This window comes from Oncorhynchus tshawytscha, linkage group LG01 (genome assembly GCF_018296145.1).
Source record: "Oncorhynchus tshawytscha isolate Ot180627B linkage group LG01, Otsh_v2.0, whole genome shotgun sequence".
Lineage (NCBI taxonomy): Eukaryota > Metazoa > Chordata > Actinopteri > Salmoniformes > Salmonidae > Oncorhynchus > Oncorhynchus tshawytscha.
In genome coordinates, this window is record NC_056429.1 from 27,050,555 (window position 1) to 27,122,643 (window position 72,089).

A 72,089-nucleotide genomic window follows, 5' to 3' on the forward strand; every position below is an offset into this window, starting at 1 on the left:
TAAATGTGTTTATGTTAATGGTCAATTACTGCGAGACCAGCAATTATTTGCTTGACAATCACCGGCTGACAAAACTTAATGACTGACACAGCCCTACCTGCAGGAGCGAGTCATTACTTTGATGTTTGCAGAGAACGAAAGGGTGTTGTCCTGGGTCACGCCAAGGTTCTTTGCACTCTGGGATGGGGATACTGTGGAGTTGTCAACAGCGAGTTGTAGTCTACATATAGTGGGCATTTATAATGGTGAGCAGAAAACACCCACACACTCAGCTAAAATGCAGCTAAGATGGCACCTCTGAGGGTTTCACATCTGGACTCACAATATGGTGTGTGCGAGTAAGTGTGCATTTGTGTGTGTGTGTGTGTGTGTGTGTGGTGTGTGTTTTTGCTTAGACTGCACCGAGCATCCTGGCAGTGCACTCACTGTAAAGTTTCCTCCCTGTTCCCCCCCTCTCTTTCTCTCTTTCCCCCTCCCTCCACCCCCTCTCTCTCTCTGTCTCAGTGAGTAAAAACAACTAGAGCCCAAACACACACCCCTGGCCCCCTTCCCCCCTTCTCCCTCTAGCTCTCTCTCTCCATCTCTATCTATCTATCCCTTTCTTTTTCTCTCTCTCTCTCGCTCTCTCTCTCACTCTCTGATCAGACTACTGGAGCTGCAAACATGCTAATTCTAACCTCATTATAGTAATTCATACAAATGACTGTATATAATGCACCACTCCAGACTACCACCATTATTGTTGCTCCCTTAAAAGGATCCAACCCTTTTTTTCAATTTTCGCCTAAAATGGCATACCCAAATCTAACTGCCTGTAGCTCAGGACCTGAAGCAAGGATATGCATATTCTTGATACCATTTGAAAGGAAACACTTTGAAGTTGGTGGAAATGTGAAATTAATGTAGGAGAATATAACACAATAGATCTAGTAAAAGATCATACAAAGAAAAAAACATGTTTTTTTTGTACCATCATCTTTGAAATGCAGGAGAAAGGCCATAATGTATTATTCCAGCCCAGGTGCAATTTAGATTTTGGCCACTAGATGGCATCAGTGCATGTGCAAAGTTTTAGACTGATCCAATAAACCACTGCATATCTGTTCAAAAAATCAAATGGGCCTAATTGGTTTATTAATACATTTTCAAGTTCATAATTGTGCACTATCTGTTACACCCTGATCAGTTTCACCTGTCCTCGTTATTGTCTCCACCCCCTCCAGGTGTCGCTTATTTTCCCCAGTGTATATACCCCTGTGTTTCCTGTCTCTCTGGGCCAGTGTATTTACCCCTGTGTTTCCTGTCTCGCTGTGCCAGTTCGTCTTGTATGTTGGTCAAGTCAACCAGCGTGTTTTTCCCGTACTCCTTTTGCTATTCTCTTTTTGCTAGTACTCCCGGTTTTGATACCTGCCTGAGTCTGGACTTCTTTCCCGCCTGCCTGATCATCCTGCCTGGCCTGACCTTGATTCTGTCTGCCCTTCAGTACCTTTTGGACTCTGAACTGGTTTTGACCATTTTTGCCTGTCCACGACCATTCTCTTGCCTTCCCCTATTGGGTTAATACATATTGTAAGACTCCAACCATCTGCCTCCTGTGTCTACATCTGGGTCTCGCCTTGTGTCATGATACTATCCTCAAACAATGGCATGGTATTCTTTCACTGTAATAGCTACTGTAAATTGGACAGTGCAGTTAGATTAACAAGAATTTAAGCTTTCTGCCCATATCAGATATGTCTATGTCCTGGGATTTTTTGTTTTGTTACTTACAACTTCATGCTAATCACATTGGCCTACCATCCCGCAGGGATCTACAGATCCCGTAGAGGTTAATCATCACTGTCCTACTTCTCCCTCTTCCTTTATTGCTCTCTTTCTTTCTTTCTTCCTGCCTGAATCACACATATAGGAGGAGAACTGTAGGAGAACCCTTTGAATAACTCCTTTTAGTTCCAAGTAGAACCATTTTGGTTACTGGTAGAACTCATTTGGGTTCCATGTAGAATGCTTTTAGAATCCTTTTTTCTGTGAGTGCACACACACTGACACACACACACGCACAAACACACACACACATGCACTGAGTATACCAAACATTAGGAACACTTTTCTACTATTGAATTGGGCACCAACCCCCCCACTTTTGCCTTCTGAACAGCCTCAATTTGTTGGGGCATGGTGTCATGGCGTTGCCCTCTTTGGGTACAGCGAGCACTATCCCCCTCTCTCTGTCTCCTACACTCAGGCTGCTGCGACCTTAGGTCGTAAATTCCTGGAGGAGATTATCTCATCATGGCCACAGTATAGAGAGAGAGTGAGTTTTCATAGAGAGAACAAAATAATTTCTTCCACCTCACATAACTTGAGGTTCGAACAACATTTATGTTCTTTAGAAGGTATAAAAGATCGGTGAAGAATCCAGCTACGAACTGGTCCGTTTGGTACAATTTTGTGAATCTCATGGGAGACAATACGGCCACATTACTATAACACTTTTTATATAATAACCTCAGACATGAGGTTTACATCTAATTGTTGTATAAGATGAATGAGTGAGGATGATACTGTTTGTGAAATTGTGCAATGAGATTTTGGACTGTTTAATGAAGGAAACTCCAATTCCCTTTGGAGTTTAACTAAATCAGAGGACCGCCCATAAGCACAGTTAGGATCTGGCGTCATGAGACAGCCTTTTTCTGCTCTTACGAATAAAACCCCCACCTTGAGAATTTCTCAACAGACCATGTTTCTCTCAATTACGAGAGGACAAAGGTTGCAGACCAGCTTACCTCGATAACTAGAGGGCCAAGGTTTGAGACCAGACTGCTGAGTCTTTTAACCATCCCACGTGGTTAAACTCTTAGAAAATCGATACCGACAGAATAAGAACAAGTCTTGGATATTAATTACTAGTCTGCAGCTAGGAATTCGGTATCATTGAACGTGAAGACTGACAACCGCCGAAACATCTATTCTATAACGACATGAATAAATGTTACTCTGAACTATCCATTCTAACCACGACAGACAGAGAGAGAGGGCGGACAGACTCTTCAACAGAAACAAACATTTCAACAGAGATCCCGACGACACACTGAGCGTAAATATATATATATTAATTGCAATTGTTCCCGAATAGGTGAGCGTTCATGTGCAAAGGATTAGCATTTCAATTGTTATAATTATCAACTTTGTAGTGTTATCGATCTACCCCCATTTCCCTTTGGTCTAACAAGCCGCCATGCCGGTTTAGCCCACTAGAGCGCATTCCCCCATCATTTATTGAACCATATTTACTTTGTTTGTTTGTGCACTTCTGTGACTGTTTAGTTAGTTAATAAATAAATGATTGTGACAATTGATGTATGGATGACTCATAGTAAATGCTGGGTTTGTGCAGATCAACAATTTACGACATTCGGAATGAGACTAACGTGAGGTAAAATAAATAATTCATTAACTAAGAAGACTAATTGATCAGATATTAAAATATCTTGTATAAGGAAAATTATAACTTTGTTGTTTGAATATTTTCCTTGGTGCCCCGACTTCCTAGTTAATTACATTTGCCTGATTAGTTAATCACGAAATGCTAATTACAGAGAATCTTTGATAAAAACTAAAAGTCTTCAGTTAATGATAGTAAAGACACGACAATGGACTCTGCAGTCAATCAAATGTATTTATAAAACCATTTTTACATCAGCCGATGTCACAAAGTGCTATGCAGAAACCCAGCCAAAAACCCCAAACAGCAAGCAATGCAGATGGAGAAGCATGGTGGCTAAGCAATACTCCCTAGGCTCAGAGGGGTGGCCAGTCCTTATAACAGTACATGGCCAAGATGTTCAAACGTTCATAGATGACCAGCAGGGTAAAATAATAATAATCATAGTGGTTGTAGAGGGTGCAACAGGTCAGCACCTCAGTAAATGTCTGAGTAAATGTCAGTTGGCTTTTGTAGCCGATCATTAGAGTTAGAGACAGCAGATGCGGTAGAGAGAGAGAGAGAGAGAGTCAAAAACAGCAGGTCTGGGACAAGGTTGCACGTCCGGGGAACAGGTCAGGGTTCCATAGCCACAGGCAGAACAGTTGAAACTGGAGCAGTAACACAACCAGGTGGACTGGGGACAGCAAGGAGTCATCAGGCCAGGTATGAGGCATGGTCCTAGGGCTCAAGTCCTCCAAGAGAAGAGAGAAAGAGACAGAGAAAATAATTACATTTGCACAGGACACCGGATACGACAGGAGAAATACTCCAGATATAACAGACTGACCCTAGCCCCCCGACACAAACTATTGCAGCATAAATACTGGAGGCTGAGACAGGAGGGGTTCGGAGACACTGTGGCCCTGTCCGATGATACCCCAGGGCAGGGCCAAACAGGCAGGATATAACCCCACCCACTTTAACCCCACCCACCCCACGGCATGAACCTGAGGAGGGCACCAAACCTGGACAGGAAGATCATGTCAGTGACTCAACCCACTCATGTGACACACCCCTCCTAGGGACGGGATGGAAGAGCACTGGTAAGCCAGTGACTCAGCCCCAGTAATAGGGTTAGAGGCAGAGAATCCCGGGTGGAGAGAGGGGAACCGGTCAGGCAGAGACAGCAAGGGCGGTTCGTCGCTCCAGTGCCTTTCCATTCACCTTCACACCCCTGGGCTAGACTACACTCAATCATAGGACCTACTGAAGAGATGAGTCTTCAATAAAGACTTAAAGGTCTAGACCGAGTCTGCGTCACTCACATGGATAGGCAGACCATTCCATAAAAACGGAGCTCTATTGGAGAAAGCCCTGCCCCCAGCTGTTTGCTTAGAAATTCCAGAGACAATAAGGAGGCCTGTGTTTGTGACTGTAGCATACGTGTAGGTATGTACGGCAGGACCAAATGGGAGAGCAAGGTAAGAACAAGCCCATGTAATGCTTTGTAGGTCAGCAGTAAAACCTTTAAATCAGTCCTAGCCTTAACAGGAAGCCAGTGTAGAGAGGCTAGCACTGGAGTAATATGATCACATTTTTGGGTTCTAATCAAGATTCTAGCAGCCGTGTTTAGCACTATCTGAAGTTTATTTAGTGCTTAATCCGGGTAACCCGGAAAGTAGAGCATTGCAGTAGTCTAATCTAGAAGTGACAAAAGCATGGATGAACTTTTCTGCATCATTGTTGGACAGAAAGTATCTGATTTTTGCAATGTTACAAAAATTGAAAAATGCTAAATTGAAACGACTGTATAACCAAGATTAATTGTCAGATCCAACAGAAGATCTCTTTTTTTCTTGGGACCTAGAATAAGCATCTCTGTTTCGTCCGAGCCTAAAAGTAAAATATTTGCCGCAATCCACTTCCTTATGTCTGAAACACAAGCTTTCAGGGAGGGCAAGTTTGGGGCTTCACCATGTTTCATTGAAATGTACAGCTGTGTATCATCAGCATAGCAGTAAAAGTTAACATTATGTTTCCAAATGACATCACCAAGAGGTAGAGTATATAATGAAAACAATAGTGGTCCTAAATCAGAACCTTGAGGAACACCGGAACAAACAGTTGATTTATCAGAGGACAAACCATCCACAGAGACAAACTCATATCTTTCTCAAAGATAAGATCTAAACCAGGCCAGAACTTGTCAGTGTAAACCAATTTGGGCAGTCTCAGTGCTATGATGGGGTCGAGGTGTCGAAAGCGTTCCACAGGGATGCTGGCCCATGTTGACTCCAATGCTTCCCACAGTTGTGTCATGTTGGCTGGATGTCCTTTGGATGGTGGACCATTCTTGATATACACAGGATACCGAGCAGCAGTGCAGTTCTTGACACAAACCGGTGTGCCTGGCACCTACTACCATACCCCGTTCAAAAGCACTTACATTTTTTTGTCTTGCCTATTCACTCTCTGAAGGCACACATACACAATCCATGTCCCTAAAATTCCTTCTTTAACCTGTCTCCTCCCCTTCACCTACACTGATTAGAGTGGATTTAACAAGTGACATGAATAAGGGATTACTGCATTCACCTGGTCAGTCTATGTCATGGAAAGAGCATGTCTTAATGTTCTGTACATTCAGTGTACACACACACACACACACACACACACACACACACGTAGCGGACATGAGTCGGGCTCATGGTCTCTCTTCCTTGTGAGACCGGGGTTCATATCTGGCCTGTGACACACAGACATGCACACAGCACTCATAAGAGCTAGCAGAGTGATGGTGTGTGGCTCAGAGCTGAACAGAGCAGGGTCAGGTAGGGTGCTGGAGGCAGCAGCTAAAAAAACGCCATTTTACCGATCAATACAAGAGAAGAACAAGATAAAGGAGAGGAGGAGATACAAGTCTGTGTTTCCCTTCCTCCTCTGTATGAGCCTCCCTCATTCCTCCTCCCGAGATGCTTCGCTATCGATTTGACATGAGAGCAGGCAGGGTGAATGAGCTGATGTGTGTATGTGTGTGTCCAAGTGTTTGTGTGTAATACAAATTAAATACTGTGAAGCTCGTACCATTCCAATCATTTTCTTGAAATAACAGTTTACTGACGCAGCTACCACCCTAACGGGTTCTCCTTTCCTCCCTGAGGGCCCAACAGGACAGTTGACATCCCAAATCACTGGTGTGACTGACCCAAATCACCCACAAACTCCCTGCCCTGCCCTGCCCTGCCCTGCCCTGCCCTGCCCTGCCCTGCCCTGCCCTGCCCTGCCCTGCCCTGCCCTGCCCTGCCCTGCCCTGCCTGGGTTAGAATAGAAGCAAACCCTCAGCATACTACCCAGATTACAGGGAACCCCCTCAGCAATCACAGCAGTTGTCAAGAGGCCCGGACCCTTATAGCGTAGGAGGTATGCCACTGGGCAAAGACGTCAGTTCAACATTGGTTCAATGTAATTTCATTGAAATGACGTGGAAACAACATTGGTTGATTCAACCAGTGTGTGCCCAGTGGGATGGCCATACTTGTCCTGCAAGGTTGCTGGTTCAAATCCCATTCTTGCCGATTCCCCTACAGTGGTCGCATAGATGTAGTGTATTGTAATTGATGGCATGCATCTGACAGTTATGACAGCAGTTGGTTGCAGCTTCGGACACATGCCTTATTGACCTCCAAGTAGGTTAACCCTTTCTTCCAATACAATACACACCCAGACCCAAATAATCTTAACTCAAATTTGGCATAAATGTAAACTTGGTAGGCATAGGCTAGGCTAATGCAATGCCTACACTCTTATTCCCATAGGGTGAGTATTTTGGGTTCCATGTGGAACCCTCTACATGGAACTCAAAAGGGTTCTACTTGAAACCAAAAGGGTTCTTCCTGGAACCAAAAGAGTTCTTTCTGGAACCAAAAAGTGTTCTTCAAAGTGTTCTCCTATGGATCCAGCCGAAGAAGAGTGTACTGCTGCGCTAGGCTAACAGTGCATGCAAATCAGCAAAAGTACTTAGCATAACTCTTCTCACTCTGTTTCTCTCCCTCTGGCCCAGTAGTAGATAACTGACCAGGTTTCCATGGTGATCTAGAGACTGACACCAGGTAGCCCAAAGGTCGGTTTCATCTTACCATTCAAATGCATGGTATGCAGCCAGCAATGCACGGGTTTGTACCTAAAACATTCTCCATTCAGGCTGCAAAGGCGTCGATTTTCTCCTTAAATCAATGTAATGATGAGAAGGCAGAAAATAACAGGGAAAATATGCATACTTTCTTTATGAAACACCGATTTCCACCACCATACTAGTGGAATATGGTGGAGAGCTCTTAACCATTCAACTGTGCATAATATAATACCTTACTTTTTGGATTGGAAGACTGACAGCCATGTAACTGCACACATTTACACTAAGCTTTGAATAAGGATCCGAGCAGCGGTGCGCATGTTCTATTTGGGCCAATTCCTTATATACTAGTGCAAAGTTGATTTAGCGAAGCCTACACCATCATTTACATCATTTCTAAAAGGTAGGCCATTATTTGTTTTGCTTGTGCTTGATGGTGTAGGACTATTGTAGGTGTTAGTGCAGTGATTCAGTATGATGTGTGAGTTAGCCTATTTCTGTAGGTTCTCTCCAGCTGTATCCAGCTCTCTGGTAGAACGCAGATTGAGGTGTGGGAGTCCAGCATAATATGCTACATCACATACTACAGCAGACCGTAAACCGCTTGTGTATGTGTGTGTGTTTGGTTTTACTGTCCTTGTGGGTAGCCTAGCGGTTAAGAGCGTTGGTGAAAAATCTGTCTATGTGCACATGAGCAACACACTTAACCCTAACTGCTCCTGTACGTCGCTCTGGATAAGAGCCTCTGCTAAATGATAACAAAAATGTAAAGTCCTAACAAGGATAGTAAAACAAAGAAAATTTGTTTCCACAAGGAAAAAGGCTATCTTAGGGAAAATAGGATTTTGAATGAGAATAAATTGTTTGGTCCCCACAAGGATAGTAAAACAAACTTGTGTGTGTGTGAGAGACAGCCATCAGTAAGCAAGTTGAAAGAAGGAGAACTGTCACGTTCTGACCTTAGTTCTTTTGTTATGTTTTTGTTTTAGTATGGTCAGGGTGTGAGTTGGGTGGGTTGTCTATGTTAGTTTTTCTATGATTTGCTATTTCTGTGTTTGGCCTGGTATGGTTCTCAATCAGAGGCAGCTGTCAATCGTTGTCCCTGATTGAGAACCATATTTAGGGAGCCTGTTTTCTATTGTGTTTCGTGGGTGATTGTTTTCTGTTTTCTGTTGTGTGTCTGCACCAGCCAGAACTGGTTTCTGTCATTTCTCTTTGTTATTTTTGTGTTCATTTAATAAATATGGACACATACCACGCTGTACCTTGGTCCTCACCTTCTTCCACCGACGACGGCCATTACAAGAACATCTCCATGATCTCTCTGCTGTAATTATCACAATTTAAAATGCTAATTTCCACTCTCCCGCAGGTACGCAAACAGTGTGTGAGACTAAATTGCTCGTCATAGAGGGCCGCTCACGGCAAATGACTGCCTCTGCTCTTTCATTACACCTATTGATGGTGAATTATGATCACTGTTGATACAATAAGCAATTTATGCCAGAAACTCAACTGTTTCTAAGCAGATTCTCCTCCCTTGCTATGTTCAGGGTTCATTCGAGCCCACTGGAGTTAATCGAAGCAGAGAGATGGTTATTGTTGTGTCTTAGAAAAGTATTTTTCCTAATGTAATCGCCCTGTATCTAAGGGTACTACTGCCTCTGCCAAGAGGTTCAGGCTTTTATGACACAGACAGTAGTGCGCTCACACCACAACCATAGGGTTGCTGGTTCAAGATCTGAGTGTGTCAGGTGGGTGTTCTGAGAGAGAGAATGTGTAGCTGCTTATAACCCGTGGGTCTGGCTAACTGCTATTGTATAGTGTGTGAGATACCCAGGGTGCACTTGGGGAGCGGTAATGCGTGTACACACACACACACACACACACATCCTGCTGGTGTGAGTCGGACACCATGGAGAGTTATGATGGTATAATGATTACATTGAGTCAACAGTCAACATGATCTAACAGCCCAGCATAGCAACACCACAACACGAGAGGTGTTCAATACAGAGGGCCGGGGGGAGAGAGAGAGAGACAACAAATACACACATGACTTATTCACCTCTCACTAGAATACGCTACGTGTTTGGAACTATGGCAGTGATGTTGATACAGTATGTCTGTGTGTTCACTAGTGTGTAACATGCGAACATACATTTCCCTTCATGGGAGAGAATAGTTTAAGTTTAAAGGATATTTTGAATTGATTTGTGTATAACTCATAAATTAGAGGAGGAAAATTCTAGAGTCAACAAAGAGTGAAAGAGCTGAAAGATGTTAAAGAAAGAGATAAATAACATTAATGACGAGACCTTTCAACCCTGCCCACCCCTCTGTGCCTTACAGGACTACACTACTCACAACCACAAGGCCCGGCAGAGAGCCAGAGAAACACAGGTGAGCTTCTCTTCACATCAGAGATCAACCACTGTAGGTGAGCTTCTCTTCACATCAGAGATCAACCACAGGTTTAAACCACTAGGTGATCTTCCTCTGTCTCAGGCAGACTGGGAGAAAGAAAATAAATCTGCATCAACCCAAAACCACACAGTCTTTACTGTATTAGTGAAGTTGGGTTTTTGTATTATGAACACAGCATTACAGCTCTATCCCAGTTTATTACAGAGCCACAACATCTCCACAACTTGTAAGGTGGAGCTGGGACTTTGACTCAGGGTTGTGAAAGGGTTAATGTAACATGTTCATGACAGAATTCAAATCATCTGTGGAGAGCATGGATTATATAACAGGACCTTCATAGGGCTAATTTAATCCTAACACCTAACTACTATCTCGTTGCACAGAAAAACATTGAATGAAAATATAAACGTAACATGTAAATTGTTGGTCCCATGTTTCGTGAGCCAAAATAAAAGATCCCAGAAATGTTTCATACACACAAAAAGCTTATTTCTCTCAAATTTGGGGCACAAATTTGTTTGCATCCTTGTTAGTGAGCATTTTATCCTTTGTCAAGATCATCCACCTGACTGGTGTGGCATATCAAGAAGCTGATTAAACTTCCTGATCATTACACAGGTGCACCTTTTTCTGGGGACAATAAATGCCACTCTGAAATGTGCAATTTTGTCACACAACACAATGCCACAGATGTGTGTGCAATTGGAATGCGTAGGAGTATTTCTGCCTGTAATAATGCCCTTTTGTGGGAAAAACACATTCTCATTGGGTGGGCCTGGCTCCCCAGTGGGTCGGCCTGGCTGCCAAGTGGGTAAAACTATGCTCTTCCAGGCCTACCTGTAGGGCCTAATTAATGTGTTTGAATTGACTGATTTCCTTAAATGAACTGTAACTCAGCAAAATCTTTGAAATTGTTGCATGTTGCATTTATATGTTTGTTTAGTATAGTTGCATAGAAGAGAAAACAGGCTGTCAGGCAGGCCTGGAATGTCGTGATATTAGGGGCAAGGCCATTTGGTGTTCAAGAGGTGCCCAATCTCCCAGGGCACCAATGCCAGCTGCTCGGGCACCAAAGCCATTAACCAAAATAGCCAATTAAATTGATTTGAAAACCGAAATACACTAGCTATTCTGTTAAGAAAAACATAAGTGTATGTAAATGTAGGCCTATATAAATAATTAGCCTACATGTCGATGTGTAGGTGATAGCCTATGCTGACATGAGGGAGGCACGTGCACATTTTTATGGCCACACAAGGAGGCATGATCTTCAATGCCAAAGGGAAATTTGAGGCCTGCAGTCAGGTTAAACTTGCCAGTAGTACTTCTTGCCACTAGTATTTTTTTATTTTCACATACACTGGATAGTTTTTTTCACAAGGTCAGCCATATTAGTATGGTGCCCCTGGAGCAAATTAGGCTTATGTGCCTTGCTCAAGGGTACATCGACAGATTTTTTCACCTTGTTGGCTAGGTTATTCGAACCAGTGACCTTTTGGTTACTGGCCCATCGCGCTAACTGCTATGCTACCTGCCGCCTAGTACTTCTGCTTTCAGCTTTAATTTTCTCTGCTAATTGAACTTTTTTTATGGTGGTTAAAAAACAAATGAGGATGAATATAGAATGTTAGTTTTGATCAATCAAACACCTGATTGCAGATCACCTCTGGGAATGGCCAACCCTTCTTTGGTAGAGCTATACTCTCCTGCAGGATTTTGTTCCAACTCTACTCTAACACACCTTAATTATTCTAATCAGCTGCTCAAAAGAACGTTGATTGGCCGAATCCAATCAAATCAAAATTCTTGGCTGAATCAGGTGTGTTAGAGCAGGGTTAAAGCAAAAGCATGCACAGAGCACACCCAGTAGGGCAGTATTTCTCTCGGAGGAGGGTTGGCCATCCCAGCAGTACTGAAAGAATTTAGCAAAAGCAACATCTTTTTCCAACTCAATACATACAATGAGAGAGTCTGTAGAGTTTAAACTTTAAAGAGAAGATCACATGCCTTTCATGGTTGAACGGGAGACATCCCAAAAATCGGTCTTCTCATGAAAATGTCTGTAGGATTCAAACTGTTTGAGCTACAAACTAATATGACCCCTCTATGGAAATATTCTCACAAACACGATGGACTTCTCCGTTTTGCTCTATGTCCCCCACAAGTGTCACAGGACTAGTCTGAAGGTAACCCGCTACCGGGCTCGAAAATGCATGAAAGGGAATGGGGCATTTCATTGTCAAAGGCATACGGATAATTCCATGGTATAATATTTTTTTTTTTCTGAGCTTTCTTATGTCTCTCAGATATAGGATGGACACTTCAAAACACACACTTCCCTTTTGATTTATTTTTGGACCAAATTCCAAAATGTTTCATCAAATTATTTTTGTATATATTTTTGTTATACCTACAAGGCCCTAAAATTCTAAATAAAATAGCTAAATTATCCTTGGTATGACCATCATAAAACAATTCCATATGTTAGCTAAGTAGAAACACAGCTCTGGGCCCTTAGACCCTCGCCTTACTGACTCTGATAATGAGATAATCGGACCAAGCTCCACACACACACACACACACTGTTCAGTCCTTTGCGCCCTTCCTCAGTTTCTTGAATGGCCCCTGCAGCGAGCTGATTGGAGGAAGAGGATTCTAAGCGAGCGGACTGGTTAATTATTCTCGAATGGCCCCTGCAGCAAGCTGACTGGAGGAAGAGGATTCTAAGTTGGCGGACTGGTTAATTATGCTAATCCAGGGGGCAGATAACGAGACGCTTAATACCTCACTCTGAGACACACACAGAGCTCTCTGCCAGTGTGGGTACGACTGTTATCCTCTGGAGAGAGATAGTCTCTGTGAGAAAATATAAGACTTTGTCAGAGAGAAAGAGAGATAGGGATGAGTGTGTGTGTTTGCGTGTGTGTGTTTCAGAAAGAATCACAATTATAACTATTTCTCAGCTCATATCCCATATCTATGCTACAGCTCCATACCATAACCCCCCTCCTCTGACATGTGTGTGTCTCTGTCTTCTCTGTGTTGTGACTAGGCACGTATCCATTCTGGCTCTTTTAACAGACTGATTCTAAACTAATTTTCTTTTACGATGTGCATCCCTCTGCCAACTTTTACTGGATTTATAGTCCTCTTCCTGGCTCCCTTTCTTCTCCCTCAATCATTTTCTTTGTTGTTCAATGCAGCATTTTACTGAATCCACAGAGCTGATAACACCACCGTTTGTGTTCATGTGTGTGTGAGCATTAGTGTGTGCAATTGTGTGTGCAAGCAAGCATGTGTTGTCTGACTGACTCTCTCTCTCTTTCTCGCTCTCAATCTTTCGCCCGCTCTCTTTCTGTCTCTCCCCCCTTTCTCTCTCTTCCCCCCCACTCTCTCTCAGGTCAGTGAAGGCTGTTTGCGGGGGAATGTCTGTTCCACTGCAGGCTCGCATCCGTGACTTCCTCTGCAGCTCAGTCTTTAGACACACAGAGACATGGGGCAGAGAGCTCAGCAGAGCCGCTCTGCCTGCCAGACCTCAAACTGCAGCCTGCAGCTGCACTGACCAGCACTGGGCTGGGGGAGGGATGGAGGGAGAGGAGAGCCGAATGGGAGAGTGAAGATGTGAGGAGAGGAGAGCAGAATGGGAGAGTGAAGATGTGAGGAGAGCAGAATGGGAGAGTGAAGATGTGAGGAGGAGAGAGCAGTGCACAAGAAAGAGAGGGAGGAAGCGAATGGGAGGACAGATGGAGAGAATTATTATCCTCCCCCCTCCTCCTCTTCCTCCTGCCCCCTCTGACTCCCTCGCTCCCGATGGACAGCACAGGATGCTCCACCTCCTTCCGGATTTCAACCAATCACTGGCTGAGGCTCGTAAAGCTCGCTACATCCATCACCGAGGTCTTTCCCCCTGCGAGAGGGAGCTGTCAATCACTGACATATTTACCAGAGGCAATATGGGTTCCAACCACAGATTCTGAAAGCAACCCTGTTAGACTTAAAAACATTCCTGTGAGTGTGACCTACTGACTAGGTTTGCTTTAACCTAAGACCTTTGCACACCACAGGAATGTGTCGAGTGGGGTTCCCAAAGTTTTTCTGCACATGACCCCAAATTTACACTAGAAAATGCATGGGACCCCACTTTGGAAAATAATAGGCCTAACAGTTAACACTATGTGTTTACATTCACTAAATGTTAGGTCCCAAAGGCTGTCCCAACATGATAATGACATGAAAGCACATTTGTATAAAAGGCCCTTAGTTGACACTGTACACATTTTGAAGAGAAAGAGTTGTTAATTTCTTTGATAAGCTTACAGATTTTCTCAGGGGACCCCATTTCAATTTCAGGGGACCCCACCCCAAGTTTGGAAAACACTGTGTTAGCCAATTAAGTAAAAACCTTAATATTTGCTCGGGGAGCTTCAGTTCTCAGGCAGTTCTCACTTCCGTTACATTTATGGACACCTCTATAAACATTAGATCAGTGGAGGCTGCTGATGGGAGAACCCATAATAATGGCCGGAACAGAGCAAATGGAATGGCATCAAACACCTGGAAACTGTTTGTTTGATACGTTCGATACCATTCCACCTATTCCGCTCCAGTCATTATCACGAGCCCGTTCTCCCCAATTAAGGTGCCACTAACCACCTGTGCATTAGATCCATTCCAACCTACTATGTCCGGACAACGTGAAGCCATACTCAACAAGGCCTTGGTCTGTCATACACCTGTTTCGTGCCAAACTGACAGTGCATCTTGTTCAATGAGCCATATTTCTATCCATGAATGTACCATTTGAGCAGGGACAGTTTACCACATTTGGGGCCTCGTGCACTGACCTACGTCAGCTAACTTACTGCATTTCAACACATTTGGCTATGGAGCAGAGAGAAAATGTGCAGTTTTATAATGCTATTCTACACATTTCATCATGAGGCCAAGGGGAAAATGTTGTAGTTCAAAGCAAATTTCCAGTAATTCTACACTTTTTGCCATCTCATGCTTTTGTTCACATTTGGCCATAGGGCTGAGAGAACATTTTCCAGTTTTAAAGCTAATTTCCTGCAAATGCAGGGGTGGGGGTTGGTGCTCCCTGGAAGTCAGGGGAGGCACTTACCCTGTGTGCCAGTTCGATAATCCAGCCCTGCATTTCAAATCAAATCAAATTTTATTTGTGACATGCGCCGAATACAACAGATGTAGACTTTAATGTGGAATGCTGACTTACAAGCCCTTAACCAACAGTGCAGTTGAAGAAGAAGAAAATATTTACCAAGTAGACTAAAATAAAAAGTAATAAAAAAGTAACACAATAAGAATAACAATAAGGAGGCTATATACAGGAGGCACCGGTACCGAGTCAGTTTACTGGGGTACAGGCTAGTTGAGGTAATCTGTACATGTAGGTGGGGGTGAAGTGACTATGCATAGGTAACAAACAAATAGCGAGTAGCAGCAGTGTACAAAAGGGAGGGGGGGTCAATGTATATTGTCTGGCGGAGATTTTATGGATTTTTCAGCAGTCTTGTGGCTTGGGGGTAGAAGCTGTTAAGGCGCCTTTTGGTCCTAGACTTGGTGCTCCTGTACTGCTTGCCGTGCGGTAGCAGAGAAAACAGTCTATATACTTGGGTGACTGGAGTCTCTGACAATTTTATGGGCTTTCCTCACACACTGCCTATTATATAGGTCCTGGATGGCAGGAAGCTTGGCCCCAGTGATGTATTGGGGTTACTATCCTCTGTAGATCCTTACGGTCAGAGGCCGAGCAATTGCCATACCATGTGGTGATGCAACCGGTCAGGATGCTCTCTGGTGCAGCTGTAGAATCTTTTGAGAATCTGGGGACCCATGCTTAATCTTTTCAGTCTCCTGAGGGGGAGAAAGGTTTTGTCATGCCCTCTTCACAACTGTCTTGGTATGTTTGGACCATGATAATTTGTTGGTGATGTGGACACCAAGGAACTTGAAACTCTCAACCCGCTCCTCTACAGCCCAGTCAATGTTAATGGGGGCCTGGTTGGCCCGCCTTTTCCTGTAGTCCACGATCAGCTCCTTTGTCTTGCTCACATTGAGGTAGAGGTTGATGTCCTGGCATCACACTGCCAGTTCTCTGACCTCCCATTTGAGACCTGCTCAATGTAAAGGTCCATAATATATTTTGTGCTAAATCATTTATCTGATTGAAATTCTCAATGCATGTAAAGTATAATGTATAAAATCATTGGCTCATGAATCATGATTAATTGTAATAAAACAGAGGCCAAGAGATAAAGGTTGCATCAGTGCCTCAGGCAAGAGTGTGTGAGGAGAACGTCCCCTGGCGACTACTTTAGATATTGCTTAACATTTGCATTCCAATTATTGACCATAAATACGTATGAGAATATGTACGCCTATTTAGTATCGCAATGTTAGGATGTTTTTTAAAATGTACTTATTTAACTAGTGAAGGGACAGGGGGATACCTAGTCAGTTGTACAACTGAATATCTTCAACTGAAATGTGTCTTCTGTATTTAACCCAACCCCTCTGAATCAGAGAGGTGTGGGGGCTGCCTTAACCGATATCCACATCTTCGGCGCACCGGGAACAGTGGGTTAACTGCCTTGCTCAGGGGCAGAACGACATATTTTTTTAAACTTTCGGTTACTGGCCCAATGCTCTAACCACTAGAACAAATTCTTATTTACAATGATGGCCTACCGATAATTTAAAAAAAAACATGTTCTGTGGTATTATTAATAAACTATGAAATCTATTGGCTCAAGCCATGGGCAGCTAAGGATGTATGCTTAGTCAGTATGTAACCAAGCCGATGATCCCACTATGAAAAGAGAGAACACTAAAACAGGTTCAAGTACGTTTACGGATGCTTAAATGAACTCGGAAATGAAAATGCATCCGTTCCGTTCCCAAAAACGTCAAGCACAGTAAACCTGGAATAGAACAAAGTTGGCCTTAGACATACTGATATAAACTAGGTTTTGCGTCCCCCCTTGGCTTAACTAAGGATTTGGGATGTAGCTGATCCTAGATCGGTTCTTACATCCCTCGGGCAACTTATACCTGGAGCTGAAACTAAAAAGCAAGTCAATTGGTTGTAGCCTACTTCCGTGTTTTCTTTTAAACGAAGTAGCTCCATACACACAAGAAAAAGAAGAAACACAACCATGACTTTCCTTCGAAGGTTTGCGATTAGGCACTGCTCTCTATCCCGCGGCTTGGGTGCTCTATCCCCGGCGTCTCTTGGAGCTCCAGGCTCGGTAACGTTACACCGTCTGGGAGTGGAAAAGCTGCCCAGCCGAGGACGCCCTTTCACGGGGCACAATGACACACACACAAGCTGGCTACACACCGAGACGCCAGAGTCCGTAGAAGTGGATCTAAAGCGACTAGATGGAGAGGACACTGGTAGGGAAGGACGCTCTTTGAATCTTTATGCTTTCCGCAACCAGGAAACCGAGTTGAACGGTAGTAAGGTTTACCATTTTTGAGTGAGTGCAAGTTCCACAATATTCACCATGGACGACAACCTGGTGTCCGAGCATTTCGTATTAGCGTTCCATTTATTATGATATGTATGTATTAATTTGTGGATAATCCATCACCCATTTTGTATGATATGTTACGAATTTGTTAAATGTACAATATGTAACTAATTTGCAAACCATTCTATATGTCTATGAATTTTCTAAATGTATGATATGTTACACATTCTAGCTAGGTGGCTGACTAATGTTAGCTGGGTTAAGGGAAGGGTTACCTAACATGCTAAGTAGTTGAAAAGTTGCTAATCAGCTAAATGCTAAAGTTGTCTGTGAAGAGATTCGAACTCCAACCTTTGGGTTGCTTAACGTTTGTGTTATACGCCCACCCACCAACTACTCTAATATGGGTTATGTAACCATACCAAATGTAGCATCTCTTACTTTTATGAAAATCTTGGGTTTAAATGTACTATGTTAAGTCTAGTGTATGAGACCAGGCTGTGATTGACAATCCTGAGAATCATAAACTCAGCAAAAAAATAAATGTCCTCTCACTGTCAACTGCGTTTATATTTCAAACTTAACATATGTAAATATTTGTATGAACTTAACAAGATTCAACAACTGAGACAGAAACTGAACAAGTTCCACAGACATGTGATTAACAGAAATTTAATAATGTGTCCCTGAACGAAGGGGAAGTCAAAATCAAAAGTAACAAGTCAGTTTCTGGTGTGGCCATCAGCTGCATTAAGTACTGCAGTGCATCTCCTCCTCATGGACTGCACCTGATATGCCAGTTCTTGTTGTGAGATATTACCCCACTCTTCCACCAAGGCACCTGAAAGTTCCGGGACATTTCTGGGGGGAATGGCCCTACTCCTCACCCTCCGATCCATCAGGTCCCAGACGTGCTCAATGGGATTGAGATCCGGGCTCTTCGCTGACCATGGCAGAACACTGACATTCCTGTCTTGCAGGAAATCACGAAAAGAACAGGCAATATGGCTGGTGGCATTGTCATGCAGGAGGGTCATGTCAGGATGAGCCTGCAGGAAGGGTACCACATGAGGGAGGAGGACGTCTTCCCTGTAACGCACAGCGCTGAGATTGCCTGCAATGACAACAAGCTCAGTCCGATGATGCTGTGACACACCGCCCCAGACCATGATGGACCCTCCACCTCCAAAATCGATCCCGCTCCAGAGTACAGGCCTCGGTGTAATGCTCATTCCTTCGACGATAAACGCAAATCCGAACATCACCCCTGGTGAGACAAAATGGTGATTCGTCAGAAGAGTCCTGTTTGTGCCCATAGGTGACGTTGTTGCCGGTGATGTCTGGTGAGGACCTGCCTTACAACAGGCCTACTAGCACTCAGTCTAGCCTCTCTCAGCCTATTGTGGACAGTCTGAGCACTGATGTAGGGATTGTGCGTTCCTGGTGTAACCCGGGAAGTTGTTGATGCCATCCCGTACCTGTCCCGCAGGTGTGATGTTTGGATCCGTCCTGTCTCCCTGTAGAGATGTCTTAGGAGTCTCACAGGTCGGAAATGGCAATTTATTGCCCTGGCCACATCTGCAGTCCTCATGCCTCCTTGCAGCATGCCTAAGGCACATTCATGCAGATGAACAGGAACCCTGGGCATCTTACCTTCGGTGTTTTTCAGAGTCAGTGGAAAGGCCTCTTTAGTGTCCTAAGTTTTCATAACTGTGACCTTAATTGCCTGCCGTCTGTAAGCTGTTAGTGTCTTAACGACCATTCCACAGGTGCATGTTCATTAACTGTTTATGGTTCATTGAACAAGCATGGGAAACAGTGTTTAAACTCTTTACAATTAAAATCTGTGAAGTTATTTAGATTTGTACGAATTATCTTTGAAAGACAGGGTCCTGAAAAAGAGACCTTTCTTTTTTTTGCTGAGTTTAGGTAGCTTAGGTGAATAAGCTTACCCTGAAATGACATAAACATTATCTGAAGTTACAGGGGAAGTAAGCGCACCACCTGCTGTGCCATAAAGGTCCAGCCCTTGATTTGATTTGGATTTAACCTCTTGGTAGAGGCAGAAGAAGCAGTAGGCACTTTGATACAGGGAGTGTTGTGTTGCAGGAGCTTCTGTACAGAGTGAAAACCATGTCCTACTATTCAGTGATTAACACTGAGGTAAACACTGACATATTTACACACACACAGGGGAGATGCTGCTTATAAAAAGCCTTCAGCCTAGCCACAGGTCAGACAGCCTCAGGCATTCACCTCCTGTCTCTTTCCCTCCTTTCCTCCCTCCATCACCTCCTTTCCTTCCCACTCCTTCTGTCCCTCCTATCCTCTTCTTCCTCCCTCATCCTCTCCTCTTCTCCAGACATACACACACACACACCTATCACTCCATGGCTCAAATCTAATGTGACAACATCATCAACATCTGCACCTGGGCCTGTGCAGCTGCTTATATTTCAAATGCATAAACAATAACACACACACACGTGACTCTCTCTTTCTCTCTCTCTCTCTGTAGGTATAGCTGAGGTGTTGATGTGCCGTCAGAAGGCAAAGAACGCTCTGGGCCGTGTGTTTGTCTCTCAGGTGGGTTTGATCTCTATTTGACCTTACACACGCATCGAATTGCTAACTATTGATCAGAGGTGTGGACTGAAGTCACATGACTCGAGTCTGACTTGATAGAAAATAAATTTACTTTAGATGCTGAGGAGTATTTCTGTCTGTAATAAAGCCCTTCTGTGGGGAAAAACAAATTATGATTGGCTGGGTCTGGCTCTCCAGTGGGTGGGTCTATGCCCTCCCATGTCCACCCATGGCTGCACCCCTGCCCAGCCATGTAAATCCATAGATCAGGGCCTAATGAATTTCTTTCAATTGACAAATTTCCTTATATGAACTGTAACTCTGTAAAATCTTTGAAATTGTTGCATGTTGCGTTTAAAAAAAATGTTTTCAGTATATACAGTTGAAGTCGGAAGTTTACATACACCTTAGCCAACTACATTTATACTCAGTTTTTCACATATCCTAACATTTAATCCCAGTAAAAAATTCCCTGTCTTAGGTCAGTTAGGATCACCACTTTATTTTAAGAATGTGAAATGTCAGAATAATAGTAGAGAGAATGATTTATTTCTTCTTTTATTTCTTTCATCACATTCCCAGTGGGTCAGAAGTTTACATACACTCAATTAGTATTTGGTAACATTGCCTTTTAAATTGTTTAACTTGGGTCAAACGTTTCGGGTAGCCTTCCACAAGCGTCCCACAATAAGTTGGGTGAATTTTGTCCCATTCCTCCTGACAGAGCTGGTGTAACTGAGTCAGGTTTGTAGGCCTCCTTGCTCGCACACACTTATTCAGTTCTGCCCACAAGTTTTCTATAGGTTTGAGGTCATGGCTTTGTGATGGCCACACAAATACCTTGACTTTGTTGTCCTTAAGCCAGTTTGCCACAACTTTGGAAGTATGCTTGGGGTCACTGTCCATTTGGAAGATCCATTTGCGACCAAGGTTTAACTTCCTGACTGATGAGATGTAGCTTCAATATGTCCACATAATTTTCCTCCCTCATGATGCCATCTATTTTGTGAAGTGCACCAGTCTCTCCTGCAGCAAAGCACCCCCACAACATGATGCTCCCACCCCAGTGCTTCAAGGTTGTGATGATGTTCTTCGACTTGCAAGTCTCCCCCTTTTTCCTCCAAACATAATGATGGTCATTATGGCCAAACAGTTATATTTTTGTTTCATTTGACCAGATAACATTTCTCCAAAAAATTGGGATGTTTGTCCCCGTGTGCAGTTGAAAACCGTATTCTGTTTTTTTTTTATGGTGGTTTTGGAGCCGTGGCTTCTTCCTTGCTGAGTGGCCTTTCAGGTTATGTCGATATAGGACTAGTTTTACTGTGGATATATGTCACAAGAGGCTGGTGAGGTGAGAATGGCTCATAATGAAGGCTGGAACTGCGCAAATGGAAACCACGGGTTTGATGTATTTGATACATTCCACTCATTACACTCCAGTCAATACCACAAGCCTATTCTCCCCAATTAATGTGCCACCAACCTCCTGTGAAATTTGCTCCAAAAACTGTTCGGTGATCAAGTGTTTTAGAGAAAATAATGAAAAGGTCTGTTTGTTAGCCTCATTAAATATACAAAGATTTGTAGTTGAACAAGTCATTGCCTGTACAGATTTATTTTTGATTGACTTGACTTGGAAAAAAACCTGTGACTCGACTTGCTCTTAGAATGCACGACTTGGACTTCAGACTCGACCTGTTCTACTTGGGATCTGACTTAAGACTTGGACCTTTCGACCTTCTTGTGAGTGACTCGAATAATAGTGACTTGGTCCCAGCTCTGCTATTGATCTAACAGAGTATGATGACTGCTAAGACTATTCTCTCTCTCCCACTTCCTCTCTCTATCCATCTCTCTCTAGATGAGGGAGCTGGTGTCCTCTCTACACCATGACACAGCTGTGAGAGTGGTGGTCTTCAGGAGTCTGGTACAAGGGGTCTTCTGTGCAGGTTTGTCCTTTTGTGTGTGTGCGTGTGTGTGCGTGTGTGTGTGTGTGTTTTTATGTCTTCTCTGTGTCTTCTGTAGGAGCTGATCTGAAGGAGAGAGCTGAGATGAACCACTCTGACTCCGATCTGTTTGTTCACGGCCTGCGCTCACTCATGACTGAGATCGGTGAGGGGTGTGTGATCGATTTTTAGGATGTCTCACGGTCTGACAAATACTGCTCTCACTCAGTCACCTTTCACAGCAAATGCGTTAGTGTTACATTCATTACCAGTCAAAAGTTTGGACACACCTACTCATTCCAGGGTTTTAATTTCTTTGTATTATTTTCTACATTGAAGAATAATAGTGAAGACATCAAAACAATGAAATAACACATTTGAAATCATGTAGTAACCAAAGTGTTAAACAAATCAAAATATATTTAATATTCTTTAAAGTAGCTACCCTCTGCCTTGATAACAGCGTTTCACACTCTTGGCATTCTCTCAACTAGTTTCATGAGGTAGTCACCTGGAATGCATTTCAATTAACAGGTGTGCCTTGTTCAAAGTTAATTTGTGGAATTTCTTTCGTTAGTGTGTTTGAGCCAATCAGTTGTGTTGTGAAATGGCAGGGTTGGTGTACAGAAGATAACCCTATTCGGTAAAAGACCACGTCTATATTATGGCAAGAACAGCTCAAATAAGCAGAGAAAAGACAACTCATTACTTTCAGACATGAAGGTCAGTCAATCTGGAGAATTTCAAGAACTTTGAAAGTTTCTTCAAGTGCAGTAGCAAAAACCCTCAATCACTATGATGAAACTGGCTCTCATGAAGACCACCACAGGAAAGGAAGACCCAGAGTTACCTCTGCTGCAGAGGATAAGTTCATTAGATTTACCAGTCTCAAATTGCAGCCAAAATAAATGCTTCACAGAGTTCAAAGTAACAGACACATCTCAACATCAACTATTCAGATTAGACCGTGTGAATCAGGACTTCATGGTCGAATTGCTGCAAAGAAACTAGAGGTCGACCGATTAATCGGAATGGCCGATTTAATTAGGGCTGAGTTCAAGTTTTCATAACAATCGGTAATCTGTATTTCTTGACACCGATTATGGCCGATTACATTGTACTCCACGAGGAGACTGTGTGTCAGGCTGACTACCTGTTATGCGAGTGCAGCAAGGAGCCAAGGTAAGGTGCTAGCTAGCATTAAAATGATCTTATTAAAAACAGTCAATCTTAACATAATCACGAGTTTACTACACGTGGTTGATGATAGTACTAGTTTATCTAGCTTGTCCTGCATCGCATATAATCGATGCGGTGCCTGTTAATTTATCATCGAATAACAGCCCACTTCACCAAAGGGGGGGTGATTTAAGAAGCGCATTTGCAAAAAAAGCACTGTCGTTGCACCAATGTGTACCTAACCATAAACATCAATGCCTTTCTTAAAATCAATACATAAGTATATGTTTTTAAACCTGCATATTTAGTTAATATTGCCTGCTAACATGAATTTATTTTAACTAGGGAAATGGTGTCACTTCTCTTGCGTTCTGTGCAAGCAGAGTCAGGGTATATACAGCAGTTTGGGCCGCCTGGCTCATTGCAAACTGTGTGAAGACCATTTCTTCCTAACAAAGACTGTAATTAATTTGCCAGAATTGTACATAATTATGACATAACATTGAAGGTTGTGCAATATAACAGCAATTTTTAGACTTAGGGATGCCACCTGTTAGATAAAATATGGAACGGTTCCGTATTTCACTGAAAGAATAAACATTTTGTTTTCGAAATTAGTTTCCGGATTTGCCCATATTAATGACCTAAGGCTCGTATTTCTGTGTGTTATTATGTTATAATTAAGTCTATGATTTGATATTTGATAGAGCAGTCTGACTGAGCGGTGGTAGGCAGCAGCAGGCTCATAAGCATTCATTCAAACAGCACTTTCCTGCACTTCGCTGTGCTTCAAGCATTGCACTGTTGATGACTTCAAGCCTATCAACTCCCGAGATTAGGCTGGCAGTACTATAGTGCCTATAAGAACATCCAATAGTCAAAGGTATATGAAATACAAATGGTATAGAGAGAAATAGTCCTATAATTCCTATAATAACTACAACCTAAATCTTCTTACCTGGGAATATTGAAGACTCATGTTAAAAGGAACCACCAGCTTTCATATGTTCTCATGTTCTGAGCAAGGAAATAAATCGTTAGCTTTCTTGTTGTTGTTGTTTTTTGTTGTTGAATTTTACCCCCTTTTTCTCCCCAATTTCGTAGTATCCAATTATTAGTAGTTACTATCTTGTCTCATTGCTACAACTCCCATACGGGCTCCGGAGAGACGAAGGTTGAAAGTCATGCGTCCTCCGAAACACAACCCAACCAAGCCGCACTGCTTCTTAACAAAGCGCGCATTCCAACCCGGAAGCCAGCCGCACCAATGTGTCGAAGGAAACACTGTGCACCTGGCGACCTTGGTTAGCGCGCACTGCGCCCGGCCTGTCATAGGAGTCGCTGGTGTGCGATGAGACAAGGATCTCCCTACCGGCCAAACCATCCCTAACCTGGACGACGCTAGGCCAATTTTGTGTCGCCCCACGGACCTGAGACAGAGCCTGGGCGCAAACCCAGAGTCTCTGGTGGCACAAACGTTAGCTTTTTTACATGGCAAATATTGCACTTTTTCTTTCTTCTCCAACACTTTGTTTTTGCATTATTTATGTTATTTATGTTTCATTATTTGAGACTAAATAGATTTTATTGATGTATTATATTAAGTTAAAATGAAAGTGTTCATTCAGTATTGTTGTAGTTGTCATTATTACACTATATTAAAATAGGCCGATTTTAATCGGTATGGGCTTTTTTTGGTCCTCCAATAATCGGTATCAGCATTGAAAAATCATAATCCGTCAACCTCTAAAAGAAACCACTACTAAAGGACACCAATAGTAAGAAGAGACTTGCTTGGGCCAAGAAACTCGAGCAATGGCCATTAAACCAGTGGAACTCTGACCTTTTGGTCTTGAGGTTTTTGGTTCCAACCGCTGTGTCTTTGTGAGATGCAGAGTAGGTTAACGGATTATCTCTGCATGTGTCGTTCCCACCGTGAGGCATGGAGGAGGAGGTGAGAGGGTGCTTTGCAGGTGACACTGTCTGTGATTTATTTAGAATTCAAGGTACACTTAACCAGCATGGCTACCACAGCGTTCTGCTGTGATACACAATCCCATCTGGATTGCGCTTAGTGGGACTATCATTTGTTTTTTAACGGGACAATGACCCAACACACCCAGACTGTGTAAGGGCTATTTTACCAAGAAGGAGAGTTATGGAGTGCTGCCAGATGACCTGGCCTCCACAATCACCAGACCTGAAGGAAAGTTGCCAACAATTGCTCAGCATGTGTGGGAACTCCTTCAAGACTGTTGGAAAATCATTCCAGGTGAAGCTGGTTGAGAGAATGCCAAGAGTGTGCAAAGCTGTCAAGGCAAAGAAAGGGTGGCTACTTTGAAGAATCTCAAATATAAAGTATATTTTGATTTGTTTAACACTTTTTTTGGTTACTACATGATTCCACATATTTCATAGTTTTGATGTCTTCACTATTATTCTACAATGTAGAAAATAGTACAAATAAATTAACTTTTGACTGGTACTGTATGTGTACAGACTAGGGGCTACCCCTTGTCTTATTCATACTTCAGCCTGTTCTCATGCTAGTACATCTCTCTCAACAACCCGAAATTCTCTCTCTCTCTCAAATCACTTTATACAGTGCTTTCGGAAAGTATTCAGACACCTTGACTTTTTGCACATTTTGTTACGTTACAGCCTTATTCTAAAATAGATTAAATGGGAAAAAAAATCCTCATGAATCTAAACGCAATGCCCCATAATGACAGTGAACTGTTTTTAAAAATGTTTGCAAATGTATTCAAAATAAAAAAACGATACCTTATTTACATAAGTATTCAGACCCTTTGCTATGAGACTTGAAATTGAGCTCGGGTGCATCCTGTTTCCATTGATCGTCCTTGAGATGTTTCTACATCTTGATTGGAGTCCACCTGTGGTAAATTCAATTGATTGGACATGATATGGAAAAGCACACACCTGTCTATATAAGGTCCCATAGTTGACAGTGCATGTCAGAGCAAAAACCAAGAAATGAGGTTGAAGGAATTGTCCGTAGCTCTCCGAGACAGGATTGTGTTGAGGCACAGATATAGGGATGATTACCATAAAATGTCTGCAGCATTGAAGGTCCCCAAGAACACAGTGGCCTCCATCATTCTTAAATGTAAGAAGCTTGGAACCACCTAGACGCTTCAAGAACCTGATGGTCACTCCAACAGAGTTCCTCTGTGGAGATAGGAGAACCTTCCAGAAGGACAACCATCTCTGCAGCACTCCTCCAATTAAGCCTTTATTGAAGAGTTGCCAGACGGAAGCCACTCCTCATTAAATGGCACATGACAGCCTGCTTGGAGTTTGCCAAAAGGCACCTAAAGGACTCTCAGACCATGAGAAACAAGATCATCTGGTCTGATGAAACCAAGATTGAACTCTTTGGCCTGAATGCCAAGCGTCACGTCTTGAGGAGACCTGGCACCATCCCTACGGTGAAGCATGCTGGTGGCAGCATCATGCTGTGGGGATGTTTTTCAGCGGCAGGGACTGGGAGACTCAGGATCGAGCATAGTACAGACAGATCTTTGATGAAAACCTGCTTCAGAGTGCTCAGATCCTCAGACGGGGGCAAAGGTTCACCTTCCAACAGGACAACGCAGGAGTGGCTATGGGACAAGTCTCTGAATGTCCTTGAGTGGCCCAGCCAGAGCCCGGACTTGAACCTGATCGAACATCTCTGGAGAGACCTGAAAATAGCTGTGCAGCGACGCTCCCCATCCAACCTGACAGCTTGAGAGGATCAGCAGAGAAGAATAGAAGAAACTCCCTAACTATAGGACTCCCTAACTGTGTCAGGAAGACTCGATGCGGTAATCCTTGCCAAAGGTGCTTCAACAAAGTGCTGAGCAAGTGTCTGAATACTTATGATAATGTGATATTTCAGTTTTTTTATTTTCAATAAATTAGCAAAAAATTCTAAACTATTTTTTTGTTATTATGAGGTATTGTGTTAAGATTGATAATAAGGGAAAAACCAATTGAATACATTTTAGAATAAGGCTGTAATGTAACAAAATGTGGAAAATGTCTAAAGGTCTGAATACTTTCCGAATGCGCTGTCAGCCTTCAGTACGAGTTTCATCAAAATTAGAAAGTTATCACAGGGCCTCTCGAGTGGCGCAGCGGTCTGAGGCACTACATCAGTGTTAGTGGCGTCACTACAGAACCGGGTTCGATCCCGGGCTATATCACAACCGACATTGATCGGGAGTCCAATTGGGCGGCGCACAATTGGCCTAGCGTCGTCCGGGTTAGGGGAGGGTTTGGCCGGGGGGGCTTTACTTGTCTCATCGCGCTTTAACGACTCCTTGTGGCGGGCCGGGTGCCTGCAGGCTGACCTCGGTCATCAGTTGAATGGTGTTTCCTCCGACACATTGGTGCGGCTAGCTTTCGGTTTAAGCGGGCAGGTGTTAAGAAGCTCGGGTTTGGCGGGTCATGTGTCGGCGGACGAATGACTCGATCTTCACCACCCAAGCCTGTTGGAGAGTTGCAGTAATGAGACAAGCTCAAAATGGGGGAGAAAAAGGGCGTACAAAATATAGTGTGTGTTTGTTCATTGTACTGTGTGCATGCGTGCATTCATAGTCTGTAACTACATCGTCTGAACTCTCCACATGTCGTCTCAGCCTTGTTGCCCATGCCGACGGTTGCTGCGGTGGATGGCTTCGCCCTTGGAGGGGGTCTGGAGCTGGCGCTCGCCTGTGACCTTCGAACAGCTGGTCAGTGACCTCTAACCTCTTACCTCACCAATCGCCATTAGCCTCTCACTTCTCACCTCTAACCGGGAGCCATCCCTTTTTGTGAAGAATAAAGACAGTCTAGATTAATGTGTACATTGCATTCGGAAAGTATTCATTTTTCCACATTTTGTTACGTCACAGCCTTATTCAAAAATGTATTAAATATTTTTTTCCCTTATCAATTTACACACAATACCCCATAATGACAAAGTGAAAACAAGTTATCAATTTTAGCAAATGTATTAAGGAATAAAAAAACATATGTAAATAACGTGAGTATTCAGACCCTTTGCTATGAGACTCGAAATTGAGCTCAGGTGCATCCTGTTTCCATTGATCATCCTTGAGATGTTTCTACAACTTGATTGGAGTCCTCCTGTGGTAAATTCAATTCATTGGACATTTGGAAAGGCACACACCTGTCTATATAAGGTCCCACAGTTGACAGTGTATGTCAGAGTAAAAACCAAGCCATAAGGTTGAAAGGAATTGTCCGTAGAGCTCCAAGACATGATTGTGTCGAGGCACAGGTCTGGGGAAGGGTACTAAGATATTTCTGCAGCATTGAAGGTCCCCAAGAACACAGTGGCCTCAATCATTCTTAAATGGAAGAAGTTTGGAACCACCAAGACTTCTTAGAGCTGGCAGCCCAGCCAAACTTGAGCAATCGGGGGAGAAGGGCCTTGGTCAGAGAGGTGACCAAGAATCCAATGGTCACTCTGAAAGAGCTCCAGAGTTCCTCTGTGGAGATGGGAGAACCTTCCAGAAGGACAACCATCTCTGCAGCACTCCACCAATCAGGCCTTTATGGTAGAGTGGCCAGACGGAAGCCACTCCTCAGTAAAAGGCATATGACAGCCCGCTTGGAGTTTGCCAAAAGGAACCTAAAGACTCATAGACCATGAAAAACAAGATTATCTCTGGTCTGATGAAACAAAGTTTGAACTCTTTGAACGAACTGCCAAGTGTCACGTCTGGAAGAAACCTGGCACCATCTCTAAGGTGAAGCATGGTGGTGGCAGCAGCATGCTGTGGGGATATTTTTCAGCAGCAGGGACTGGGAGACTAGTCAGGATCGAGGGAAAGATGAACGGAGCAAAGTACAGAGAGATCCTTGATAAACCTGATCCAGAGCACTCAGGACCTCAGACTGGGACGAAGTCTCTCCTTTTGTTATACTTCCGCAGATCTGTGCCTCAACACAATCCTGTCTCGGAAGTTCCATGGACAATTCCTTTCAACCTCATGGCTTGGTTTTTGCTCAGACATGCACTGTCAACTGTGGGACCTTATACATACAGGTGTATGCCTTTCCAAATCATGTCCAATCAATTGAATTTACCACAGGTGGACTCCTATCAAGGTGTAGGAACATCTCAAGGATGATCAATGGAAACCGGATGCACCTGCGCTCAATTTCGAGTCTGACTGCAAATGGTCTGAATTTTTATCTTAATAAAGTATTTCTGTTTTTTATTTTCATATATTTGGAAAGAATTCTGAACCTGTTTTCGCTTTGTAGTTATGGGGTATTGTGTGTAGATTGAGGGAAATGATTTATTTAATCCATTTTAGAATAAGAAAACAAAATTTGGAAAAAGTCAATCTGAACAATTTCCGTGTGTGTGTGTGTGTGTGTGTGTGTGTGTGTGTGTGTGTGTGTGTATGATATATATCATATATATATATATATATAACAGTGCCTTGCGAAAGTATTCGAACTTTGCGAAGAATTCTGAACCTGTTTTCGCTTTGTAGCGATAGTTTTATATCTTTGTTTGAAGCCTGAAATGTGGCAAAAGGTCGCAAAGTTCAAGGGGGCCGAATATTTTCGCAAGGCACTGTATATATATATATATATATATTACACTGAGTGTACAAAATGTTGACCAATTCTTCCCACAGTTGTGTCAAGTTGGCTGGATTTCCTTTGGGGGTGGACCCATTCTTGATACAAACGGGAAACTGTTCAACTTCAAAAACCCAGAACTTAAATCTTTTGTCTTGCCCATTCACCCTCTGAATGGCGCGTATACACAATCCATGTCTCAATTGTCTCAAGACTTAATAATACTTATTTAACTGGTCTCCTCTCTTTTATCTACACTGATTGAAGTGGATTTAACATGTGACGTCAATAAGGGATCCTAGCTTTTACCTGGATTCACCTGGTCAGTCTGTCATGGAAAGAGCAGGTGTTCATAATGTGTTGTACCCTCAGTGTATGTATTGTTTTTTTATTCTGAAAAATGACTGAGGTCCAGACCTTAGAATGTTATTTCATTACTTTCAAATCACCTATAATTTCCGTTCTCGGAGAGTAAATAAAACCTCCCAGGAAATTGTTCAAGGAACCAGAGTAAAACGTTCTCAGAACCTCCTTGGAACCTAAAAAAAAAAACATTCCCAGAACAGGCAACATTTTTACTTCTATTCTCAGAATGTTTAAAAAACATTCAGAAACCTAAAAACACGTTCCAAGGAACCAAATGTGCTATTTGGTTTGTTATTTGAGTGAAATGCTCATTGTATTTATTTTAAAATGTAACCGTTATTTTGACACGGAGTTAACGCCGAGACCGAACTCTTTTCCAAATGAGCCCTGTATATCACAACAATAAGCATCAAAATACACATTATTCTACACAACAATACATACAGTATGATGGCCATTGTTCATTGTAAACATTTTCTTTTTGGACAGCCCTATAGAGTAGCTTAAATCTTAAGTTATTGAAACACCTTTCACATGATAATGATTAGCAAAATATCTGGATATATTCATAGTTCAAATTACTTTGTGACAAGAAATGTGTGTATGCGTATGTCAATTCTGAGAAATGTAAGTTTTTAATTACACTCCTGAGTCTTATTTTGTCTAATTTGTAAAGCGAGCACATGTAGTTGCTATTTGTTGTACATTTTGTATAACATACATTATTTACATTTAAATACACTAGTGTATGTTTTTTAATGATTAACGTATTCAAACACTCAACATGATTTTCTTTTCACCAACATACTTTTCCACAGTGGTACCTTATCATGTGTAACTTGTAATATATATTTTATGGAACTGCTAAAATCTAGAGAAAATATGGTTGGTAATAGATTTTTTGGCAGAGGCGCGAGGTGAGCAGGTGTGTGTATGTGCGTGCACGTCTCACTCTTCCAGACCCATCAGTCAGTCTGTACTCCCACCGTTGCTTAATGACACACAGCCAGTCTGACCTTCAACTGTCCTCTGTGTGTGTGTTGTGTTTCAGCCAACTCTGCACAGATGGGTCTGATTGAGACAACACGGGGGCTGCTCCCAGGGGCGGGTAAGACAACCAGAAGTCATATGCGCGCACACACACACCAGTTCCCCTCATGTCATCTCAGTTTGTTTGGCATAATGAGTTCAGCATCTTTCCCTCTCTACATCCTTTCTCCAATAGGGGGCAGTCAGAGGCTGCCCAGAGCGGTGGGCTTTGCCCTGGCCAAAGAGCTGATCTTCACCGGCAGGAGAGTGGATGGACAGAGGGCTGTGGACATGGGGCTGGTCAACAGAGCTACCGAGCAGAATTCAGATGGAGACGCTGCCTATAGAGAGGCACTGAGTCTGGCTAGAGAGATACTACCACAGGTTACACACACACTAAAACCTTACTCATTGTCTCTTTCCATTCCATAGTGATGAGTGATTTTATAGGTGGTTAGATTAAATGAGTTACTAGGGATGAGAAGAGAGATTAACACATTGACTGACTGCTTGGGTTTCAATTAACACAAACTGACTGACACTGGGGTTACATAGACATCTGCTGTCTCTCTGATGACATCCTGTCAGTTGTCAGTCACTGTCACCAGACCAGTCATACCAAACCAGGACACCAACTGACCACTGTAAGGGACATGGACAGCAGTGTTTGAACCTGGGTCATCTGCTGAGCTAAAGCCTTGTCATTATCTCAGGGAGCTAACACAAGTTCAGGTCTTAGACATGGTTACTCATCGTGTGTGTCCATGGTCCTTCTTACCCCCAGTGTGTTCTCTCTCCAGGCTCCCATTGCTGTGAGGATGGCTAAGGAGGCTATGAACAGAGGCATGGAGGTATGGCTGCTTTACACATTACTCAGGGCCAGACCACAGGGTAACTTCCTGCAATTCTACACATTTATTCCCATGGGGCAGAGAGAAAAATGTGCATGCTATTCTAGTTTGCCACAAAGCAGAGAAAATGTTGCATTTTTAATTCACATTTTGCCATTCCTTATGCGTTCATATGCTATCTGGGATACACACATCCCAGCTCATTTATCTCAATGTATTTGATGACACCTGTCTCTGTGTGCTAGTAGCAGGTATGTCTGTAACCTGTCTGTCTCTCTCAGGTGGACATCACATCAGGGATGGCCATAGAGAGGATGTGTTACGCCAGGGTAAGAGGTCAAATGCTCATGTGCATTGTCTGAGGTCAAACTGTAGTGGTTAATCATCTTTCTCTCTCCAGGTGATCCCGACAAGAGACAGACAGGAGGGTATGGCTGCCTTTATAGAGAAGAGACCCCCACGCTACACTGGAGAGTAACACACATGGAGACTGCTATTGTGATTGTACACAAACCTAATTTTCATTCCTTTAATAAAGTGTTTTTCAACTGCAGTTGTAATATTTTAGCAGATGGATCAAGGATAAGTGTTTGCAATAAAGGGATACAGAGACAGTACTCGTTTACGACCGATGGGGGGGTGTACATTCTTTATTTCAGAAACATGAAAACATGACCCTCAGCAGCAACATATGCAAATGCTTCCCCTTAGATCCACTCTGCCCCCAGTTTCATGAAATACCCACACTGAAAGAAGAAACTGACTGTCACATTAGGGGAATGTACAGACAAGACTAAACTTTCCCACAGCTTCAATCACAGTGAGGATGCAAACTCAAATTTTTATATTCTGTCAATATGTAAATTAGGATGCTAACTTTAGTTCACAAATCAGTTCTGTACATTGCCTTTGATGCCATAGAGAAGGGATAGTATGACCCATGCAGCAGTAGCAAGCACATACAATGTGTAGGCTGATTGAAATTGAGCATGTTGTGATTTGCCAGCAGCCATGAAATGTAATGTCAGCCTCAGTTGCATAGAGAATGAAGGCAGCAGCCTATAGCATTATCACAACAAGGATCACGCTCAGAATGTTGCAGATAGAATTGCCATGAATAAAGCAGACATGATTCTGTTAATCAAGTCAGAGGCATTTCTGATTCAGAACATTCCATAACATTGTACCTACTGAACAAGGCCCTGATGGGAGAGCGCAATCAAGATTCCAAATTGACTGAAGCCTCATGCACTTCTTGTGTACATCTGAAAGGACTGTGTGGGGTTGAGCAATATGGTGAAAATTCAGAGAGCAAGGTGGGGAACCTGACATTTTTCTTACACCTATTCAATTCTTTTACATCTAGATGAAGTGCCTAAAGGGTAGGGGCTATGGGTCGATTTGGGATTGAGCTACTCTCTGCTTCAGAATTCCCTCAGTTTTGACTCCTTTGTTCCATTAAGTACCTCATTTGGAAATAAACCAAACACTTGTATTATTGTTTCCGTGCAACACTTTAAACATTTCCTTATAACGATTGTAGTTTAATCTCCCCCAATCCAGGTATGTACAAAATAGAATCCTCACACTCAGCCTCATACATGCTCCTGAATGTACTGACACTAGTACAAAGACACAACCAGCAAACACACACTCACCTATACCCATACACGGATCCACATACAGAAATATACAGGACTCAAGAAAAAAATAGCCTTCATACTGTACAAAGTTGTATTCTAAATATTGACCAATATATTTGCCATTTGTGTCCACAGGGGAAACCATATTTACTTTCCCAACATTTCTATTAACATAATTCAGAAGAACTCAAATTCTGGAGGTCCACAGTACTGCTGATTTTCATCACCTAACCCTCTAATCAGGGACTGATTCAGACCTGGGACCGTGGCTTTTTAATTGATCCATTTACATGAATCAATTAACTACCAGACTGAAAAGATGTGTACACTATGGACCTCCACGTCAATGTCCTGCTACAAACTCACTGGTGTCCAAATAATAGACCTAAGCTGGAAAAATCTAAACATAATAATTCAGACAAACTCAAGCATGCTGGGAAATCACATTGTCATGCACATATATTACTTAATCAGCCAATAAGAGGAGCTGGACTCTCAACCCCCCCAAGTATTTAACCCCTTATTTTTGTCACCAAACAGACTCCATATATATTTCCATAATTCTTTTCAACTGGTACCAAGGGACCTTCAGACTTGTCTTGTGATGCTTCAAACATGTTTGTGAGAGTCTCACTTTTACACAGATGGGTCATATTAATGTGTAGCCCAAACTGTTCGGACGCTACAAACAGAAGTTGGCAGATCGGCTGTACTAACTTCTGACGAGTCCCAAGACGCTTGCAGGGGTCGAAGCGCAAAACAGAGAACACCCTGGTGTTCGTGAAGGTCTCATCTTTCCATAGAGGTGTCATAATAGTTTTGTAGGCCAAACCGGTCGGACGCTACAGACCAACTTGTCAGAAGATCGATTTTTGGGATGTCTCACAGTCTGACAAATACTGCTCTCACTCAAGTCACCTTTCACCGCAAATGCGTTAGTGTTACATACAGTACCAGTCAAAAGATTGGACACACCTACTCATTCAAGGATATTTCTTAATTTGTACTATTTTCTACATTGTAGAATAATAGTGAAGACATCAAAACTATGAAATAACACAGATGGAATCATGTAGTAACCAAAAAAGTGTGTTAAACAAATCAATATATTTTATATATTTGAGATTCTTCAAAGTAGCCACCCTTTGCCTTGATGACAGCTTTGCACACTCTTGGCATTCTCTCAACCAGCTTCAGGAGGTCACCTGGAATACATTTCAATTAACAGGTGTGCCTTTGTTAAGTTAATTTGTGGAATTTCTTTCCTTCTTAATGCATTTGAGCCAATCAGTTGTGTTGTGACAAGGTAGGGGTGGTATACAGAAGATAGCCCTATTTGATAAAAGACCAAGTCCATATTATGGCAAGAACAGATCAAATAAGCAAAGAGAAACAACAGTCCATCATTACTTTAAGACATGATCGTCAGTCATACTGGACAATTTCAAGAACGTTTAACGTTTCTTCAAGTGCAGTCACAAAAACCATACCATTAAGCGCTATGATGAATCTTGCTCTCATGAGGACCACCACAGGAATGGAAGACCCAGAGTTAACGCCACTGCAGAGGATACGTTCATTAGAGTTACCAGCCTCAGAAATTGCAGCCAGAATAAATGCTTCACAGAGTTCAAGTAACAGACACATCTCAACATCAATTGTTCAGAGGAGACTGCGTGAATCAGGCCTTCATGGCTGTAAAGAAACCACTACTAACGGACACCAATAAGAAGTTGAGACTTGCTTGGGTCAAGAAATACACTTAATGGACATTAGACCAGTGGAAAGCTGTCCTTTGGTCAGATGAGTCCAAATTTGAGATTTTGGGTTCCAACCACTGTCTTTGTGAGACACAGAGTAGGTGAAGGGATGATCTCTGGATGTGTGGTTCCCACCGTGAAGCATGGAGGAGGTGGTGTGATGGTGCTTTGCAGGGGACACTGATTTATTTAGAATTCAAGGCACACTTAACCAGCATGGCTAACACAGCATTCTGCAGCGATACGCCATCCCATCTAGTTCGCACTTTGTGAGACTATCATTTGTTTTTCAACAGGACAATGACCCAACACACCTCCAGGCTGTGTAAGGTCTATTAGACCAATAAGTAGAGTGATGGATTGCTGCATCAGATGACCTGGTCTCCACAATCACCTGACCTCAACCCAATCGAGATGGTTTGGGATAAGTTGGACTGCAGAGTGAAGGAAAAGCAGCCAACAAGTGCTCAGCAGATGTGGGAACTCCTTCAATACTGTTGGAAAAGCATTCCAGGTGAAGCTGGTTGAGAGAAAGTGTGTGCAAAGCTGTCATTAAGGCAAGAATATCAAATATATTTTGATTTGTTTAACACTTTTTTGGTTACTACATGATTCCATATGTGTTATTTCATAGTTTTGATGTCTTCACTATCATTCTACAATGTAGAAAATAGTAAAAATAAATAAAAACCCTTGAATGAGTAGGTGTGTCCAAACTTTTGACTGGTACTGTAGGTGGATGTGGTGGATTGAGATGCATCAAATGCAAAAAAACTTCTCTAGTTTAAATTAACAGATTTTTATGGTGATTATTTCATTATAAATAGATTTACGTGGGGGCATAGACATCAGCCTTAGTGTTTTTAAAAAACAACTATTTTCTTAGCATTTTGCTTTCCATAATATTAATTTACTTATCAGTAGCATGCATAAGTAGCCACATAGTACTACTTTTGCTTACCAAACTCTAGAAAACATAGCAAGGTGTGTGTGCAAAGAAATGCATAGTTTCTGTCCTCTCATTCACTTTATAGCACCACCTTCAGACAGGATGGGGGGTGACAAGGTGTCCGTCCTCACCCCTGTCTAATGAACGCACTCACGCACACACATACACTTTCAATGGCCTCTTGTCCTGAAGGTAGCAGTGGGATAGGTTCTGATCAGGGCTTGTCACCCTCTGGAGGAGGAAAACAGAAACATTTTAACATGACTTTTAACATGTTCTGAAATAACACACTTCAAATAATTGTGTGTCTCACCTTTGTGTGTGTGGGGTTGTAGCGGGCAGCGGGTGTGTGTGTGTGTCTGTGTGGTCTGCCTGGTGCGAGCTTGGTGGCGCTGCAGGCTCTCCAGAATGCTCTCGGCCAATCGCATGACGTCTGCGTGGGTGTCAGGGTGTGTCTGGACCTTCTCCAACTGATGCAGACCTCCCTCCTCCAGCAGCATACTGCAGTACCGAGGGGCTGAAGGAGTTCAGAGAGATTACACTCACATCAATTATAGAAACTTTAAGATAGTGGTACGTGTGTGTCTCACCGTTCTACACTGGAGACAGGCAGATAGTGGTACGTGTGTGTCTCACCGTTCTTCACTGGAGACAGGCAGATAGTGGTACGTGTGTGTCTCACCGTTCTACACTGGAGACAGGCAGATAGGGGGATGTGTATGTGTCTCACCATTCTACACTGGAGACAGGCAGATAGTGGTACGTGTGTCTCACCGTTCTTCACTGGAGACAGGCAGATAGTGGTACGTGTGTGTCTCACCGTTCTTCACTGGAGACAGGCAGATAGTGGTACGTGTGTGTCTCACCATTCTACACTGGAGACAGACAGATAGGGGGATGTGTATGTGTCTCACCGTTCTATACTGGAGACAGGCAGATAGTGGTACGTGTGTCTCACCGTTCTACACTGGAGACAGGCAGATAGGGGGATGTGTATGTGTCTCACCGTTCTACACTGGAGACAGGCAGATAGGGGATGTGTATGTGTCTCACCGTTCTACACTGGAGACAGGCAGATAGGGGGATGTGTATGTGTCTCACCGTTCTACACTGGAGACAGGCAGATAGGGGGATGTGTATGTGTCTCACCGTTCTACACTGGAGACAGGCAGATAGGGGATGTGTATGTGTCTCACCGTTCTACACTGGAGACAGGCAGATAGGGGATGTGTATGTGTCTCACCGTTCTACACTGGAGACAGGCAGATAGGGGGATGTGTATGTGTCTCACCGTTCTACACTGGAGACAGGCAGATAGGGGATGTGTATGTGTCTCACCGTTCTACACTGGAGACAGGCAGATAGGGGGATGTGTATGTGTCTCACCGTTCTACACTGGAGACAGGCAGATAGGGGGATGTGTATGTGTCTCACCGTTCTTGCTGCAGACATGCTGCATGGCCCAGGCCGCCCACAGCTGAACTCCTGGGGTGTGGAAACACTCCAACAGGGGGAAGAAAGGGTTAAAGGACCTGCAGAGGATGGGAAAGAGGGATGAGAGGTGGAGGAGAGAGGAGATCATTAACACTCAGGCTGCATCTCAATACTTTACAGTGTATTCCTCTCCTTTTGCGAGTGTATGGGGTTGTAAAGGTGTGTTCTGGGGTCTCACCTGTAGGCCACCATCTCACACACTGGTGTCGGCCACTTCAGGATGGTAGAGTGCTAGAGGAGAGAGAGAGAGAGACAGAACATGAGCCACATTTATGAACACATGAAGGTGGTGGGATAACATTACAACTCACTTTGACAACATACATACGTGAACACACACACACAGACACGCAAACAGACGCGCACACAGACGCGCACACAGACGCCCCCCCCACACACCACACACCAGTTGTTCTAGCAGGTCAGACCTCAGTGTGATACTGAGTGTCCAAGCAGCCTCTCCTCTGGAGGTGAGGTGGGCCAGTATCCCAGCAGCGAAGTAGGACACCTCCACCTCAGGGCTGTGGAGCAGGGAGCAGATGTGATCCAGGAAGCCCTGAACCATCAGCTCCACATGCAGCTCCCCAACCTCCGCTATGTTATTCTAAGGAGAGGCAGAGCCACAAAGTCAGCTCCTCCACATCTCTTCAAACAGGATGATTCAAACACTAAAACAACGGTATTGTCAGTATAGCTTCAGCTGAATTCACTAAGACCCTGTCCAGAAACACCCCGCTATGCACTCTGGCCACCTAGGGCTACCAGGGTTGGATGTCCACTAGAATAAATACACGCATTCATTCAGGGTTCACTATGACTCACCAGCAGCCCCAACACCTTCTGTTGGATGGAAGACTCAGAGGGGAATGACTGCAGAGAGAAAGAAAGAGGAAAAGAAAGAGGCATGAGTGAGTCAGCTTATACTTTAGGGTGACAGAGAGAGCGTAACTAGCACTTAGATAAACAGCTCTAGGGTCTGTGAGTGTGTGTGTTAGTGTGTGTTTGTTCACTTGCACCCACCCGCAATTGCTAAATAACCCACCTGCAATCGCCCGACCATTACACTGAGCATACAAAAAGGACACCTGCTCGTTCCATGACATAGACTGACCAGGTGAATCCAGGTAAAAGGTATGATTCCTTATTGATGTCACTTGTTAAATCCACTTCAATCAGTGTTGATGAAGGGGAAGGGACAGGTTAAATAATTGTGTATGTGTGCCATTCAGAGGGTGAATGGGCAAGACAAAAGATTTAGGTGCCTTTGAATGGGGTATGGTAGTAGGTACCAGGAGCACCGGTTTGAGTGTCAAGAACTGCAATACTGCTGGGTTTTTCACTCAACAGTTTCCCATGTGTATCAAGAATGGTCCACCACCCAAAGGACATCCAGCCAACTTGACACAACTGTGGGAAGCATTGGAGTCAACATGGGCCAGCATTCCTGTGGAACGCTTTCGACACCTTGTAGAGCACATGCCCCGACGAATTGAGGCTGTTTGAGGGAAAAGGGGGGGGTGCAACTCAAGACAGTACTGTGCAGCCTTCTTCATCGACCTGGCCAAGGCTTTTGACTCTGTCAATCACCGCATTATTAAATCGGCAGACTCAATAGCCTTGGCTTCTCAAATGACTGCCTCGCCTGGTTCACCAACTACTTCTCAGATAGAGTTCAGTGTGTCAAATTGGAGGGCCTGTTGTCCGGACCTCTGGCAGTCTCTATGGGGGTGCCACAGAGTTAAATTCTCGGGATGACTCTTTTCTCTGTATATATCAATGATGTCGCTCTTGCTGCTGGTGATTCTCTGATCCACCTCTATGCAGACGACACCATTCTGTATACATCCGGCCCTTCTTTGGACACCGTGCAAACAAACCTTCAAACGAGCTTCAATGCCATACAACACCCCTTCTGAGGCCTCCAACTGATTCCTTCCAAACCACTCACTGTTGAATTTGCGATTTCCAACTTGTTGTGTGAAGTTTATGTCCAATGGCCGACACTTTTTATCTATAATTTATCATGACAAAGATTAAAAAGGATTTGCAAGTAGATTGACTTGATTCATGATGATGACTGCTAGCTAATATTTTGAAAGCATAATGTTGACATGATCAGTCCAATCAAACTTACGGTAGATATAACGTGATTTGATGTCATTTTATTTGTGGCCAATGACCTTGAGCCTTGTTGAATGGGTACTTCTAATGTAAATATATGGCAGCACCCAAAGGGCTTGAATTTCGAGCTTTCCCTGTAGAGTTTGTGGTGACGTAGTGTCCCCATGAGTGACAGAACACTGAGCTAATCATGGCCTAACTAGAGAACATTACCAACCTCTAAGCTCCATATTTTCTGCTGGCTGCCCCACCACCACCACCACCACCACCACCAAAAGCACTGAGCTAGACTGAAACACCTACATTTTGGAGCTGCCTTACTCAAGAAAGCAAAAAAGAGACCATGTTTATTTTTTGCAAAAAACGTGGGGCTCAAAAGCCTCACCTGCACTGAATGACGGGTAGACACTGACGCAATGTGTGATAGTGACAATCCCGCAGTGGTGGGCCGTCAGGGCCAGCAAGGCCTTCTCTGCTGGCCTAAACATCAGAATATCATTTAAAAATATATATATTTTCCCACAAATATGTATTCAATTATTCCCCAGAGTAAGAGTTATACTCTTCATTTCATAGCTTTCCTCTTGGTTGCACTGCTTCCAGCCCCAGGTTGAGATTTGGAGGGCTGGTCTTTATGTTAGATCTTTTATCCAATCATATTCAGCCATCATGAGTTGCCAGGGGTCTAAAATCTGCCCTCAGGCCTTCAGAATCAACAGTGCGGGCGCTTGTAGCCTGAAGTGAATGGAAAGGAAAATTTAGTGTCAACCAATCAGCTTTAGAGTTGGCTATTGTACGCCTGCTGGCTGGCTCCAGTGTTACACAGGAGCCAGCTAGCAGGCGTAGTGCGTGCACGTCTTTTGATTGGATTACCAATATTGAGAGGCAGGTCCTATGGGCAGGTCTATGCAGAACCTCAGAACTAGGAAACTGAATTTGATAAACAAATTAATTTGCGTACTACTAGGCTGTTTTTTCAACCCACAATGGCGGAAGGAGGAGAAGATATCGATTTGGTTGAGGATATAATTTAACGCCATTCTCAAGACGAACTTTTCAAGAAAAGTTAGACATTGTAAGGAGAGGTCGCCCGACGCCGACGCTACAAAGCCTGTCACAGGCGGGAAAGGGGTTCGTTCGCCACTTTCAAAGTTCCAACTACGAGCGCTATCAATGGCTCACAGGCTCCGAGAAGCACTGCAAATTGTACTGCTGGGAATGCTTTGGATTTGGTGTTTGGAGCCACACTGGCTTTGCAAACTTGAGTTGTCTAACCAAGGCAGCAATGAGACAACAAAGTACGGCTGGGCACTTACAAGCAATGGTGCTTTTGAAAACTTTTGGGGACACCCGAGTGGATCTACAGCTCAACGAACAAGCGCGCAGGGCAACGTAGCTGCACAATGAAAAGGTGAAGAAAAATAGGGAAATATTTAAAATACTCATTGATTGGGTCATGTTTTTGGGTGAGGCCTGGTTATACTGCGTTTCTGTCTAAATGTATAGTGTCTAGAGCCATGGCATCATAATGAGAGGTGGATTAATTCGGGTGGGACTGTGTAGGACCTCACTGAAGGCCCAGGCCTCAGGCCCACGGCACGCCACTGCAATCCCGCCAATATAGAAAATGCATTGAGATGTTGAGATGACTGCTTATAATTTCAGAGATTCTCTGTGCAAATTTGTTTTTAATACATTTTTTTATTTAACCTTTATTTAACTAGGCAAGTCAGTTAAGAACAAATTCTTATTTACAATGACAGCCTAGGAACAGTGGTTTAACTGCCTTGTTCAGGGGCAGAAGGACAGATGTTTTACCTTGTCAGCTCGGGGATTCGATCTTGCAACCTTTCGGTTACTAGTCCAATGTGCCACAAGGCTACCTGCCGCCAAATGACATCAGTTTGACCGGTAGTAAGGAAATAGAAAGCTGTGAAAAATGACCCAACATGTTTTTGATAACATTTCAGTTCGGCTTGGATGCATATTTTAGTGGTTGAAATACTAAATCAGCTGTTATGACGCTGATGAAGATAGATATACCTGTAGAGGTGCTAACTGCACATGTGCATTCTCTTAAGATGCTGAAAGAAAGAAAATCATATTTTTCCTCTCCTGTTCCCGAGTAAAAATGCTGCCTCCATTTAGTGTATAATTTTACTGCAAGAAATGCTTAATTCTGCAGGAGTTAATAATAAGGCTATATGATAAGTTATAGACGTACAGTCAGTGTCCAGATTTCAGTTTCCATTCAACCCATCTGAACAGTAGGTTACATTTACCTTGACGTGCCATAGGCCTATTTGAAGTCCACATCTTGTGACTGTTGAATTTGTATAGTGCCTCACAATCACACATAACAGCTTTTCTCTTACTAAATTAAACTCCGACATTGTCCTCTTTGCCCCTGTGGATCGATGTTAATGAACTTTTTCTGCCCGTTCCCAAAAGCATTTGGTGATTGGCGTGTAGGCTATTGGGTGTGTGTACAGTTAGGGCCTCAAGTTTAGCCTTACGCACTAATGCCAGACAAGTTTTTCTTTCATTATTTTAGGCTATAGCCTATAGATGTAAATTGCACAAGAATGATACATTTATGGATTCTTTAAGATATTGTTGTTTTCCCTTTATTCAACCCACCCAGCCACCCTTCTTCCACACAATATTTAATGACCCTTAACCCACCCGCGGATATAACTACAGGGACTGTGGGTTATGAGTTAACCTGTGCATCACGAGTGTGTGTGTGTACTACCTCCAGTACTTTGATGAACAGGTCCAGTCCCTGGTTCTCTATAAAATGGCGGCAGGTGGTTGGTGATTCGTCAGTGAGGTTCCAGAGCGCGCTCAGTGTGAACTTGAGGGTGGCGTCCACCACGCCCTGGGTAGCCTTCTGATGCACAATGTGGAGAAGCTGCTGCAGAGGGGGGGAGAGAGAGAGAGAGAGAGACAGACAGACAGACAGACAGACAGACAGATACAGCGAAGAGAGAGAGAGGGGGTAGAAAGAGTGAAGTGGGATAGAGATGGTGAACATTACAGTCTTAAAATTATTATTATTATTGATTTTTTTACACCCTGCAAACAGCAATTGACCCTTTTTGGTATTTTATTAGGATCCCCACTAGCTGTTGCTAAAGCAGCTGCTACTCTTCCTGGGGTACACACAAAACATGACATAATACAGAACATTAAAAGACGGTACACACAAAACATGACATAATACAGAACATTAAAAGACAAGAACAGCTCAAGGTCAGAACTTCATGAATGTAAAAACAGCACACAGCCTACTTATCAATACATACACACAAAATATCTAGGTCGGGCCGGGCGCAGTGCATGCTGACAAGGTCGCTAGGTGCACAGTGTTTCCGCCGACACATTGGTGCGGCTAGCTTAAGGGTTAAGTGGGCATTATGTCAAGAAGTAGTACGGCTTGGTTGGGTTGCATTTGGCTGGGTTGAGTTCTGATACCACGAAATTGGGGAGAAAATGGGGTAAAACATTTTTTTTTTTAAATAAAACTTTGAAGAGTAGAGGCCCTAGAGAGCTGTTCTGCGGTACACCACACCTTACATGTTTGACATTAGAGAAGCTCTCATTAAAGAAAACCTTTTGAGTTCTATTAGATAGATAGCTCTGAATCCACGATATGGTAGAGGTTGAAAACCATTAAATAAAAGTTCAACAGGTTATGGTCAAAATCAAAGGCTGCACAGAAATCTAAATCAAATCTAGATCCCACAATCTTATGTTAATCAATTTCTTTCAACCAATCATCAGTAAATTTGTATCAGTGCTGTGCACTTTGAGTGTCCTCTATAAGCATGCTGAAAGTCTGTTGTCAATTTGTTAACAGAGAAATAGCATTGTATTTGGTCAAATACCATTTTGTACGACAGCTTGCTAAAAGCTTGCAGCAAGCTGATAGGTCTGCTGTTAGATCCAGTAAAGAACGCTTTATCCCTCTTGGGTAGCAACATGACTTTGGCTTCCCTCCAGGGCTGAGGAGATACACCTTCGACTCAGATTAAAAATGACAGATAGGAGTGGCTATAGTCAGCTACCATCCTCAGTATCTTTCCATCTAAGTTGTCAATGCCAAGAGGTTTGTTATTATTGATAGATAACAATTTTCCCACCTCTCCCACACTAACTATACAAAATTCAAATGTACAATGCTTTTCTTTCATCATTCACTTTTTTTTAATGCACTGTTCATTGTTAGCATTTCCTGCCTAAGTTTGCCCACTTTGCCAATGAAGTAATCATTAAAATAATTGGCAACATCAAATGGTTTTGTGATAAGACATCTGATTTGATGAAAGTTGAATTTGTCTTTCTGCCCATAATTTCATTTAAAGCACATCAAATATCTTGCCACCATTCTTTATACTTAATTGATCTTGGCTTTATAACAGTTTCTTCTTTTTGTTGAGTTTAGTCACATATTTCTCAGTAAGTCAGATGTGCAGCCAGGCCTATTAGCTACTCCTTTTGCCCCAACTCTTTCAACTATAGTTTTACAAGTCCTCTTCAAACCATGGAGCCTTAACACTTCTGACAGTCAGTTTCTTAAAAAGGTGCATGTTTATCAATAACTGGAAGAAGCAATTTCATAAAAATTCATCAAGTGCAGCGTCTGGATGCTCCTTATTAATCGCATCAGATCAACAAATATTGTTTTACACCATCAACAGGAGTCACAGCTAAATCTTTTGAATGATCTCTTATACTTATATTTTAGTCCAGCTTTTGGAACTACGGCTCTCCTAGATATAGTCACTATATTGTGATCACTGCATCCAATGGGTACAGCTTTAGAACAAAGTTATACAGTATTAGTAAAAATGTGATAAATACATGTGGATGATCTTGTTCCTGTAGTGTTTGTAAACAACCTGGTAGGTTGATTAATAACCTGAACCAGATTACAGGCACTGGTTACAGAGGGAAGCTTCCCACTGAGTTGACAGCTTGATGAAAACCAGTCAATATTCAGGTCCCCAAGAAAGTAGACCTCTGTTTACATCACATACACTATCAAGCATTTCACACACATTATTTAGATACTGACTGTTAGCACTTGGTGGTCTACATCAACATCCCGAAAGACTAGGCTTTAGATGAGGCATGTGAATCTGCCTCATCTAAACTTCAAATGAGATCTTCTCTAAGCAATACAGGGATATGGCTTTTAATATACAGTGCATTCAGAAAGTATTCAGACCCCTTCCCTTTTCCCACTTTGTCACATTACAGCCTTATTTAAAATGGATGAAATAAAAATCTACACACATAATGACAAAGCAAAAACATTTTATTTTAAATTGTATTTTTTTAAATTTATTTACATAAGTATTCAGAGCCTTTGCTATGAGACTTGAAATTGAGCTCAGGTGCATCCTGTTTCCATTGACCATCATTGAGATGCTTCTACAACTTGATTGGAGTCCACCTGTGGTAAATTGGACATGATTTGGAAAGGCACACACCTGTCTATATAAGGTCCCACAGTTGACAGTGCAAAAACCAAGCCATGCATGAAAATTACAGGATTCTCATCTTTTTAAGTGGGAGAACTTGCACAATTGGTGGCTGACTAAATACATTTTTTGCCCCACTGTAAATAAAATAAAATCACCTTGAGTGGCCCAGCCAGTGGACTTGAACCACATCAAACAATTCTGGAGAGATCTTAAAATAGCCGTGCAGCGACGCTCCTATCCAACCTGACAGAGCTTAAGGAGGATCTGCAGAGAAGAATGGGTGAAACTCCCCAAATACAGGTGTGCTAAGCTTGTAGCATAATACCCAAGAAGACTTGAGGCTGTAATTGCTGCCAAAGGTGCTTCAACAAAGTACTGAGTAAAGGGTCTGAATACTTCTGTAAATGTGATAGAAATTGTATTAAAAATAAAAATTGTCTAAAAAAAACATTTTTTGCTTTGTCATTATGGGGTATTGTATGTTGATTAAATGAGTGGGAAAACAATAATCCATTTTAGAATAAGGCTGTAATGTTACAAAATGTGGAAAAAGTGAATACTTTCCAAATGCACTGTATATAGCAACACCTCCCCCATAAGCATTACTGTCTCTAATATATAGATGTTATATCCTTGTATTGCTACTGCTGTATCAAAGGAATTATCTAAGTAACTCTCAGAAATTACTAATATATTAATGTTATCTGATGTTAGCAAGTTATTGATTTAATGAACCTTATTTCTAAGGCTACATATATTAATACGGGTTATTTTCAGCCCTTTCCAGGGTAGCGCCTCAGAAATAGACATAATATGGAAAATAACAAAGCAAGAGAAAGAACAAAAATCAGCAGTCGATTAATCAGTTGGTGTGTGTGCGCTGCGGGGGTTGAAGCTATGAACCCATAGGCTTGACTCTCTCATCCCTTCCAGGCTTTTGGGAGGGTGGGAGGACAATGAGCTTGTCATAGCGGATGGAAGCAACGTCCCCACATGCTCTAGCAGCTTTCATGGCAGGAATAAGTTATTTTTTCTTGTGGTGCACAGCTTCTGGATAGTCCTCGTTGAGGAGATCCTCTCAAATTCTTGTCTCTTTCTAGAACAAATACCTTGTCCTTGAACCTCAGGAACATGACCACTATCGGGCCTGTCACCTGGGTCGGTGGTGTGTTTTCCAGTCCTGTGGGCATGCTCCATCTTCAGTTTCTCCGAGACAATTTCCCTCACTTTGTCCTCAGACTCCTTTGTCCTCAGACTCCGTCCATGTCTCGTGGTGATTCTGCAATTCCGTCCACAGCTATCTTGTTCCACCCTGATTGTTCCTCTAAATAATAAGATTTCTCCATCATTATCATGGATTCACATACAGAACTGATGTCCTCTCTCAATGACTTCTCCTGTTTAAACTCATCGAGCTGACCCTGGGACAACTGCAAAATGTTCTTCAGGTCCTGGACCTCTGGTCAGGTCCTCCATTATTTTATTAGTTGACTCCACCAGTATTTGGATACAACACTTGAAACTATTTTCTTGTTTTTGTAACAACTGCTTGTAGAACTATGTAGAACTACTATGTAGAAAAGATTCTTCACCTGTGATAGAGAGACACCACTGTCCTCAACAGTACTCCCACCGGCTTTGGTCTTTTTCATGGTAGCAACGTAGGCTATGCTGTTACTCCTCGTTGCTCCTTGCTGTTACCTCGCTAAGCCCCGGTCCTTTTGTTACTGTTGCAGCATTTTCCCAAAAAGCCCAACTCCCCATTCAACCACTGGTAAAATCCCCTCACAATGATCTCAAACTCTGTTTCTAATACACAATGAAAGTAAACACAGACTACCCCTTGTTAATGTTGTAGTGGACTGTCATGACAATTGCTTCATGGGAAACTGGTAAATTATGTTTGTCGTGTAGCTAGCCACTGAATGTCTCTGTATTCACTGTCAGCATGCAGTCAAAGCTAATATCCACTTTAGGAGCTAACTAATGCTCTTAAATCGTATCCTGACATCAACAGCAGATGGAAGTTGTATTCATAACAATAACATACATTGAGAAAACAAGTTATATTAAGTGGCTAGCTAGCTCGTCACGGTATCTCTGTGCATTCAAATTGTAATCGATTAAATCGATTACTCATCTCATATGTATATACTGTACCCGATACCATCTACTGCATCTTGCCTATGCCGCTCTGTACCATCACTCGTTCATATATCTTTATGTACATATTCTTTATCCCTTTACACTTGTGTGTATGAGGTAGTAGTTTTGGAATTGTTAGTTAGATTACTTGTTGGTTATTACTGCATTGTCGGAACTAGAAGCACAAGCATTTCGCTACACTCGCATTAACATCTGCTAACCATGTGTATGTGACAAATAAAATTTGATTTGATTTAAATGCAATTGTGTTCGTTGCCCGTAGCATATGCCTGCCCATACCAGAACCCCACCACCACGGGGCACTCTGTTCACAACGTTGACTTCAGCAAACCGCTCGCCCACACGATGCCATCTGCCCAGTACAGTTGTAAGCGGGATGAAGAGTACACTCCCAGCATGCCAGTGGCCATAGAAGGTGAGCATTTGCCCACTGAAGCTGGTTACGATGCCGAACTGCAATCAGGTCAAGACCCAGGTGAGGACGACGAGCAGACAGATGAGCTTCCTTGAGATGGGTTCTGACAGTTTGTGCAGAAATTCTTCAGTTGTGCAAACCCCCAGTTTCATCAAATGTCGGGTGGCTGGTCACAGATGAACTCGCAGATAAAGAAGCCGGATGTGGAGGCCCTGGGATAGCGTGGCTAGACATGGTCGAAGGTTGTGAGGCCATTGGACAGAATGCCAAATTCACTAAAACAACATTGAAGGTGGCTTATGGTAGAGGAAATTAACATTTAAGTCTCTGGCAACAGCTCTGGTGGACATGCATACAGTCAGCATGCCAATTGCACGCTCCCTCAAAACTTGAGACATCTGTAGTATTGTATTTTAGAGAGGCCATTTATTTTCCCCAGCACAAGGTGCACTTGTGTAATGATGATGCCGTTTAATCAGCTTCTTGATATATAATGCTCACTAATAGGGATGTAAACAAATTTGTGTACCAAATTTGAAAGAAATAAGCTTTTTATGCACATGGAAAGTTTCTGGGATCTTTTAATTCAGCCATTTAAAAAAAAAACTATTGGAGCCCTGCGATTGGTTGCCCAGAATTCTGGGGTGGGGCTTAGCGAAGGGTCAATAATTTAGAAGGGGAAAGTGTACACAGCATAGAATCATTAGGAACAACTACTCTTTCCATGACACAGGTGAATCCAGGTGAAAGATATCCCTTATTAATGTCACTTGTTAAATCCACTTCAAATCAGTGTAGATGAAGGGGAGGAGACAGGTTAAAGAAGGATTTTTATGCCTTGAGAATGTGTGCAATTCAGAGGGTGAGTGGGAAAGACAAAATATTTAAGTGCCTTTAACGGGGTATGGAAGTAGGTGCCAGGCGCACCGGTTTGAGTGCGTCAAGAACTGTAACGCTGCTGGGTTTTTCACGCTCAACAGTTTCCCGTGTGCATCAAGAATAGTCCACCACCCAAAGAACACTCAGCCAACTTGACACAACTGTGGGAAGCATTGAAGTCAACATTGGCCAGAATCCCTGTGGAATGCTTGACACCTTGTAGAGTCCATGCCCAGACGAATTAAGGCTGTTTTCAGGGCAAAAGGGGGTGGAACTCAATAATTGAGAAATGTTCCTACTGTTTTGTACACTCAGTGGAGCTGTTTGAATGGAGGGTGTAAAATATGTGTTTAGTGAACAGTTTTACCTTCACTATGAAGAGCTCTGCTCCCAGCTGTGCAGTCTGTTCTGTAGACAACTGAAGTTAAACACACAAATGTTAGTAAAGGCCAAACCGTAGACACATTTCTAATGCATTATTATGCGCGCACACACGCACACACACACACCTTGGCAGCCAGTATAGAGATGATAGCCACAGCCATCCTCTGCATGTTCTGGTCCTCATGGTTACATAACCACTGCATCACCAGCTTAGCTGCTTCAAACCTGTAATATAGACCACACACACACACACACACTGTACAACGGATACGCATATACACTGTACATACTACGTTTCTTGTCAGAAATAGGGCTCTATTTTCGGCTGGCGGTAAGAAGGCGCAAGTGTCAAACGCACGTTAGTTTGCAATTCCGTCATGTAAAAACTGCCTCACAGCCCTTTAGCCAGGTTTGGCAATTTCCCTGTCTAACTTCATCAGCTCGCTTGCGCTGAGGTGGGAGGGGTGAAAATACTTGGTGTCCTTAAAAATATGCGCCAATATGCCAATTTCAGCAAGTGCAACTAGGGATATTTAAGATCAACCAAAAGCGGGTCTTAGCGGTAACGCAATTGGATATCTATCAACAGTCTACAGCAATGGTAGGCTATAGCTGCATATATAGGAGATGTAACAGTGAGTGGACGTTCCACCTTTCTCTTTATATTGGACATTTCCCCAGCTCTTTTGTATGTAAAACCCTCCATAGTCTACGTTGCCTTAGGCATAATATTATATGCTGTAACTGTATTTAGACATAGCTTAATTAAAAGCAAGTTGTTCAATTTTATTCAAATTTAATTAGAATTATTCACTGTCATTTTAGGCCTTATCGATAGTTAATTTAATCTTGCTTATTGACAGCGTTTGGCATGTCCATGGCTCAGACATAATGCATTTTACAGTAGCTTTATGTCAGTGAGAATGCTATGTTACCAATATATTTCCATATTAATGCCATTCAATTGCTGTTCAAAAACATGTCCAATATTATTCAGAAACTATGGGACATGCCTACATTTTGTTACGTTGTTTCTGTAAGTTATTTAACAAACTAGGCTATAACAGACTAACATTCTAATTGGAATTGACGCAACACACAAAAGACCCTAAATACACAATTTGAAGCAACCACATATTTAGCCACGGAGCACATTCTGATTTACTAGTGAGGTGTCAAGTCTCGACAAATCTTCAACTTGTTTATTCATCAAAACTAGAGGTCGACTGATAATGATTTTTCAACGCCGGTGCCGATTATTGGAGGACCAAAAAATGCCGATACCGATTAATCGGCCGATTTTTATATATTTGTGATAATGACAATTACAACAATACTGAATGAACGATGAACACTTTCATTTTAACTTAATATAATACATCAATAAAATCAATTTAGTCTCAATTAAATAATGAAACATATTTAAACCAAATTGAACAATGCAAAAACAAAGTGTTGGAGAAGAAAGTAAAAGTGCAATATGTGCCATGTAAAAAAGCTAACGTTTAAGTTCCTTGCTCAGAACATGAGAACATATGAAAGCTGCTGGTTCCTTTTAACATGTTCAATATTCCCAGGTAAGAAGTTTTAGGTTGTAGTTATTGTAGGACATTTTCTCTCTCTACCATTTGTATTTCATATACCTTTGACTATTGGATGTTCTAATAGGTACTTTAGTTTTGCCGGCCTAATCTCAGGAGTTGATAGGCTTGAAGCCATAAACAGCGCAATGCTTGAAGCATTGCGAAGAGCTGCTGGCAAACGCAGTAAAGTGCTGTTTGAATGAATGCTTACGAGCCTGCTGCTGCATACCACCTCTCAGTCAGACTGCTCTATCAAATCATAGACTTAATTATAATATAATAACACACAGAAATACGAACCGTGGTCATTAATATGGTAAAATCCGGAAACTTTTTGGAAACAAAACATTTATTCTTACAGTGAAATACAGAAGCGTTCCGTATTTTATCTAACGGGTGGCATACATAAGTCTAAATATTGCTGTTACATTGCACAACCTTCAATGTTATGTCATAATTACGTAAAATTCTGGCAAAACTGTTGCATATACCCTGACTCTGCATGCAATGAACGCAATGGAAGTGACACAATTTCCCTAGTTTAACATTGCCTGCTAACATGAATTTCTTTTAACTAAATATGCAGGTTTAAAAATATATACTTCTGTGTATTGATTTTAAGAAAGGCATTGATGTTTATGGTTAGGTACATTCATGCAACGATTGTGCTTTTTTTCCGCAAATGCGCTTTTGTTAAATCATCCCCCGTTTGGCGAAGTTGGCTGCCTTTGTTCGGAAAAAATAGTCTTCACACAGTTCGCAACGAGCCAGGTGGCCCAAACTGCTGCATATACCCTGACTCTGTTGCACTGAACGCAAGAGAAGTGACAATTTCCCTAGTTAAAATAAATTCATGTTAGCAGGCAATATTAACTAAATATGCAGGTTTAAAAATATATACTTGTGTATTGATTTTAAGAAAGGCGTTGATGATTATGGTTAGGTACACATTGGTGTAACGACAGTGCTTTTTTCACGAATGCGCTTGTTAAATCACCCATTTGGCGAAGTAGGCTGTAATTCAATGATAAATTAACAGGCACCACATCAATTATATGCCATGCAGGACAAGCTAGATAAACTAGTAATATCATCAACCGTGTGTAGTAAACTAGTGATTATGTTAAGATTGATTGTTTTTTATAAGATATGTTTAATGCTAGCTAGCACCTTACCGTGGCTCCTTGCTGCACTGGCATAACAGCTAGTCAGCCTGCCACGCAGTATCCTCGTGGAGTGCAACGTAATCATCCATGATCGGTGTCCAAAATGCAGATTACCGATTGTTATGAAAACTTGAAATCAGCCCTAATTAAAATCGGCCATTCCGATTAATCGGTCGACCGCTATACAAAACCCATCCCTTTCACACTACCGCCAGCTATTGCCCACATAATTCTGATAGTGAAATTAGCAAAAATATTTCTGACAAACCCCTGAACCTATAGTGCACTTAGATTTAGCATTGCGTTAGGTTTGTTCAAATAGAGCTCATAATCTTAAGGGATAAATGTATCTACAGTAAGTCAACGTAACTAAAAATGTATGTGTACCTGTTGAAGGGAACCTCCTGCAGTATGCGGTCACTGCACAGAGAGAGCAGGCAATTCTTCTGCAACTGGAAAGAGAGGATCCAAGATGGCAGTCAGAGACCAAACAAAACAAAACACACACTCTGGCCTGGTCCTCAAACAGCCCCTAGCCCGTCTGTGTTTGCAGATGGGAAGAAACTGAATATGTGGAAACAATTTGATGGAGAAGGTGAGAGAGTGTGTGTGCACCTGTTGGTGGTTAGGGAAGGTGCACATGGCCTCCAGCAGTAGTTGAGTGACTGTGCCCAGCAGTCTAACAGGTATGCCCGCTGCCAGGTCCTGCTTGGTCAGGTTAAACACACATGCACTGGCTGCCAACTGGACATTCAGGGTGGCAGGGTGGTTCTTCATCCCCAAAACTACCAACTAAAGAGAACGAGAGAGATAGGGAGAAGAGAAGAAATTACTTTCTAAAAAGTTGTACCACTGACTAAGAGCCAGGCTGTAGTAAGATTTAGGTGGAGGTGAAGGAGACAGAATGACAAAGTGTGTGTGTGTACCTTGAGTATGTCAGGGCGTGGTTTCTCCATGACGTGTGTGAGACTGAAGAGATGAAACAGAGCCTCTCTGACAAAGCCCTCCCTCTCACTGTAGCGACGAAGCGCCTCACAGATCTGAGTCTCATTGGCCTCTCCTGTCACCTGTCACAGAGGACATACACAACACGTAGTGCTCTTAATATGCTGCTTCCTCTACACAAAGGCAACATAGCAAGAGAGACAGAGAGAAAAAAAAAAGAGACAGTGAGACCCACCTTGAGGCTGCCCTTTCCATTGAGGAAGTTAGAGAAGCCAGCGTCTGTAGCCAGCAGACCAACAAAGGTCATCCCTGGACGCTCCTCTACAAACGCCTTGACCGCCGCATCTGTCACCTGGCATAACACACACACACCAGGTAAACACTCTACACCAGGGTCCCCAACTACATTCACCCGTGAGCGGATGATCGGGGGACCAGAACAAAATTGCAAATTTACCATAAGAATCGCCAAAAGACGTAGCATTTGACAAAAACAGATGCCTCTGTATTCATGAGTGAGAATACCTGGGAACAGATTTCGTAAATGAAAATCAATTTGAGCTGATTTTACAGTCTTTATGTCCAACAGTGAAAATCCCAATAGGCTCGGGCCGCCGATTGGTGGACCCTGCTCTACACACACAGCCAGGTCTGCAATACACCCACTCACAACTCTAGTCAACTAAACTCATAGTCTGTCTCCAGTACCTGTTTGCGTCCAGACACATCCAGCGAGACCAGAGCAGGCAGGATCCCAGGCTCACCCAGCAGCTGACGAGCCACGTCTGATGTGAACTGTTTATCATCACTGATGTCCAGGTGCTGCATGGTTAGGTTCACACACACACACACACACACACACACACACACACACACACACACAAGAATCGTGTGTGTGTGTGTGTGTGTGTATCATAAGTAAAACCATTAGAGCACTGCAAGTAAAGTTCAGGGATAGCTAACAATCACTGTGACGGATCACTAAAAAGGTTTCAGGAACTTGGCTCAGCAATGCACACTACATGACAAAAAGTATGTGGACACCTGCTTGTCGAACATCTCATTCCAAAAATAATAGGAATTAATATGGAGTTGGTCCCCCCTGTGGTGCTATAACAGCCTCCTCTCTTCTGGGAATGCTTTCCAATAGATGTTGGAACATTGCTGCGGGGACTTCCTTTCATTCAGCCACAAGAGCATTAGTGAGGTCGAGAACTCGTTGGGGCGATTTAACCCTGGCTCGCAGTCTGCGTTCCAATTCATCCTAAAGGTGTTCGATGGAGTTGATGTCAGGGCTCTGTGCATCCAGTCAAGTTCTTCCACATCGATCTCGACAAACCCTTTCTGTATGGACCTCGCTTTGTGCACGGGGGCATTGTCATGCTGAAACAGGAAAGGGCTATCCCCAAAATGTTGCCACAAATTTGGAAGCACAGAATCGTCTATGTAATGTAATTGTATGCTGTATCGTTAAAATGTCCCTTCACTGGAACTAAGGGACCTAGCCCGAACCGTGAAAAACAGCCCCAGACCATTATTCATCTTCCACCAAACTTTACAGTTGGCACTATGCATTGAGGCAGGTAGCGTTTTCCTGGCATCTGCCAAACCCAGATTCATTCTTCGGACTCCCAGATGGTGACGCGTGATTCATCACTCCAGAGAAAGCGGTTCTACTGCTCCAGAGTCCAATGGCAGCAAGCTTTACACCACTCCAGACGACACTTGGCATTGCGCATGGTGATCTTAAGCTTGTGTGCGGCTGCTTGCCCATGGAAACCCATTTCATGAAGCTCCCAACGAACAGTTCTTGCGCTGACGTTGCTTCTAGAGGCAGTTTGGAACTTGATAGTGAGTGCTGCAACCGAGGACAAACAATTTCTATGCGCTTCAGCAATTGGCGGTCCCGTTCTGTGTGGCCTACCACTTCGCGGCTGAGCCGTCGTTGCCCCTTCACAACGTTTCCACTTCACAATAACAGCACTTACAGTTGACCGGGGCAGCTCTAGTAAGGCAGAAATGTGACAAACTGACTGGTTGGAAAGGTGGCATCCTATGACAGTGTCATATTGAAAGTTACAACTCTTCAGTAAGGCCATTCTACAGCCAATGTTTGTATATGGAGATTGCATGGCTGTGTGCTAGGTTTTACCCGTCAGCAACAGGTGTGTCTGAAATTACAGAATCCACTCATTTAAAGGGGTGTCCACATATTAGTATGTATATGTACAGTTGAAGTCGGAAGTTTACATACACTTAGGTTGGAGTCATTAAAACTCATTTTTCAACCACTCCAAAAATGTCCTGATAAACTAAAGTTTTGGCAAGTCGGTTAAGACAACTACTTTGTGCATGACACAAGTAATTTTTCCAACAATTGTTTACAGACAGATTATTTCACTTATAATTCACTGTCTCACAATTCCAGTGGGTCAGAAGTTTACATACACTAAATTGACTGTGCCTTTAAACAGCTTGGAAAATTCCAGAAAATTATGTCATCACTTTAGACGCTTCTGTTAGACTAATTAACATAATTTGAGTCAATTGGAGGTGTACCTGTGGATGTATTTCAAGGCCTACCTTCAAACTCAGTGCCTCTTTGCTTGACATCATGGGAAAATCAAAAGAAATCAGCCAAGACCTCCATAAGTCTGGTTCATCCTTGGGAGCAATTTCCAAACGCCTGAAGGTACCACGTTCATCTGTACAAACAATAGTACGCAAGTATAAACACCATGGGACCACGCAGCCGTCATACCACTCAGGAAGGAGACGCATTCTGTCTCCTAGAGATGAACATTCTTTGGTGACAAAAACGCAAATCAAACTCAGAACAACAGCAAAGGACCTTGTTTCCTCCGGCATCTTCACAGGTACAAAAGTATCTATATCCATAGTAAAATGAGTCCTATATCGACATAACCTAAAAGGCCACTCAGCAAGGAAGAAGCCACTGCTCCAAAACCGCCATAAAAAAGCCATACTATGGTTTGCAACTGCACATGGGGACAAAGATTGTACTTTTTGTCCTCTGGTCTGATGAAACAAAAATAGAACTGTTTGGCCATAATGACCATCGTTATGTTTGGAAAAAATGGGGGAGGCTTGCAAGCCAAAGAACACCATCCCAACCATGAAGCACAGGGGTGGCAGCATCATGTTGTGGGGATGCTTTGCTGCAGGAGGGACTGGTGCACTTCAGAAAAATAGATGGCATCATAAGGAAAGAAAATTATGTGGATATCAGTCAGGAAGTTAAAGCTTGGTCGCAAATGGGTCTTCCAAATGGACAGTGACCCCAAGCATACTTTCAAAGTTGTGGCAAAATGGCTTAAGGACAAAGTCAAAGTATTGGAGTGGCCTTCACAAAGCCCTGACCTCAATCCTATAGAAAATTTGTGGGCAGAACTGAAAAAGCGTGTGCGAGCAAGGAGGCCTCCAAACCTGACTCAGTTACACCAGCTCTGTCAGGAGGAATGGACCAAAATTCACCCAACTTATTGTGGGAAGCTTGTGGAAGGCTTCCCGAAACATTTGACCCAAGTTAAACAATTTAAAGGCAATGCTACCAAATACTAATTGAGTGTATGTAAACTTCTGACTCACTTGGAATGTGAGGAAAGAAATAAAAGATGAAATAAATAATTCTCTACTATTATTCTGACATTTCACATTCTTAAAATAAAGTGGTGATCCTAACTGACCTAAGACATGGAATTTTTACTTGATTTAAATGTCAGGAATTGTGAAAAACTGGGTTTAAATGTATTTGGCTAAGGTGTATGTAAACTTCAACTGTATATATGTATATTACACACACCTTATAGTGGAGGAAATCAATGGAAAACTTCAGTATCAGAGCTGTCCCCACCCACCTGCAGTGCCTCCAGTTGTCCAATGACAGCCAGTAGCTGGGCAGTGCTCATCTCCAGCCTCTTCAGCTGGTGTAGTGTTAGTGACCTCAGCCTCTCTCTGAGTCCCAGTAGAGGGTTGAGGTTGGTCACGGAGGTGTTGGACAGGTCCAGGCTCTCCAGGCGGGACAGGGAACACACATCAGCCAGCCCAGAGTCGTAGAAGTCCACATTGGCCAGGGAGAGGGACCGCAGCCCCTGGAGAGAGCTGAAACAGTGACATGACGGTTCCTCCAGAGAGGACATGGTCAGACCTGTAAGGACCAAGCGCTGCAAGCTCTCCTGGGGGGGAGAGGGAGAAGGGGGAGAGTGAGAGAAGATTAGTGTTTAGGGGTGTCTAACTGCTGGAGGCTCTCTTATTAGTGTGCTTACCCGGCAGTGTTTGTTGGAGGCAAGGCCATGTAGTATGTCAGAGATTGTGAGGTCAGCGTTGACCCTAGCAGCGTCCAGCTCCAGCAGGCGGTGAGGACAGAGAGCTCTCTGGAATGCCTCGGCAGAGATACGGGCCGTACGAATACACGCACGACGCAGCCGAAGGTACTCACTGCTACGAAACACTCCTACTGTACTGTCATTCAACAGACCTAGAAACACACACATACACACCTTTTTTGTTAAGAGCGGAGACAAAATCATTTAAGGAATTAGCTCATTACTGCTCTAGACACTGCCTGTTTTGTGTTTTCTACTAATGATCAACGTAAGGATCTAAGCTTGGATCTGTGACGGTTGACTACTTCATCCTCCTTGCTCACCTTCAGTGGCCATCTTAGCCAGCAGCTGGTCAGCTAGCTCCTGGGGAAACAGCAGAGAGTCTCTGAGACAGAGAGATCCATCAGCATGCTTCACACAGAACCTCTCCAGGTTCCTACTGACGTAGGACAGACACAGATCCGTCAGAGATGCAGGGGATGCCTCATCCTGGAACACACAAGGCAAGAGATCACCATTAGACAGTTATGCCCGCACTCCAAGGCAGTATTCCCAAATGGCATACCAAACATTTGAATAGTTATAATGTCCAAAGTTAAAATAGTCGCCAATGAGACCTGTTATCCAGATACACACAGGAGGAGGTAGAGAACGTCTGGTGGTGGTAATTTGTAAAAAATAAAAAATAAAATAATAATAATAACAGACACCTCCAGCTAAGGACAGGTTTAACTAGCCATCAACGTTACGTTCGCGATCGTGGTGGATCAAATTTCATCAGGTACCGTTATATAGCTAGCTTGCTAGTTACTGATTTGCTCTCGAAAACCCAAGGCATTCTAATCAAGGCATTCTGCCTTATCCCAAGGTAGCTAGTTAGTGCCTATGAATAGGCTAGCTAGCTAACGTTAACTGTATGCCTTTTTCAATCAATGCACGACTGAATTTTAGAAATGTAAAGCGAAAAAAAACTCACCATGTTCAAAGAATTGAAGGCCATATCATGCACAGTGAAACAGACGGGAAGGCTCGACACCTGACCAAAAATAAATATAGCTTTAGCCTCGGCTCGTCTTGTTAACTTGCTACTGTACCTAGATAGCCTAATCTAGCTGAAACTAGTTGTTGCGAAGAGCTAACAACTAACGTTAGCTAGCTAACTTGTTGGTACGAAAAGAGATGTTCCTGCAACATTTTCAGACCATGTCCGTTAGTTAACAGGGCTAATACTTCTCTCTAAAGCAACACACAGCCAGTTTGAACGTAAACATTCACCGGAGAAAACGATATATGTAGCTATTTTTGTTGACAGACAGTAACAAAGGTCATGACACAGGAAGTACATCACCAGCTAGGAAGCTATTATTTACAGTCTATGCTAGGAATATACAGGGCGCTTTCGAGGATAAATGTTGTCTAGTCCCTTTCAAAGGTTGTTGCATTATGAGAATACAAATTGTCCGACTGCGCCTGTAGTATATGGAGCTATACACCTTTAATGTTGTTGTGATCAAAGGTCATTCGTTTTTTTTTATGAAGTCGCTTTCAAGTCACTGGTCATGGCTAGAAGGTATCCAGCTTTTGTAAAATAACGTCAAAGGTATATTTGTTTCGAATTTTAGCAACCCGTTTCCAAACCTTAACCGAATTATCCTAACCTGCTGTGTTAATTATCCAACCCTGCTACGAAAAGTCAAATCGGACGTTAATTCTTGGTTGGGCTGCCAATTTTTGAAGAAAGTTTGGAGTGAAATTTGCTGTATGAATTTCATTGCCCCCTGGCACAACCCCTAGTTGGGGATTCTGGGGGTTCTCCCCCGGGAATATTTTATTGTTTTTAAGCTCATTTTCTGTCATTCTATTTATTTTGACATGGTTTAGGCCTATGACCAGGGTGGAACATTTCAGCATGCTTTGAGCATCAAATGAACACTCAAAATGTGACTACTTTGTTACTTTGAGATTCTGGGGTGATGAAATATACTTTAAAAAAACATATTTTTGAGGTGGTTTGACACTTTATTCAGACAGTAATGAAATGGGGGGACAGGCAAGTGGGAGAAACAGTGGGAAGGTTGGAAGCAGGGATTGATTCCTGTTCTCACGTGGAAAGTTGTAAACAACACATGCTGGGGAGTTTAACCACTACACCAAGGCTCTACTCAGGAAATACTAATATTAATGGTTGATGGCAGTGGGTAACCAAATCATAGATTTCAGTCTCCTTGTCCATAGGTTAGTTTCAAGGTAAGGACACAAATATTTTGTAATTTGGGTACTCCCCGCTTGCGCTCCAGGATGGTTGGCCACCCCTGATCTATGTTTCCTAAGTGCTGAGAGTTTGAAAATGTTCTTGTTCTCACAATTAATTTCTCAAAATCAACCAACCTTCAAGAAAAATCAAATGAATATTCAGGTGGTTTATGCCAACTAGTTGAAGAACTAGTCCTTGCCATCATCTTACTCTACAAAGACAAAATATGATGTGTTTATGAGTTGTGAGTCCTCCTACCATCTATGCCATCTGTGCATGTGCACAAATACTAAAATGTCCTAAAATTATATTTAAGGCCTGGAGCATTCAATATCCAGTGCTTATTTGTATGACTTATTCAATACTGCCCATGAATGGCTGCAAAAATACATAGCCTCATATAATTAATTTTTAAAGACACGAGTAGGCATCAGATTTCAAATATGTTATTACACTGAAAAAAATATGAAGAAGTAAAATAATAAAACAAGTGTGGGGAATGGTAATAGTGTTCTTGCTGACAAGCACAATAATTACCCTATATTTTAGCCCATTGTTAAGCAGGAGAATTGTTCCACTGATCAGATATTTAATAGATCAGTTAATAGATATTTAAAACGCACATCCAATCCCTTACATAACTAGACCAATCATATATGCTTCAATGTGCCGCGGTTAACAGTGGAGGGGTAAAACAGGGTAATGATGTGGGCCTCCCGAGTGGCACAGCAGTCTAGAGTCGTCACTACAGACCCGGGTTCGATCCTGGGCTGTTTTACAACCGGCCGTGATCAGGAGTACCATAGGGCGGCGAACAATTGCTGCTAAAACAAGCATCTCTAGCTACCTTTTCTTTGAAAATCGATTATAATTCACTGGAAGTTCATCACATTAGCCTTAATCAAGACGATCTCTCAATATTACATTGTTGTTCAACGGGGACCAGACTCTCTGAAATTATTACCTCATTAGTCCAACACCAAAGTCACAAGTTGTGGACTTTTCAACACATGTGGTTTTTAGACAGGAATTTTTATGACACTGCTCCTCCATTTGAATCACGGCTAGACTCAAACTTTGAGGACGAAAAGGAGGTGAAGCAGAATTTAATAACATAGGGGTAGATTTCAGCTACCAGTGTCACAGAGAGAAGGACCCTGAAGGTAAGGCATGACGTGAGCTGTCCCATGTGCTGAAGTGAGTGTTTGGGTCACTCTGTTGTTCAGCTCATGGTTACCCTTTCGCTGTCCTATAACTGGGGTGCTGAACCACTGATTCTGGTTGCTGTTTAGTTTGTTTATGCCTCATGTACTTTTACTGTAAGCTTTCCGCCTTCCACCTCATAAATGTATCTAACCTATTTCTGCATGTACAGTGGGGCAAAAAAGTATTTAGTCAGCCACCAATTGTGCAAGTTCTCCCACTTAAAAAGATGAGAGAGGCCTGTAATTTTCATCATAGGTACACTTCAACTATGACAGACAAAATGGAGAGAATAAAATCCAGAATATCACATTGTAGGATTTTTAATTAATTTATTTGCAAAATATGGTGGAAAATAAGTATTTGGTCAATAACAAAAGTTTATCTCAATACTTTGTTATATACCCTTTGTTGGTAATGACAGAGGTCAAACTTTTTCTGTAAGTCCTGGCTAGGCCACTCCAGGACCTTGAAATGCTTCTTACGAAGCCACTCCATCATTGCCCGGGCGGTGTGTTTGGGATCATTGTCATGCTGAAAGACCCAGCCACGTTTCATCTTCAATGCCCTTGCTGATGGAAGGAGGTTTTCACTCAAAATCTCACGATACATGGCCCCATTCATTCTTTCCTTTACACGGATCAGTCGTCCTGGTCCCTTTGCAGAAAAACAGTCCCAAAGCATGATGTTTCCACCCCCATGCTTCACAGTAGGTATGGTGTTCTTTGGATGCAACTCAGCATTCTTTGTCCTCCAAACATGACGAGTTGAGTTTTTACCAAAAGGTTATATTTTGGTTTCATCTGACCATATGACATTCTCTCAATCTTCTTCTGGATCATCCAAATGCTCTCCAGCAAACTTCAGACAGGCCTGGACATGTACTGGCTTAAGCAGGGGGACACGTCTGGCACTGCAGGATTTGAGTCCCTGGCGGCATAGTGTGTTACTGATGGTAGGTTTTGTTACTTTGGTCCCAGCTCTCTGCAGGTCATTCACTAGGTCCCCTCGTGTGGTTCTGGGATTTTTGCCTACCGTTCTTGTGATCATTTTGACCCCACAGGGTGAGATCTTGCGTGGAGCCCCAGATCGAGGGAGATTATCAGTGGTCTTGTATGTCTTCCATTTCCTAATAATTGCTCCCACAGTTGATTTCTTCAAACCAAGCTGCTTACCTATTGCAGATTCAGTCTTCCCAGCCTGGTGCAGGTCTACAATTTTGTTTCTGGTGTACTTTGACAGCTCTTTGGTCTTGGCCATAGTGGAGTTTGGAGTGTGACTGTTTGAGGTTGTGGACAGGTGTCTTTTATACTGATAACAAGTTCAAACAGGTGCCATTAATACAGGTAACGAGTGGAGGACAGAGGAGCCTCTTAAAGAAGAAGTTACAGGTCTGTGAGAGCCAGAAATCTTGCTTGTTTGTAGGTGACTAAATACTTATTTTCCACCCTAATTTGCCAATAAATTCATTAAAAATCCTACAATGTGATTTTCTGGATTTTTTTCCCTCATTTTGTCTGTCATAGTTGAAGTGTAGCCATGATGAAAATTACAGGCCTCTCTCATCTTTTTAAGTAGGAGAACTTGCACAATTGGTGGCTGACTAAATACTTTTTTGCCCCACTGTATGTATTCTGTTGTCAGGGTGTCAAAGGCTTGCTGACTACATGGAAGGAGTGAAAGAAAACGTTGAGTCTACCACCCAGGTGCTCAAACACAATTGTGAGATGAATAAACATGGTGAAGTCTTCTACAAGCTCGGGGTTTACTATGTCCAAGGGAGGTACATGACTCAACTACACTACACTTAATCCCATTCACTAGAAGATTATAACAGCAAAGTCTGCAACAATTTGCATTCCTCAGATAGACAAGTCATTTGAAATGTTAGAGTATGGCATGACAAAAACATGTTTTCAGACATGTCATCTTATTAATAAGAAATATAAGGATGATAAGAAAATACAGATAGACAGACCCTGAATCCATCCCCCAAGTGGTCAAACTCACCATGTTCTATCTACATCTCTCCACCAGGGGAAGTTGCAGATAATCTGAAGATGGCCTACTGCTTCATGACGGCCTACAGCAGTGGTGGTAAGAAGTCTGTGGATGTGTGTCAAAACGTGGGTCTCCTCACCGACGTTGGTTGAGCCATGAAGGCCGGCCCTGACTCAGGGGGCAAAAGGTTGAAGGATTCACTAATGTGTGTGTTTTAGATTTGGGTATGTCATTTTAGGCGGGAATTGAAAAAAAGGGTCCAATCCTTTGTGTGTGGATGATTTATATGGGCTCTGTAAAATATAACATGTTTTTTCTCTATAGGGGACCAATTTAATATTTTTGCATCCAATGAGATTGTTCCTCTCGACATGGAGAAAGGACAGATTCTCAGTACAACACATCTATCTGCCTGAACATTGACAACAACTTGACTTGATTAAAATGAGTTCACGCAAACAGGTCTGTTCACGTGGTGTCATTATAGTTATAAATCCATGGTGGAGAGTATCTCATCCCACATTGACAGTGGACAAACAGCGCCATTCAAGTGTGTGGTCGTGTTAAAATGCAGCTGTTTGCGAAGTTCATAGGTTCTGCCACAAGATGTAGTCAAAGTCAAGGAAAACTAGCGTGATATGGCAAATCCACTGTCCATGAGTATATCACGGCAGGTCAGAGTTTTATTTTGTCGTCTAATTTGCTCATCCCATTTGATGTCATGTGATGTGTTAAAAATAGAATAATCTGGTGGGACATATTCACGTTATGGAGTAAAGCGCTTCAAATCAGACAGATAATGTGACGTTTCGTTCAGAATTGCTGAAACATTTTTTTTTTTGTACACATATTATTATTAAAGTCCCAGCCTTCCATCGGCCAATTTGACAATATTGTATCGACCCTGGGTTTATATCCGCGGAAATCGTCTCTGCTGCTCGAGCAAACTTTTGCGGCACAGTCGATAGTGCGCCTGACCTCGAGCTAGAAGGTTGAGGGTTCGAGACCTGCTCCCTGCTGTTTCATTACAAAACATTGATGCAAACATATTCTATTGTCTTGCTACTTCCAAATCCAGCAGAGAAGCACACTGGTCACATCCGAGATAAAAAACTTGTCTGTAATGCAAAATATTTGGGGGTGTAGCGAGAAACCTAAAATACAGACCTTTATCCTCTCTCAACATTACCGGTGGCAATTTCACTGGCATATCATCCACTCTCGTAGACACTTAACTGAACAGTGCCCAGCTCTGTCTCGCGACCCCGGTAGGTGCCAGTCAAGACTCCACACGCGCAGCATTCTCTGGTGTACTGGCACACGGTGGTAGGAATCACCGTTATCTGTAGCCACAGATCTAGGATCAGTTTACACTCCCTAGTAACATTGGGGGAGACATAAAACATATTTTAGAGCAGTGTATAGGCAGTCTGGTCTCATAGACTAAACGTAACATAGTAACATACATCCTGGACACTAGTATTAGTATATGCTAGGTTTGATATGGTTACATAAAACAGATGGGTACTTAACGCAAAAACAAAAGTAGGATGGTTGGTTGATGTGGATGGGTAGGAATGAATGTCTAGCAACTCAAAGGTTGGGAGTTTGAATTTCATCAGGGACAACTTTGGCATTTTAGCTCATGAGCAACTTTACAACTACTTACTACGTTTTAGCTACTTTGCAAGAACTTAGCACGCTTTCCTAACTTTACTCCTTTAACCTAACTCCTAAACCTAACCCGAACCCCTAGCCTAGCTAACGTTAGCCAGCTAGCTAAGGTTAGCCACCTAACTGCCTTGCTAGAATTCGTAACATATCATATGTTTTGCAAATTTGTAACATATAGTTAATTTTGCAAAGCTTAACATATTCTGTATTTTGCAAATTCGTAACATATGTCACGAATTAAAATTCGTATTATATCTTTCGAAATTGGTGCCTGACATCCACAAATTAAAACATACCATTGGACATGCCATTTATTATCCTGAAAACGAGGCTTTCGGATTTCCGTACACGAAGTGCTCTAAGACCAGGTTGCAGCGGGCGACTTTCTAAATCCCGCCCTTTTTCCCGTGTCCATTCAACCCTTATTCAAAACAGAACACATCTGTTGGAAGTTTCGGATTTAGATACACACGTACGCAACAATACGAATTGCTCTGAGACCAGGCTGCAGCGGGCAACAGCGAAGGCGAGCGAACTATCTAAATCCCGCCCCTTTTCTCGTGTCTATTCAACTCTCATTCAAAACAGAACACAGCTGTTGCAGAGCACACCGCTTTTGGCTTTGTTGGAGCCTCTGAAATTTGCTGGGGTCGAGTTTCCCTACCCGAAAAGAGGAATTTGGCACCCATTTCTGTGTGGTGAGTGTCTGGTTTATGTCTGTTTTCGTAAGCTAGGGTGTGTGGCAGCATCCCTGATGCTAAATCCATTTGCGCGGAAGGTTAGCTAACGTTATCCACAGGAGTAAGCCACACTAACGACGTTAAGTATTCTCTTTGAAGGTTTAAGTAAAGCGTTTATTTTGAGTTGAATAGTATTATGTGTTGCAGTAACGTTAAGTACGTTAGCTAATGTTAACTACCTTGCATTACACCACAGCCAGTTCTAGCTCTCAGAATGCCTTAAGATGTTTGCACTTGTCGAGTTAGCTAACGTTAGCTATTGTAGGTAGTCAACCTTTGTTTGCCGAGTTTAGTTAGCAAACTAACTAGCAACTGTCCTCTTTAATGTCGTTGCTATTTTTTTTTTTTAGCCAACTGAGATGGCAAGCTGGCTAACGGTTATTTGCGCGTGTTGTCCCCAGCCTGCTGTTAGCGCTAAGCTGATGGCTACTAAACGCCTTGTCTCGGGTTGTCTTGGACTCAGAACCCCCCCCCCCCTCACTGTCCCGCCCAGATCCGGGGAGTGTTTCGGGTGGGGCGTGTTTTTTCTCTCTCACTAAAATGGCTTGGATATACACACAAACTGCCGGTTGGCTACATGTCTTTCAATATAGAAGTCATTACTATGTGCAGTTAGTCTGAAAAAGCAGAGCACTTTTAGGGAGGTGCAACGGCCTGTAGTTAATGCACAGGCAAGATGCATCACGTTAGTCAGCCGTTGCAATACGAATTCATTAATCTTTCATGACAGGTTGGCATCAACATCGTGGTGCCTGCCTACTGTAGCTAGGATATGTCAGCATCAGTGATTAGCTAGGTAACGTTAGGCCCTGTAACGTACAGTTAAAAGCAATACCGTGGGTCGATATATTTGATTTCAAAGGGTGAGTGTTCAGTAATGAATTTAATATTTGTAATGCACAGTCAAGCACGTCTCATGTCCCACATCATTAGCAAGATGAGCCATGTTTAACAGATTGCTGATGCATCTTTCATTGCTGCCTTCAATGCCTTGATATTGCTAGGCAATAGCCACTCTCGCTGGGCAAAGCAGGGACTCTACAGCAACATATATCAATCATGCTACATGCCATGCAGGCAGATTTCCGTTAACCCAGTCATATCTGTCAAGCAGTATAAGCTCGTGTTCCATAACTGAGATGCAGGTCTGGACATTAACGTTTTTAGCCAGTAGGACGTTTTTAAAAAAACAACATTTTTTTTACTTGTCGGAAGAGCTCAAGTCACTTGTCCCCCCCGCCCCGGAGGACACCACTCCAATTCGGCGTAGCCTAATTGTTTGATATTGTGGGTTTTTGCGTGATTTCTTTAACTTGTCCATTCGGCCAGCTTAAATCTAAATAATAATAAATAATATATATTTTTTATTATACTTGCCCCGGGGAATCGGGCAAGCTTTGATGTCGAGCCCTGAGATGCCGTATAGTCATGGTAGTGCCTTCACAGCCTGGTTGGTCACAGGCTGTACTGTAGCCAACACCTCTATCCTATCATAACTTGTCATGCCATACACGTTTGGCATGACGTGGAACGAACACAGAGAGGAGTTTGCTAAACTAGCACTTTATTAACAGATCTGGACCACCAGGCTATATATATTAGCCTTGGTTAGATACACAGAAAACTACAGAAATGTGTTGTTGGCGCACTTCTGCATTGGCAGATTAACATTCTCTCAAGATGAATATACCTTGCAAAATAGATTTGAGTTGGGTTAGATGCTCATATCTACATAGCTACAATTGTCGTGTCTATCCATTGGTAAAAGATAAAGTGAATAGTCTGATATTGAATGGTTAGATAAAGTTCCAGATTTCAGCCCTAATAAGAGATCACAGCCACTGAGTCTCCCTGGCAGATCTCCTGTAGAATAAATTATTTTCATGCATGACTAGAGCTGTTGCATAGGATGCAGAGCAATATAAACTGAATATAAATGCAACAATTCCAGAGATTTTACTGAGAAACAGGTCATATCAGGAAATCAGTAAATTTAAATAAATTAGGCCCTAATCTATGAATTTCACATGACTGGGATTACAGATATACATATGTTAGTCAAAAATAGGTAGGGGCGTGGATCAGAAAACCAGTCAGTATCTGGTGTGACCAATTTCCCCATGCAGCGCAATACATCTCCTTCGCATAGAGTTGATCAGGCTGTTGATTGTGGAATGTTTGCCCACTCCTATTCAATGCCTGTGAAGTTGCTGGGTATTAGCGGGAACTGGAACACGCTGTTGTGCACATCAATCCAAAGCATCCCAAACATGCAGATTGGGTGACATGTCTGCTGAGTATGCAGGCCTTGGAAGAATTGGGACATTTTGACATCAGCAAACCGCTCGCACAAACAATGCCACACACACACGGTCTGCCATCTGCCCGGTACAGTTGAAACCAGCTCATGAACTATGAGACCAACACTTTACATGTTGTGTTTATATTTTTGTTTAGTGTGTATATATTATTTTTACTAAACTTTGGGGTGAGGGGGGTAAAATCTCTGGATCAATCTGTTTGCCTACCCCTGGTGTACAGAGCATTCAATAATCAAGATTAGTAAGGGAAAGTTTCACCATAATATAGGGAAAGGGAATACCTAGTCAGTTGCACAACTGAATGCATTCAACTGAAATATTTCTTCTGCATTTAACCCAACCCTTTTGAATTAGAGAGGGGGGGGGGGCTGCCTAAATCGACATCCACGTCATCAGTGCCCGTGAAGCAGTTGTTGTTAGGGGTTAACTTTCTGACTCAACGGCAGATGTTTTCCACATTGCTGGCTCAGGGATTCGAACCAGTGATCTTCCGGTTACTGGCCCAATGCTCTTTACTGCTAGGCTACATGCCACCCCATGGTGCATGTACAGCCAATCTATTTATCTTGCTTCTGTGTCTCATTTAAACAGACTAGTTTGCTTAAATTGGCCTTTTCCTGTTCTTCTATCTTGTCACGATCTCATTTTTGCACACTAGTTTGTCACTGTCTTTATGTCGCTAGGGCTGGGAATTGCCAGGGACCTCACAATCTGATATTATTATGATTCTATATGTATTGCGATCTGGTAATGTGATTTTATTGCGATTTGATGATTCTAGCATATTGCTCATGTCAGCTGAAGAGGGACGAGAGCCATGAGAAAACAAGTTTGATCAGTCATGGTAATAAAAGTGCTGAAAACAAATTGGCTCCCTTTTTAAAAAGATGGAGAACAAGCTATGAAGGAAAAATACTGCTGTTTTGGTGCAGGTACAACCAACTAGCGTAAAACAATACGATGTATCATCAAAAATAATATCCCGATATGTAACTGTATAATTTGATCTTTTTTCTTCCCATCACTATATATCACTGGCCCTCCCTGACCGTCCCACACGAACACTGGTTAGTGCAGTCTAATCTAAGTGGTAGTACTGCTGTGTTCTAGGTGTGCCCATCTGGTGCTGTAGTTGTGTTCTGTCTTTCCAAGGCCTGAAATGTGATTAGCTGTAAAATGAGACTCTGCTGTGTGTGCATGCGCGCTACAGGGCATGCGTCAGATGTCAGCGCCATGGTCTGTCTCGGGTTTAGTCAGCCTACTCTGGGTTTTGTCCCTCCTCGGATGACATGGGACTTTCTTAAAGATGGAGTCCGGATTTGTTATTGTTTTGCGACCTAAACTGAGGTGAGGAGCATGGTGTTCTAGCTGATAGCTGTTCTATCGCATGCGCAATGATTTCTGAGAAGGGGGGTGTTTGTTTGCAGTAACCTCTTTGTTGTAATATCCCAAACAGATGTGGCAGTTACACCACTTTAGGATTCTAGCTTTAAATTGCAACATGTGTCCTTTTCTGTGTGTGTCTCAATGTTGGTGTTTGTGAACCGTTTCAAGAAGCAAGGCGTTTGTCACGTCAGTACTTCACACTAGAGGCATTGGAACATGTTGTTTTTTTGGCTGAGATAATGGATGGGCTGGACATGCCTACAGATGAGTTTGGATTGGACTGCCATGTAGCACACTTCTGTCTATAACATGAGCTGCTCAGTATGTGTAGATAATCCTTGGAAACGCAGCTTTTTTTAGCCATGGGGAACTGCAAACAACATTACTGTCCAGAATTTAGCAGGAGCTATCAACAAAGATCACTGGAAAACATTGTGATAGACTACTTTCTGCACAGTCAATGTGAACTGGAGTGACTTGACACAACAATGGGCCTAACAAGCTGTAGCTAGCTACAAACAGAAAATACATGCTACCGTGAAGTGTTTATCCATGTATACGGGTAAGAGTCAAGCTACATTTATACGGGTAAGAGTCAAGCTATATTTTAAGTACACTCGCCAATTTTACGTGTATGATATGAATATTGCTAGACAGATCTGTCATTTGCATTGCTAGTTATAGCCTATTGTTACCTAGCTAGCGCAAATTGACACTAGTTACTACAACATTTCATGCATGGTGACTAGCTATGATGATCAGTTTGTATTGCTAGTAGAATGGGTTGGGATTATGGGTCATTGTTTAGCTAGCTAGCTACATGTCTAAGCAAAATACTCTACTTCAACAGAAGATGACATGACCATCAAGTTAGCAAGGCATTTCTGAGGGTGATTTAGAAAAAAAATATATATATAAAACATTTTTATTTCACCTTTTATTTAACCAGGTAGGCAAGTTAAGAACAAGTTCTCATTTACAATTGCGATCTGGCCAAGATAAAGCAAAGCAGTTCGACACATACAACAACAGTTACACATGGAGTAAAACAAACATACAGTAGAAAAATAAGTCTATATACAATGTGAGATAAGGGAGGTAAAGGCAAAAAAGGCCATGGTGGCTAAGTAAATACAATATGGCAAGTAAAACACTGGAATGGTAGATTTGCAGTGGAAGTAAAGAGATTATGGCCATCTATTGTATTTCATGAAGATGTGTACATGTCAATGACCCTTCTGCTTCGCTAGATGTGGTTGGGGGGTGGTTATAGCATTTCTTTCACATGACCATCAATTCATGACCATCAAGTGTCTGGTAGGAGTGTGCTGCCATGACCATATTGTAATCGTATCTGTAAAGTGACAGTTAAATTTCTCACTCTTTAGCACATGGCCTCATGTGAATCCTTAAAGCAATGGGTGGGGCTAAGGCTTAAGAAGGTGTGAATGATACTGAATATGTGTAGACAAAGAAGAGCTCTCTGTACCAAAACATTCAAGGGCCATTTTCTCAAAAGTGGGGTTACAAGTTTATTGACTTTCAAAGCAGAATTACTTTTCCATTCTTCCTCATGCAGTGTATGATATACCATTTTGTAGCTCTGTGTCTCTACTTTTTTTCTATTACAAAAAAAAACACTTTCATATTTGGCTACACAAGATTGAAGTGGTGGGTCACATTTTAAGATGAACGCTGACTTGTCTATGATGTCTTTGGCCCTATCATCTTTTGTGACTGAATGGTGATAGTGATGATGCTGCAGTCAGCCATGGAGATTAAGGCAGGGGTTAGAGTTCAGTAATCTGCATTTTCAAAACACAGACATTCAAAAGGACATCTGCATTTTAAACCATTTCACTACTCACTTTTGTCTCTTAAATAAAGTGATCAGGGCATGCAAATAGTTTTTCTTTCACAGAAAATACATTTAGTGAAACACATTCTGCAGAAAATAGCAGTGTGTAAGGTGTCTCTCGTGGTGCTGGCTGCCTACTGAAGTGGGTGTCAAGCGATATTAGTCTATGTATGTACAGTGGCTTATTCACCCCCCCCCCCCCTTGGCATTTTTCCTATTTTGTTGCCTTACAACCTGGAATTAAAAAATATTTTTTGGGGGGGATTTGTTCATTTGATTTACACAACATGCCTACCACTTTGAAGATGCAAAATCTTTTTTTGTGAAACAAACAAGAAATAAGACAAACTGAACTTGAGCGTGCATACCTATTACCCCCACCCGTCAAAGTCAATACTGTGTAGAGCCACCTTTTGCAGCAATTACAGATGCAAGTCTCTTGGGGTATGTCTCTATAAACTTGGCACATCTAGCCATGGGGATTTTTTTCTCCCAATCTTCGAGGCAAAACTGCTCCAGAGCCTTAAAGTTAGATGGCTTCCACTGGTGTAAAGCAATCTTTAAGTCATACCACAGATTCTCAATTGGATTGAGGTCTTGGCTTTGACTAGGCATTCCAAGACATTTAAATGTTTCCCCTTTACCTCTTAGAACTACCCCCGCCCCCCTATACACAGACAATATTTTTACAGTTTTGGAAACTTTAGAGTGTTTTCCATCTTAACTTCTTGGATATAGGGGGCACTCTTTTAATTTATGGATAAAAAACGTTCCAGTTTTAAACAAGATATTTTGTTATGAAAATATGCTCGACTATGCATATAATTGACAGCTTTGGAAAGAAAACACTCTGACGTTTCCAAAACTGCAAAGATATTATCTGTGAGTGCCACAGAACTGATGCTACAGGCGAAACCAAGATGAAATTTCATACAGGAAGTGTCCCAGATTTTGAATGTGCTGTGTTCCAATGTCTCCTTATATGGCTGTGTATGGGTCACGAATGAGCTTAGACTTTCTGTCGTTTCCCCAAGGTGTCGACAGCATTGTGACATATTTGTAGGCAAATCATTGGAAGATTGACCTTAAGAGACTACTTCTACCAGGTGGCCGCTTGGTGTCCTCCGTTGCAATGATTGCGTAATCTCCAGCTGCGTGTATTTTTCGTTTGCTTCGAGGAGAAACACAGCTGCTACGAATGATTTATCATCGAATAGATATGTGAAAAACACCTTGAGGATTGATTCTAAACAACGTT

At 42.6% G+C, this 72,089-nt stretch overlaps 3 protein-coding genes across 14 annotated transcripts in view; 2 read left to right on the forward strand and 1 right to left on the reverse strand.

Moving 5' to 3' along the window:
- Nucleotides 1–16,894: 16,894 nt before the first annotated feature.
- echdc2 (enoyl CoA hydratase domain containing 2) lies at nucleotides 16,895–33,546 on the forward strand. Of its 4 annotated transcripts, none has more exons than XM_024417743.2 (10): nucleotides 16,898–17,405; nucleotides 20,001–20,068; nucleotides 21,933–22,020; nucleotides 22,097–22,183; nucleotides 27,843–27,935; nucleotides 31,223–31,279; nucleotides 31,397–31,584; nucleotides 32,001–32,051; nucleotides 32,333–32,380; nucleotides 32,452–33,546. In XM_024417743.2, the coding sequence occupies exons 1-10, from the start codon at nucleotides 17,165–17,167 to the stop codon at nucleotides 32,527–32,529; spliced, it is 999 nt and encodes a 332-aa protein (XP_024273511.1). In that variant the 5' UTR covers nucleotides 16,898–17,164; the 3' UTR covers nucleotides 32,530–33,546. The 4 variants fall into 4 exon arrangements, with proteins under 4 accessions (XP_024273528.1, XP_024273521.1, XP_024273511.1 ...); XM_024417768.2 differs by lacking the exon at nucleotides 16,898–17,405 and adding an exon at nucleotides 17,468–17,488; XM_024417760.2 differs by lacking the exon at nucleotides 27,843–27,935 and having other exon boundaries at nucleotides 16,895–17,405.
- Nucleotides 33,547–36,124: 2,578 nt separating this feature from the next.
- LOC112248613 (protein zyg-11 homolog) lies at nucleotides 36,125–59,126 on the reverse strand. Of its 3 annotated transcripts, none has more exons than XM_024417787.2 (18): nucleotides 58,371–59,124; nucleotides 57,718–57,883; nucleotides 57,335–57,546; nucleotides 56,927–57,244; nucleotides 53,757–53,870; nucleotides 53,284–53,400; nucleotides 53,030–53,170; nucleotides 52,719–52,895; nucleotides 52,491–52,555; nucleotides 49,480–49,579; nucleotides 49,338–49,388; nucleotides 42,774–42,932; nucleotides 38,720–38,767; nucleotides 38,304–38,501; nucleotides 38,076–38,128; nucleotides 37,838–37,935; nucleotides 36,717–36,920; nucleotides 36,125–36,634 (listed from the first exon to the last, which is right to left on the reverse strand). In XM_024417787.2, the coding sequence occupies exons 1-18, from the start codon at nucleotides 58,392–58,394 to the stop codon at nucleotides 36,618–36,620; spliced, it is 2,262 nt and encodes a 753-aa protein (XP_024273555.1). In that variant the 5' UTR covers nucleotides 58,395–59,124; the 3' UTR covers nucleotides 36,125–36,617. The 3 variants fall into 3 exon arrangements, with proteins under 3 accessions (XP_024273555.1, XP_024273546.1, XP_024273563.1); XM_024417778.2 differs by having other exon boundaries at nucleotides 42,774–42,935; nucleotides 58,371–58,921; XM_024417795.2 differs by lacking the exons at nucleotides 36,125–36,634; nucleotides 36,717–36,920 and having other exon boundaries at nucleotides 38,326–38,501; nucleotides 42,774–42,935; nucleotides 58,371–59,126.
- A 5,946-nt stretch (nucleotides 59,127–65,072) lies between these two features.
- Nucleotides 65,073–72,089, forward strand: part of LOC112248629 (ras-specific guanine nucleotide-releasing factor RalGPS2) — a 153,720-nt gene continuing 146,703 nt past the window's right edge. For 4 of the 7 annotated variants that reach the window (XM_042319752.1, XM_042319753.1, XM_042319738.1 and 1 more), the window contains exon 1: nucleotides 65,074–65,224. The gene's annotated coding sequence lies outside the window, so the exon portion shown is untranslated. Of the gene's footprint in view, nucleotides 65,225–68,871; nucleotides 68,935–69,150; nucleotides 69,562–72,089 lie in introns of those variants that run through there. The other 3 variants (XM_042319762.1, XM_042319741.1, XM_042319742.1) reach the window with 3 other exon arrangements.

Coding starts and splice junctions, on each gene's coding strand:
- LOC112248613 (XM_024417778.2), bottom strand. CDS start 58,394: ATGGCCTTCAATTCTTTGAACATG. Junction 57,884..58,370: donor CCTTCAATTCTTTGAACATG/GTGAGTTTTTTT, acceptor TGTGTGTTCCAG/GATGAGGCATCCCCTGCATC. Junction 49,580..52,490: donor CAGGAGGTTCCCTTCAACAG/GTACACATACAT, acceptor TCTATATTACAG/GTTTGAAGCAGCTAAGCTGG.
- echdc2 (XM_024417743.2), top strand. CDS start 17,165: ATGACTTTCCTTCGAAGGTTTGCGATTAGGCACTGCTCTCTATCCCGC. Junction 22,021..22,096: donor ACAAGGGGTCTTCTGTGCAG/GTTTGTCCTTTT, acceptor TGTCTTCTGTAG/GAGCTGATCTGAAGGAGAGA. Junction 32,381..32,451: donor AGAGGATGTGTTACGCCAGG/GTAAGAGGTCAA, acceptor TTCTCTCTCCAG/GTGATCCCGACAAGAGACAG.